The sequence below is a fragment of the Culex pipiens genome, chromosome 2 (assembly GCF_016801865.2).
Source record: "Culex pipiens pallens isolate TS chromosome 2, TS_CPP_V2, whole genome shotgun sequence".
NCBI classification, from domain to species: domain Eukaryota; kingdom Metazoa; phylum Arthropoda; class Insecta; order Diptera; family Culicidae; genus Culex; species Culex pipiens.
Genome location: NC_068938.1, coordinates 106173204 through 106243753, shown reverse-complemented (window position 1 = coordinate 106243753; position 70550 = coordinate 106173204). Strand labels below are relative to the sequence as shown.

Below are 70550 nucleotides of genomic sequence, written 5' to 3'. Positions count from 1 at the left end.
TCAAATGCACAGGGGTGTGCATTGCCAGTTGGGGGAATAGGGATGGTCAACCGGAACACATTTAAACATTTAAACATTTAAACATTTAAACATTTAAACATTTAAACATTTAAACACTTAATCATTTAAACATTTAAACATTTAAACATTTAAACATTTAAACATTTAAACATTTAAACATTTAAACATTTAAACATTTAAACATTTCAACATTTCAACATTTAAACATTTAAACATTTAAACATTTCAACATTTCAACATTTCAAAATTTCAACATTTCAACATATCAACATTTAAAAATTTTTGATTTTGATTTTTGATTATCTACGTGCGTATGTATTGCGTGTACGTACACGAAAAAAAGTGAGGTTAAATTTTGTCCGCCCAGCAAAATCATATGGTGCGCTAGTATGCGTACCCGAAACGTCATAAAGCTCTATACACTCAACCAACCCCCGGTGGTTGGTCACTTTTTCGTTTGACACTTTTTTAGTTTGTACCCCGTTGGTTGGTCAAAGTCAAACTAAAAAGTGACGAACTGTCACTTTTTACACGGCACTCTCGCACACTATCAAAACAAACGTTTGGTAGTGAGTGTGAACTCCGTGTGAAAGGGGTGTCAAACTAAAACGTGACCCCGCTCGTTTGACAACAGTTGGTGTCAAACCATCGAGGTTTGAGTGTATATAGCGCGACCTTCTTGTACCGAACGCACCATTACACCGAAACCGTGCGACCCTCCTCAAACAAACACAACATGGTTGAGCGAGCTGTCATTTGTTTTAATTATAAAGTATAAAAAATAGTCCACCTACTCGAGATCTTTTTTGTATCTAATGTAAATCAAGTAAAATAATGTAAATTAGCCAATGTGGATTTGTAAACAACAGTCTATCCTGCTCATTTTTTATGTAAACACGAACTGACGTGATCAAGACAGACTGTTGCTTACAAATCCACATCAGCCCATAACCATTGTTTTGCTTGGAATATCAACTAACGTGATGGAGTTTCTCTTTGTTTACGCTTCGACATTGGCCCAATTATATTTGTTTGCTTGATTGTAGATTTTTCAAGGTATTTATTTTTGTATTTCTACAAATAATTGGGTCCTGAAATGAAGCTTGTTTACAGCGATAAAGCTTATTTTTCTGAGTACAATGACCCTTTGTACGACCACAAAGAGTTTAAAATAGATTTTTAAATCAATTTTGAAAAATTAACCTCGCGGTCCTTCTTGACAGAAAAGCTCCTACTTGACAGCGTTCCAAGGGGACCATAGTTGAACCATCGAAAAAATGTTGTCTTGTCAACATTTTTTTTTGCATTAAAATGAAAAAAAGTGATCACAAATGGTTTTTAATCGTGTTTTTTACCGTTGTACATAAAAAATGACATAGGGCTTTAGTACCCAATTAAAACAGAGTAAATCAGCTACCAAAAAAAAAAGCTTTATTGTGCAGCACAAGCTTACCAAACGAACGCCAATGCAAGTGACATGAAGCGTACTCAAACGAACGCACCATCGAGCTGTCAAACTTTTTCACTCACGCGTGTTCGATCATGTCCGCGTAGTTGTTGGTTTCGGTGTCGAATTTTCCGCAATAAATCGCGTGTGAAAGTTTATTGGGCGCATGCCCAAGCATATTTCGATTTAGTTCCCGTCTTTTGTTGAAAAGGCCCGCCGGGTACCAAGCTGGAATTACTCCGAGATTGTGACTAGGTGTGGAACGACAATTTTCAGCAACTTAGGTAAGTATTTCGAGAGTGGGGAAATTTGGATCTTGGAATTGTTTCCAACTGTGTTCGTGGGGGGAGACCGGAGTCCCTCCCCACTTTTTTTTTGCAAGCAGTGATTTTACCAAACTTTTCGGCACCTTCCGCAAACGTCAAACCAGTCCGAAGTTGGTGTCGGATCTCTTCCGGAAAAGATCCAGCAACAAATTGGTATGGTTTGACGTTGCGGAGGATGCCGAAAAATGTCAACAAATCACTTGTTGCATTGGAAATAGTAGCAGCAGGCATTTTTCTTGCTTGGGCAGCTCGTTTTAACAATCTTTTGTATTTGGTTTCCAACAGGGAATATTTCGACCATGGATCATTTGAAGCTGTTGGCGCTCTATTTGGCCGAGGAACTACACCAGCGACGAACTCCAACCACAGAGTAACCCTCTGCACCTGCCTATACTCAAACTCCTTTCTCCATTCATGTCGTTCATCACCGGCCGATTTCGTCACTGTTGGCAGTATCCGTCGCACCGTGCCCCGTGAAACCTGTAACCAGCAGAATGAATCCCTTCTACCCACACCAATGCTGTTCACGTAAGCGGTTCTCTTTGTGGTAAGCTGATTTAAATTTTAAAAGAATCATTTGTTGAAATCATAACGAGGATAAATTCTTTAATTCCAGCGGACTAGTATGTACAACAAAATTGGACATCCGTCTCCGGATGTCCTGGTCAGACAGGAAGCAAGAAGAGGAACCTCAACCAGAGCTAACAAACGATGTGCTCTTCGTTGAGATCTTGGAAGACACGGATGAGGTCGTCGAGTACAAGAACAATGTAAGCTTTTTCGATAATTTGGAACATAATTCTCCACATCAACTAATTTATTATACTGTTCCTCAGGTACTCGTCTATGTACCAAAAGATTAATCCGGTCTTTTCCTTGAAGACGGTGGCTCGCGGCAGGCTTGAATCCCATTTCTCGTTGGGTAAGTTTCACCGCAAAGCAGCGGGAGTTGCCAAAAAATAATTATTATTTACCAATAATCATTCGCAATCCACAGAATTGAATAGAAACCCACGCCGGAACACAAAAGCTACCAGAGTTTCCCGAGCTCATCTTTCACAACGAGAATTGAGAACGAACGTGAACTAATACCGGCTCCAGCATTGAAGATAGATCTCCAAAGAAAAAAAAAGTCGCTGGAGTTGCAGTTTGGAGTGTTGGTAACGCAAATAGAATTAAAACAAAAGTGAAATGTAAACAAAACGAATTAAAATTAAAATACATTCTACTGTACCTACAATTCATTGTACTGTTTGAATATAGTTTTTACAGTACCATTGAGTAGGAAACAAACGATAATAAACTATAATTTTACTGTGAAATTCACTGCAATGATTATTTATTTCAATGTACGGATAGAGTGAAAACAGTACTATTTAGTAGGAAAAAAAATGATAAAGGACTATAATTTTACTGCGTAATCCATTGTAATGCTTGCTGTTTTTATTATTGATGTATGATGTTTTCTATAGTTAGGACGAGTTTTTGGATGAAAAATGCAACATTAGATTAACAGTAAAATGCGTCGTATTTGGAAAAAAAATGTATGGAAAAATTTCGAAATTTTTATGGTACCGGTGCATAACAACCCCCCTTTTTTATGGTAAAATCCCAAAATACGACGCAAATTATCTTAAAAAACGATGCTGTCTACTGTTAAAATACTGCCAAAATGACAATATATTTTATCGTTTTGTAACGTTAAAATTTACTGTAAGTTCATCAGAAATCTTTATGCGATCTTTTGTTTGGACTACTTGGACTTATCGAAAAATACTTGCCCCCGAGCTTGCTCCCTTCTAACACAACATGTCACCAAAACCACTGAAAAACCACCAACAGATATAGATAAATCGGATAAGGCGGCAGCAGTTCGGCAGCAACGTAAATAACATCACATATAATGGCGGTAAACATTCACCAACTATCGATAGAACTTAAAAATCAAATTTGATTATATCCGAAGTAGTTATCACAACAATTGTAGGGTTCATTTTTGCGGTCTTTTTTTAAGTGTCGGCAAAGTAGTGTCGGTAAAGTAGTTTTTCAGAAACTATATAGGGAATAGTCAATTTTTTGGGCAATGACTATTTGACGTAAAATCCAAGTTTATAAAAATATTTACATATGTATGAAAACCTCATATAGTTTTCTGCCTAACAACTAATTTCTCATATAGTAAAATCGACCAAAACTATTTTGGGAATGGAATTAATGGTTTGATATATCGTACATATATAGTTGGGTTACAATTTAATGAATAGTAGAGACCATTTGATAAATAGTTGAGTAACTATTTGTCATAAAGTAGTTATATAGTTCATGACTATGCGGGATTCATCTTAAAATGCAGTTCGTAGTTTACTCGTTCTAATGATTTTGAATATTTCAATGAATTTAGTTTTTTTTTAGTTTTAAGTTAGGATTAGTTGTTAAAGTGATTTTTTTTACCCAAATGGATTCGATTCAATGCAATAATATAAAACAATTTGAATTCGCAATTCGCAATTTTCAGTGTAAGAACGGGCCTTGACCGATCTTATGCACCAGGTTCCCGACGAACACGCACTGCCCTTACACCTACATCTCACCCTTGCTCTGAGTCAGTACGAGCAGCACGCTAGAACACGCTTTGAGTGTTCGTGCCAGGCATGCACACCTTCTTTTCCGGTTACGCATTTTAACTCGGCCGGGGGTGGTACATTACGTAGGGTTTGATGTAAGTATAAGCGCCTAACCATTTATAGTGTGCCTATCAATTTTCAGTAAAGCAAAAAACTGTTTAATTTTTAGTTTGAATTCAAAAACTAATTGTTATTTACTGTGTACTGTTTTCTCCTTAAATCTTCCCTAATGTTGAATCGTGTTAATCTGTTGCTATTTCTTCTGTCGCGGTGTTTTGTTACAATGTTTTGAACCTAAGCATGTTATTCAAAAATTTATCAAAAGTACAATAATGTTATGTGTGTGACTTTGATCATTCAATATATTAAGTAAGGACTCGAACCATACTTGTTTGAAGAAAAGGGCGTAGATTTAAACAATAGACAATAAAGGAAAGCAAACTACATAAAGTTCGATACTGAAAGAATAATTGTAGTTTGAAAGAAAGAAGAGTAGGAGCCGATGGAAATTACATTTTAATAAATAAATAAGAAAATAGGTAAAGGAAAGATCAATGATAAACAGAAGTTAAAATCGTTCGCATATTAAGGGAAACTGTTTTTGTTAGGGAAAACACGTTTCAGTATTTATTGGGAAATGAGAGCAGAAGAGTAGAAAGATGAGTGAAGCGAAATTAAAGTACAGTACTTGTTCGATAACTGAGCTTGTTTGACTGGACTACTTGGGCTGTAGCCCACTTAAAAAGCAGACAAACAGCAAATTAGAAATCATATTTAAGTTTTAATTAAATGTTAAGTCAAAATTAAAGGTGAGCTCTGAAAGAAATTTAAGCAACCATCATTTTACATTTGTAGAGAAAATGTTATGCATCGGTCCCCTCGTCATTTTTCGTTCAGCCCAGTTTGCGAGCAACATTCAGTAACTGTGCTACATTCTCAGCCAAGTTACCGAACAAGAACTGTTGTTGGAAATGTGCAGAAGAAAAACCCCGTGCTGCGATGTTCTAGGTACATTCACAACAGTTCGTTCAACATGCTGTGAATCAAAACAATACCTTCTACAATCACAAATGACTTCCCTTTCCCACATTGCCGCTTTGTTATTGTTGTCTATGCTCTGCAAAGAAAGGGATGTTAATAAAATATAAAAACTATAAAATAACGATACAAATACTTTCCTGAACCTGAGTGCAATCAGGCTGTTGTTGTTGCTGTTGTTTCCAATGTGATAGATATCACACCGGAGACGTCTTGATTCGGTTGTCCTGGTGCGACCGTCCTCCAGTCGTAGGCCCAGGCATGACATGAAAATGAAGACAAAAAAGATGCATTGATACATGATCTTCTTACTCACGAATAACCCAATCTTACCCAAAACAACACAGCTAATCTAGGTATGCACCCAAACCAACTGCGTTGTTCCGTGCCCTCCTCATTCGGCTATTTCAATATGATTGTCCTGGAGAATCCTCCCTAAGGATCGTTAAATTCCGGAGTAACTTCCCAAAAGGGCGCAACTCCTGTTGCAAACAAACAGTTCACTTTGAATGTGACTAGAATAGGCTGCCAGCTCACAACCAAGGCTACGCTCCATTGAAAAATCACTACGGAACTCCCTAGTGATGGCCGTCCACGCAATCATACTTCGTCATTATAGTGCTACCTTGTCACTCGCCTATACGTCAGTTACGTAAATACATGTGACAAGACAGGGCAATCACCACGATTCGAAACATGGACATCATCAACCGCCAGCTAGACAGATGTTCAAGTCATCATCTAACATACGGGGAGGCATGAGGATAGGGAACTGATGCAGGACCAGAGCTATACTGTTCAGACTCTCATAACCAGGAATACTAACAACCAACAATTGGCGGATCGCTTCCCTGATTACGACAGTCGCGAACAGGACTGCCGATACAGTCAGTTCCGCTCCTTCCAGGATGTCCTGCACCTGGGCATCCCTAGTATCCAAAAGCATTAAAACATAGTTCAAACTAGCAGGACTGGGAACTTTATTTATTGCACTGTGGATACTTGGAATCTTGCAGCCCTTGGCCGACAATAATGTAAAACAATTTGAAGTAAATAAATTAAATGTGAACAGTTAAAAATAAAACGAAAATTACAACCAAGATGAAAATGCGGAGAAGTGAAAATAAAACAGATTGGTATGTTTAAACAAAAATATTTATTAGCAAAAGTATAAAACTACAATAACTTAACAAAAATAAATATTTTAAAGGTAAATCAGTTTAAAAACTTATCATAAATCACATGGATTCGTGTGATATCCTAACCAGTCCTGAACAAATAATTTCCACACTTTAGTACGGTGCATAGTTGTGAAAAGGAATCGTTAAATTAATTTTTATTCACGTGAGACACATCTAAACTTCGAATTTCGAGCCTGTTACTGCACTGCTACTGCTGTGTGTGTTGTAATAATGTTTTGTATCATAATATTATTATTATCGTTTCTGTTTGAGTGGTACACAGTACACAAGAACATCATCATCATCATCTTTACCATCATCATTATCATTAGCATAATTATCAACTGTTTCGTCGTCGTCGTCATCTCTAACACTTGGTATCGAACACATCCATGAACGGGAAGGCGGCCTGTTCCGGCCGGAGCAGATCGAGCAGGAAGCACACGGTGCCGGCGTACCCCTCGTACAGACTGAAGGGCCGGTCCGGGTTGCGCGCGTACCGGATGAACTCCTCGTGGGTGAGAAACTCCATAAACTTGAGCGCCCGGTAGAGGTACTTTGGGTTCGATGTCAGTCTGTAGAGCAGAAGGAAGACATAGCCGCTGCCGGCGACGCCGTGGCAGATTCCGGGCCCCTTGCGCAGCAGGCCCTTCCGCCAGACGAGGTCGCACGAGCGCACGCACGACTGCAGGTATTTGGGGTCTTTGAAGAGGAGGTAAGCTTTGGCCATCAGGTAGACGATGCCGGGGGCGCCGTGACACCAGTGGACCAGCAGCTCGTCCCGGCTTCGTTGTAGATAGTCCTGCAGCGTGACGGGGAAGTTCCCGTCGGCGTCCTGCAGCGAGAGCAGCGAGTTGACGGTGGCCCGGACGGCGGCCATCTCGTTCCCGTTGGGGTTGGCCTGTAACAAGGGGATGTTGATTAGCTTAAAACTCAACATGAAAGGGACAAGATCCCCACCTGAAACGGTGACTCCAGCAGCATGTGCATGATGGCCGATATGCCGTGGGCCGCCCCAAGGTACTCGTCGCCCCAGCAGTGGTACATCAGCGGAACCGGACTCCGGTGGGCCGCCGAGTAGCGCTTGCCACTTTCAATCATTACGCCCGCAATCACGGTCAACGTTTCGTGCGCAAACAGTCGCTTGTCGATGTTCTGGTGCAGCCAGTAGATCCCGGACAGGTAGCCGGCCCGGCCAAACAGCAACTCGTCGCTGCCGTTCTTGTTAAAGTCGATCCGCTTGCAGACCGTAATTCCGGACGCAAAGTTCCGCAGATCTTCGTCCATTTCCTGCCGCTGGCCCATCCGGTGGCAAATGGCCGCCGACACGGCAAAGATCCCCGCATTCCCGCACAGAAACGAACACCGTTCCTCCGGTTTGATCGCGTACCGGACCGCTTTCGCTTTGGCACTGACCGCGTACTGTTTGGCATACTGGAGCGCGTCTGGCCCAAACAGGCCACACTCGTGCAACCGCAGGAACATGTACGCGATCCCAGCATCGCCCACGTACAAATCCCCGCGGTGGTCCGTGTTCCGATCGTCCCGGGTGTTGTCCACCACCAGATTCACGTACGACTGCACCAAACTCCGGATGTGGTCATCGTTCTTCACCACCGGTCCACCCCCGTAATCCGGAAAGGGGTTCGCAAAGAATCGACCACCGCCGCCACCACCCGTCGACGGAGCACCGCCCCCGGCCGCCACCGCCGACGACGACGACGCCATCCCGGATCCGGAGGCCGTCGAAGGCGAAGGTGAAGGAGGCGAACGGCAACAGCAACGACGAATGGCCAACAATGTGCCCACCACGACGACCAGCAGTGGTGAGACTCGGTGCTGCAAACTCGACGCGATAAAATTAACTTCTTTTTTTTTTCGTGTTCACCCGAGAAAACCAAACTCACCTTCCCTTATCGATCGAAGCTGAAACTTTTTGCCATTCAGTGACAAATTGCTTTTCTCACCCACTTTTTTCTCCTTTGTTTTGATCGCATTCCTTTGTTGCCTGTTGCTGTCAAATGGTTTCAACCCCGTAAAAAATTTTGCGTTTTGCGTTCCGAAGTTTGCGTTTGGTGAACTGTGGGAAATATTTGAGCAAATGGTCAAAATTAGTTTTTTTGCTCGATATTACCACAGAGAACAGATGTACATCTTGGTTCTAACTTGGTTGTAAACCGTGAGAACAAAAAAAAATGCGTTGCATACAATCTTGCATCAAAGAAATTAGAGTGTGCAGGATACGCTTGGCGGCGCCACCGTCGCGGCTGAGAATACTTGACTTAACAATTAAAAAGGCTCAATAATTTCGAAAGAAAATAAATGTTAATCTCGTTTAAATATAAAATTCACTTCTGTATAATTCCAGTTGACTAAAAATAATGCAAAAATGCATTAACATTAACGAAAACATCAAGCGACTTAAAATACTTAAACTTAAAATAGTCCCTTTACACATGTTATGTCCGATTTCGTTTTGTTTACCTTCTTTGGCGCGTAAAATTACAACCCTCTGATGAAGGGCAGTCAGACATTGGTCTGATGTCGTTCGTACGGAATGTTTTATGCAGTGATTAGATGGTCCAACGTTCTGCTACTGTAGGCCATCATGATTTTGGAAGTGGCGCTATCTAGGCGGATGGTGCACACCCTAGCTCTTTTCAACGTATTTTGGTTTGAATTTTTACACACGTTTTTTAATGCTGTTTGTTCAATGATATACATCTGTTCTCTGTGATTGTACAGTATTACAGATGCATGATTTATATAAGTTACGGAAATTGCTTTCCGCATAATTGATCGACGCCACCAACATCGTCAGCACAGCCGACAACAATAACCCAAACTGCGAACAAAGCTAAACTTCGTTTACCTCGCCGCGATTAAAGCAAGTAGCTCGATTAATGCTCTGTAAGCAAAACCTCAGTACCTCGTGTGTGAGGCTCTGGGGGACTTTTCGATCACAATAAAATCAGAACATTTTGGACCACATCGGTGTTATTAATTTGGCGAAATATCTCCCCTTCTACAATGGACGTTTCATAACTTCATATATATTCGATTTAAAGCCACGGCTGACACAACGCGACGAAGCCGTGCATGATTATATTGACTGTTGTACTAAACGAACCATTATTTTCTCAGGTAAAAGCAATGCTGATTAAACACAGTTTTAATAAGTCTACTTTTAAACTCAACCAACCGTTGTGTCATGGGATTAATCAGCATATTTAATATTTTTAATTAATACAATATTATCGCGGGCGTCAATAATTAGAGTTCACGCGCGGTGATACGACTGCAAGATAATCACTTTTTGGAAAATATTCAAAACAAATCAAGTTGACAGCCAAATCAACGTAGAATTTCAGTTCAATTTGCTGATTTTTACACTGCGGAAGTAAGGCGGCTATAATCTCCAATCAGTCACAGCGAAGGAGAAACGTGATTTTATCTCGCAATAAGCAATAACTACAGCATTGTTAAATGAACACACACATTTCAAAGTCACATTGATCCTCCCTCGATTTGAAGATCTATCAGCAACTTCCAGTTTTCCCAACTAATGCTGCAACTGTGAATCCTTTCAGAACCTCCTATAACACACGGGTTTGAAAATTGCGAAAAACCTTTAACATTATAAACCATTTGCCTGCCTAAAGGCTAACAACCCAACTTCATACGCATCATCTGAATAGTAACACGTTTCACTTTAACTTACGCAATTTTGGAAAAAGTTATAAAAATATTGTCATTCACTCTGGTGACTGTTAACAGTGTACTCTGTGTTCTGATTTTACACAATTGATTGGGTTTCTTTTATACGTGTACATATAGTACGTCAAATATATTTAGTCTGTTCTGTTGTCTGTACAAAGCAACACGTTGCATTTTATTCACGCCTCCGACATTAAAAGGTTATGGGCCCAGATAAGTTCACATAACCACGTTGTTGAAAAGTTTCGGTTTTGTACTCGGTAATTCGGAGTAGAACCGGTAGAAGAACGCGCGCGCGATGGAGGAGGACACGAAAACCCTCAAGATCCGGTCGTTCGACGGCACAAATTTCAACAACTGGTGCTTCCGGATGAAGGTCTACCTTGACCAATTGGAGGTTATGCACTGCGTCGAGACGGCGGCTGAAACGGAGCCGTTCTGGGAGATCCCGGAGAGCGATGCGGCGGACAAGAAAGCGGAGAAGGAGCTGCTCAAGCTCAAACGCGTTCGCCATGACAAAAAGTGTCGGTCGGTACTGGTCGAGTCCATCGCCGACAGCTACTTGGAGTACGTGAAGGACAAAAAGAGCCCCAAGGAGATTTGGGACGGACTCCACGAGGTTTTTGAGCGCAAGAGTATTGCCAACCGTTTCATACTCAAGCGCAAGTTGCTCTCCATGCGATTCCGGGAAGACGAGCGGCTGGAAGAACACTTCCTGCGGTTCGACAAGCTCGTGCGGGAGATCAAGGGGGCGGGCGCCAAGATGGACGATGAAGATGTTATATGCCACTTGATGCTGACCATGCCCGAATCGTACGACGCCATCACGACAGCAATGGAGGCCGTGACGGAGAAGCTCACGATGGATCTCGTCCGGAAGAAGTACCTCGACGTGGAGGCGAAGCGGAAGAGTATGCTGCAAGAGGCGGATTCCGAAGGTGCTGCGTTTGCCGGGAGGACGCGGGCCAAGCTGAGGTGCTACAGTTGCGGGGAAGTTGGGCACAAGAAAGTGCACTGCCCGAAGAACAAAGACCACCAGCCGAAGAAAAGTGCCCCGAAGGCGAACGTGTCCAAAGCCGTCACGTTTGTGGCCACCGAAGGGAACGACGACGCCATTGCTGCAAGTACGGTTACCTCATCAAAGTGGTATCTAGACAGCGGTGCGTCGGAGCACATGTGCAATGACAGGTCGCTTTTTGACAGCCTGGAGAAGCTTGACAAGCCGGTGACAGTTCAAACAGCAAAAAGTGGGGTCACGCTGTCGGCTTTTCATTGTGGTAGTGTAGTCGCTTTTGCTGCAGTGGACGGCGCGAGTGTCAGGATAAACATCGAAAAAGTGTTGTTTATACCTGATCTGTCAGTCAATTTGCTGTCACTGCGAAAGATGGGAGAAAGCGGTTTGAAGGTTGTGTTTTACAATGGAACCGTGATCGTCGAAAACGCCGGCCAGACCGTGGCCGTTGGGAAGCAGTCTGGAAAGCTGTACTGCATGGATTTCGACCTCAAGCCCCAGCGAAGCGACAGAGCGATGGTGACCGGTCAAGTGGAACAGCAAGTCGGACTGTGGCACTTGCGCTACGGTCATCTTGGAAACGACAACCTCCTGAAGCTGGCGAAGAAAAACCTCGTCAGTGGCATGCAGCCCGAAAGCAGAAGCATTCCGGCTGCCCCCTGGAAATCGTGCATAGTGATGTGTGTGGGCCAATCGATCCCGTGGCGTGGGACGGTAATCGCTATTTTGTTACCACGGACGATTACACCCACCTGTCGGTTGTGTACCTGTTGCGGTCGAAGAGTGAAGTTCTGGAGCGACTGCGGGAGTACGAGGCCATGGCCACAGCACATTTTGGCACGAAGATGTCGCGCCTCCGGTGCGACAATGGTGGAGAATATACGGGCGAACAAGTGAGGCGGTTTTGTAAACAAAGAGGAATTCGGCTGGAGTTTACGGTTCCCTACACACCGGAGCAAAACGGGGTAAGCGAGCGGCTGAACCGAACAGTGATTGAAAAAGTGCGTGCGATGATGGAAGCCAAAAATGTCCCCAAGTTCCTGTGGGGAGAAGCAGTGATCACCGCTGTGTATCTGCTAAACCGCAGCCCGAGCGTCGCCGTCGCCGGTGACGTCACGCCGTTCGAAGCCTGGAGCAGCCGGAAGCCGGACGTTTCGCATCTACGGGTGTTCGGAAGTGAGTGCTACATCCACGTCCCGAAGCAGCTGCGGAAGAAGCTGGACGTGAAGAGCGAGAAGGTGCTGTTCGTTGGCTACGCGTCGAACGGGTACCGCGTCTGGAACGGAGAAAAAGTGATTTTGGCTAGAGATGCGATCTTCAACGAAACGGGGATGCGGCCGTGCACGGTGACCAACTGCAAGCGTTCGGTGACCATTACGGAATCGGTGTCCGGCGAAACGCAGTTGCCGCAGAAGCCCGAGGAAGACGACACCAGAAGCCGAGAAGAGCAGCCGCAGCAGCCGGCGGTTCCGGAAGGAGGGGAAGAAGAGAACGACTCGGAGTACTTCACCGAAGGCAGCGATGTGGATGATGCGGCTAAAGAAGAAAACAGTGAACAAAACAAAGAGGAAAGTGCACCTATCGATAAAAGTAAAAGTGGAAGACCGATCATTCCTCCTAGTTGGCACAAAGACTTTGACATGGACATGTCGAGTTACGCGCTCAGTGCTGAAGAGTTCATAGACAACATTCCGAGTGACATTTGTGAACTGCGGAAGAGAAGTGATTGGCCGTCTTGGGAGGAAGCGATCGAGGAAGAGCTAAGTGCACTGAAAAAGAACAAAACGTGGCATCTAGTGAAACTACCTAAGGGTAGAAAAGTGATCGACACCAAATGGGTGTTCAAGCTGAAAAGGAACAGCGCCGGCGAAATCGAGCGGTACAAGGCCAGGCTGGTGGCCCGTGGCTTTACGCAACGTCAAGGTTTCGACTTCACGGAAACCTATTCGCCGGTTGTACGGATGTCCACGGTACGGATCCTGCTGGTGCTTGCGAACCGTGAAGATTGGCACGTCCACCAGATGGACGTGAAGTGTGCATTTCTCAACGGCGGTTTGGAGGAGGACATCTTTATGCGCCAACCTGCCGGGTTCGAAGAAGGAGACAAACTGGTTTGCAAACTGGACAAGGCCATCTACGGTTTAAAGCAAGCCTCTCGGAATTGGAACAAGCGGTTTCACGAGTTTGTAAGCGGTCTGAGTTTTCGAAGAAGTGAGCACGATTTCTGTTTGTACTTTCGTGTCACTGGCAAGCGTAGTTATTTACGTTGACGATATTTTGCTCGTGAGCAGTTCGGAGGACGCCATCCGAGATCTGAAGGAAAAACTTTCTAACGAGTTCGAAATGAGGGATCTGCAAGAAGTGCACAGCTTCTTAGGGCTGAACATCCGGCGCGATTGGAGTTCGAAGCAGATGACGATTGACCAGCGCTCGTACGTGCAGAGCGTACTCGACCGCTTCGGGATGGCTGACTGCAAGCCCTCGGCCATTCCCATGGACCCGCACCTAAAGCTCGTGAAAGGTGACCAGCAGCAGCGCACGGAGAAGCCGTACCGGGAACTTGTAGGATGTCTGATGTACCTCACGGTGACGTCACGTCCAGACATCTCTGCGGCGGTGAACTACCTCGCCGGTTTTCAGTGTTCCGCAACCGATGAGCACTGGGTAACCGTCAAACGTGTGCTGAGGTATCTCCGGGGCACACTCGATTATCGTCTTGTTTACCGTTCGGCCGACTCAACGGAAGCTGTCGAAGGCTTTGCTGACGCCGACTGGGGTAACGACCTCAACGATAGACGATCCGTGTCCGGATTGATCGTGAAGCTGTACGGATCTACCGTGATGTGGGCAACAAGGAAGCAGCAGTCCGTCGCCTTGTCTACAACCGAAGCTGAACTGATGGCCCTCTGCCAGGCCAGTTGCGAAGTTCCGTTGGGTGGCGTGTACCGGAACCGATCAAGATGTACGAGGACAATCAACCTTGTATCGCCATCACCAAGGACCCACGCAAAGCGAGACGAATGAAGCACATCGAAATCCAGCATTTCTTCGTGCGCGACTTGGTGGACAAGGGCAAGCTGTGTTTGGAGTATCTGCCAACGGAGGATCAACTGGCAGACGTGATGACGAAAGGACTGGCCGCTCCGAGGTTCCAGAAACTTCGGGCCATGTTGGGAGTGATCAATTGAGGCGGGATGTTAACAGTGTACTCTGTGTTCTGATTTTACACAATTGATTGGGTTTCTTTTATACGTGTACATATAGTACGTCAAATATATTTAGTCTGTTCTGTTGTCTGTACAAAGCAACACGTTACATTTTATTCACGCCTCCGACATTAAAAGTGACGATCCTCACGAATAAAAACTGAATTATTAAATAACTAAATATTAAACCAAAACGAAAAGAATGGCAAGCTCGCGAGCCTGTCAAAATTAAAACGATTTTAACTTTACAGTATGTAAGATTCTTCTTGGGTATACTATGCAAAAATGTTTAACTCAAATTTTAAATGAAACCAACCTTGTTACTTTAACTGTACTCTGTTGTCTAAGGAAGCGTTTTTTATTACGTAACGCAAAAAAATGAATTTTGACCACCCCTCCCCTTTCCATACAAATAAACAAAAAGGCGGTAACACAGCCTATAGAGTTATCTACGTGCGCATGTATTCCGTGTACGTACACGAAAAAGATTGAGGTTAAATTTTGTACCAGCCAGCAAAACAAATGGCGTGCTAGTGTGCGTGAGAGCGGGCTTAGATAACTCTATGAGCCCTTCTCCCTTGCTTCTCACTACAAACTGCGTTACGTAATAAAAGAAAAAAAATGGTCAAAAGATCTATTTTTGTGAAACACATTCACCCAATCGCATTCACGCTACATAAATTTACTAATACAAACACTGATCCAGAACAGGCTCCCGCTGCCCGCCCTCTTTCTTTTAAATAGAGACACCACCTCGTGCCGACGCCGCCGCTGCCGCCGCATCGCCTACGCCGTACGTTATAGCGCAGGATGCGTACCTTACCGCGCACAAGACGCCGTCCCAGCTGGGCCGTTATTTAACGCCGGAAATTCGAGTGCGATTCCGCATAGCACCATCGACGCCAACCAAGAAGACCGTGCAGCCGCAGCCAGACGCTGACTACTTGGCTGACTATGTCCATTCAGCTACATTTAAAGTTAGGTACCTAGCAGCACACAAGACGCCGTCCCAGCTGGACCGTTATCTAACGCCGGAAATTCGTGCGCGATATCATATACCACCACCACAGCCAACCAACAAGACCCTGTAGCCACCGCCGGACACTATAGAGCCGAAAGGCCGAGCGCGATTCCGGATCCTGTATCCGACGACGCCCGGGTTCCAGAAGCGGCCGACCCCGTACACTACATCGGTGATGGCGACGTTCCAGGATCGTGTCGTTGGCGTGATGCAGCAGTCCGCCGTCAGCAGTCATGCACCCACCGGCGGCGTTCGGCAAACGGTTGCCGCAAACGCTGGCGTCGGGGCTGGCGAACGCACCAGTGTTTGTAGTTGCTTTTGCAAACTCGCCGTACGATGCCACTCCCCACCCGAAGCCCGTCTATATGCCGCGCACATTCCGACCACCGGTTCAGATGGTGTGGCAGGAGGGCTACTGGGTAGCGAAGGACCTCGCGCGAAAGGTAAAATCTTCATCTGCCATGTTGATGTCCAATAACATGGCAATGCTTTATTCTACTCCGTAGGTACAAAGCGTGGTGTGTGAAGAACTGACGCCGGACAGTTTGATTGTCGGCGACGGGATCAAGCGCTCCGCAAGGGCATATCCCGAACCGGAGATGCCAGCACTGTTCCGGGCTTACCGGAAGTGTATAGTGGAATCGCCAGAACACAAGCTGTTGTTCCACCTCGGCCACATGGCACAGTCGGCGAACCACCGCCAGACCGCGATCCTGAACCGCACCACGTTCTCGATGGTGAACCTGGCACCCATGGAGGGGGTTACCCTAAATATGGGTCGCTGGGCTCGCCTCGAGAAGCACGTGCGGAGGCTGCTAAAGCGAGGATGCTGCATAACCTGCTACACCGGCACGCTATTCTGCCCAATGCCTGGCGAGACGGAGGTGCGATACACCAGGCTGCCGGGTGGAGTATGCGTGCCGAATGCGTTTTTCAAAGCTCTCGAGGTACGGTATCCGGAGGGAAAGGTGGAGCGACAGTTTTTCAAAATGTACAACAGGCCGCAAATTAACGAAGGCGGCCTGGACTCCTACCGGATACCACCTCGGGAGCTTTAAGAGCAGTGCGGTATGCAGTTTTTCTCGCTTTAGCAGCCAGGCACTCTTTCTTTTTTTGGCTTCCTCGCTTGGTTATGAAATCACCATCGAAAAATGTTCTTCCTGAATACGTTTCCTGAACAACCTTTGCTTCAACAAGATTTCTTGTTCAGTTCGCCAAATCGCGTACCATTGCATTCTCTCGGCGTGGCATTCTAGCTACTTGAATCTTACGTCCCAAGTAGAGATGATGTCTGCATCGCAACAGTTTTCTGTTGCGTGAAAGCAGCAACATGCCGTGCGATACTACATAAGCTAACAGCTTATGGCTCTGGAGGTGCGGTTGGGACCAATTTGGTAGGATATTGGCCATGCTTTTATGTTGTTTTCATAGCAAATTGTTTTCAATAAAGATAGAGAGGGCTTTGTCTAGTTTGTTCCACAAACTTCTCGCTAATTAGAAGCGGTGATACGCCCAAAACGAAATAAAATCCAAAATTTTTGATTCACTCTGCTGGCGAGTTGTCTTCTTAATATAAGCCGCGGCTTGACAGGATCAGCCACCATGTTTTCAAACGCATACAAAATGGTAATCTCACGATCTGCTTCGGTTTCATATCGCAACCCAGGTTGGTACAAATTACGTACGTCGTAATTCTTGAACTCGCATTGGAATGACTCATTTTCCTTGCACGTGTTGCATCGAAAATCTCCTGATCCGCAGAAAGACTGCATTACTGCAATTGCTTTGTTGTGATGATGCACTTTATCGAGAATTTTGATGATTTGAGCTTGTTTTGGAGGTTCAACCACGGCATATTGACGTGTAATGCGGCGGCCAAAGGAAATATCACGTACTTTTGTGTACAAATTCTTTTCAACTGAAGCCGGCGGTTTATTCCAGTACGCAGCAATGTCGGTAACGGATATCTTAAACAAAGTTGAATGTTATTTTTCAAAAACATAATCGCTTCAGTTGATAATTTACCTTTTTGTCGATGGTTTTCTGTCGCAGATCATCAAGTGAGTACCAGGGGGATGACAGATGGGGATTTCAGCCTACCGCACATCATTTCCAATATGGCGACGTTTGTTTATAAACAGTAGGCTTTTATTTATAAACACTAAACAGCGATAAAGACGAGGCGAAAAGGGAACAATATTTTTCCCGATTTGTTTGAAAAATTGATAATTAGCAAATTGTTCAACGAACAATTTTCGTTTTCCGTGAGGTAGGTGTTAAGAGAGCAGTACCATTTAACTTTTAATAAAATGTAAATTTGCCCCCAGTGTAGTTCCAAGAATGGACCCAACATCCGTGTCATAAATCCAAGCAGAACACACGGCGCGGCTGACGGCATCCGGAGGGCTTCGCGTACACCGAGTTCGGCTCGAGAGAGTTTGTCGAGTTGGCACTTGCGGTAACAAAAACGCTGTTCCGGAATTAGCAGGTCAAGATCAACAAAAAGCGCAACAAGGCTGCTGTGATCACCTCCAATCGATTTCCGCGGGTCCCTCGGGGCCCAGACCTCGGACCATCGCTGTATCAAGAAAGTGTGCCGCCGGATATTCGCCGGGGAATGATGTTTGCGTTTTCAGCAGCAATAAGTTACGAAAATCGTTTTCCTCGGAATCAATTCAAAACCAAACTTAAATTGCTTGGCGCAGTCCCCGAACCAGAAGCTGAGAAGCATAGAAGCATAACGAAACTAAAATGTACCCGGAACGATGTCCAACATCTGCAGAAAAAATCGACCATCAGTTCCCCAAAACCCGGACGGAACTGACCGACGTCCACGTCAACGTGCTGCCGAATCTTCCAGTGTCCGGAAGATGGTCTGCTAATTTGTTTTAAACACGGCTGCCATGGAGCAAACGGTCCAGCACCGACTGAATCCGGAAGAAGATCAAAAGACATATGTATCGAGAAATTAAAAGTGCAACATGGAGTTAAACTTTCTGTCAAGCTGCTGTGAAGTTTTCCATGACAGCTGCGAAAATTTCACTCCATGTTACCGGCTCACATCTCTCTTTTTAATTTCTCGATTAAAAAATAAATAAATGAAGTTTTGCCCTGTTGCCTGCCCTGAACGGCCGCGGGTCTCGAACTATTCCTGCCTGTCTCGTGCCCCTTTTGCCACCAAACTTTCCAGAATGAAATCTTCCTCTGGTCGCGGTTTTCGATTAATCGTTTCTCGTGCACTTTCGCCACCTGTCGAATCCTCTCCCACTTGGCTTTGACCTCCTCGGGCGTTTGAATAAGCATAGCCGGCGCGGGATTTGTTGAGCAGTCGCATCAACTTGACCCGTTGCTCGTCGATCTGTTTTCGTCATTCCGGGACGCAAAACATCTTACTCTTGCCCGTTCTACCCTCGGGCGGCTTCCGGCGGAAACTGAGCAGTGTGTGCATATTACGCAGCAGCAATTTGGTGCTGCACTGAGCTGACCACGCATCGTCAGGTCAGCAGATCGGCAACAGACTTAAAAAATTACATAAAAACATCCAAAACCCAAGCCAAAACCTTTAAATTTATTTCTACTGTTTGTGTCAATAAGAAAATGACAAAAAAAATAGTTTAAAACCACTTAGAAATTTAATTTCCATAAATAGGTAAGATTGATGATTGACATTTTACCCCAATGAAAAGCAAGTTGTGCGATATTAGGGTAATTCATCAGTACCAAAATTGACACTTCTCACTTATCAAGGTACCAAAACATGTCAAAGTACCAAAAGGTGAGAGGTAGGCTCTCACTGTATGGACTAATCTAACCCTATCGCAGCCAGTCTTTCGAGGGCATCCTGACAAATCATCTAGTTTATTACCCGAAACATCCCTGATAGACTGAAGTCCCGCGGTCGTGCGGATCGGAGCGTTATCTACTCGAAATCGATCTTGTCCTGCCATTTTCGAGCGTTTGTCCTGCGCTTGATCGGCCTATAGAAAACTAGGTAGGCGGTGATAAAATTTATGACAGATCATTGATTTTCACTAAGTGGAGTCTTCAAAAGTTTTTCTTTTCACCAAATCCATTAAATTTTATTTAAAATGATACTAGTGGGAACAAGTCAAACAAACATGTTTTTCCCTGGACGGAATCCGGCCGCGGTGGACAAATTGATCTATCCGGAGGAACTACCAGGGAACTTTAATCGGCGTGGATTCGGCCATCATCAGTGATAAGCAGCTGTCAGTCAATTAGGTGATGCGGTGGAGAAAGAGGTAAATTCTTAATTTGCTTGTTTTTTTTTCTTCATATTTTCTTAAATTACCCTTTCTCTTAGGCAAAGACAAACATAAAACATGCCAGAGCTGCTTCTTTGGATTAAAACAGGCTTTCAAGAACTCACCGAAGACAAAAATACATCAATTATCGATATTTATAAATAAAAATAAAGTTATTTGCAATAAAGTTTACTTTTGTATGTATTAAATTATTAAATTAACCCCTAAATCCGAAACGTGAGCGTCCGACAGTGGCAGGACATTCTAAATAACAAAGTCGCCGGAAATCGGCCCGACAACGGCCCGTCAACGTCGATTTTCTCAAACGTCGATTTCGACGATCGTCGGACAAAGTGTTGCAAATACGCACGAAAAGGGCCCGAATTCCGTTGGACAAACCGACGGAATTCGGGCCGTTTTGTCGAGCCGTCCGGCGGTTTTCGGGCCGTTGTCGGCCCGGTCCGTCTGTCAGGGATATTTAACCCAACTTTGGCGAAAGTAAAGATGTGCTTGCATTCCTTTCACAGAATCTTCCGGTGCTCCCGTGACCATAAAGTTGAAAATGTCCACGTGCATCACATTTAGCGGAACGTCTTCAACCGAGGTTTTTACTTTGTGTGGATCGATTCCGTAAAATATTATTTTATATAATTTTGATCTTATCGGAGTAGCGCACTTTGGCCTCTGGTGCATCCTGAAAGAGATTTTTTTATGTACATTAGAACATTTAAAATCCTTACCATTTTCGCACAGCAGAGTTTCGTCCGGAGGATCAAATACGAAAACAAGCAAAAGTAAATCTGACAGCTGCACAACGATGCCAGCGAGCTGACCTAAACCAAAGATACCTAATTTAAAAAGATAGACAACTCCTAAAAACTGGGAACAACGCTCAATCATCAAAACCGCAGAGTCATCTGGTGGGCTGACATCTAAGTTTTCGAGCTTTTCAATGCCCGTATACACGCATCGAATGAAACAAAATATGCGCGCACGCACAAAGTCAAACATGGTAGTGATGTTGTTTTTCGTTCATCTCTTTCGCACTGTATTGACCAAATTTTGACAGAGCGAGGAAAACATTCAGCGAAATGGCGAGCAAGTTTTGGAATTTCATGATTATTAATTAAGTTCAGATCAAATTGAACACCTGGCGGGTTTGGGCCCAGTGGAAAAAACAATTCAATCATAGATACCTAATGCAATGCAGTTTTCATGGCAAACCAAACCATAACAAACCCGGATCCAGCCAAAGACGAAGGAAAATGCTCTGCTGGTAAATTCTTCCGGATAGAGAACTGTCACAGGCTCCCAGGTGTAGAGTTATGAGTTATTCCAAGTGTAGCATTTACACATAAAATGAGTAAACCAAGTTCAGCGTGTAAGTGGAGAGTGCTGTCAGACGAACGAACGAACAAGAGCGAGAGAGTAAATGTCAAACGGCAGTTGAGATTGGATTGCAGCATGGAACGGATGTGTTTACGGGAGTGATGATTCTACAATTGGCGCAGCCGGTACGATACAATTTCTTTGTTGTTGTGATTTTTTTTTGCTTTTGCGTTTTGGTAAGTCAGCGGATGACCTGGGATTTGTTTTGATTCAGGTGAGGAGAATAAACATGCCAATAGCGCAACGGGTGAGATTGGCGAGGCCACTTGAAAGCTGGATTTGGTGATCGATTTGCAGTTTGATATTGTTGTTTTGCTTTTTGTGATTAAATAAAAGAGCGGGACCGGTTGAAGCCCGAAGCGCCACGTAAACAAAAGAGCGGGACCGGTTGAAGCCCGAAGCGCCACGTAAATAAAAGAGCGGGACCGGATGAAGCCCGAAGCGCCAAATTCAGAGAGGCAGGGCCGAGATCGGTTGAAGGCGGAAAGATGGACACAATGGAAGAGGTGCAACACATTTGTTGTTCAAATTGTCTTCAGATTTGACAGCTGCGCGTGGAGAGGTGAAAAAGGGGATTTGCTGAAAAGATCGACTCGATCCCTGGTTGGGATTTCCAACAGATGAGAAGATGAATTCGGTGATGTTGTGACCGATGGCCGCATATTTAATCAAGAGTGTAGCGCAATTTGTCCACGAGAGAAAATACGTGAGTTGACATCTTAAAAAAAGCGCAGGGGGTTTGACAGCTCAATGCATTTGAGGTGACAAGGTAGGACAGAAATCAAGATAGGTTTGTAACATGTGATCACACTGTTTCCACTTTGGTGACGTTAAAGATGGAGTTCGAAATGAAGTCGTTTAGAGAAGTTTTGATGTTGTTTCCAGGATGGTTTATTTTAAGTGTGAGTTTGGAGTGGTCCTATCTGGATGAACTGTTGGCTGACCTGTTCTTAAGTCTTTACTATCGCACCTTGTTGAGCACGTGATGCAGCATACTAACTTTGTTGCTGGTGGCTCTGACAGTCGCGCGAGGTGAGGTTGAACAAAGGATCAGGGACAAAGATCTGGGTGGATTGGATTTGATTCCTATTTGTTTCAGCCTAGAGCTAGACCTTTTTTTGTTTATTTGCGCGTTGATGTGCATATTTAAACATGAATTTTGTGGGATGGTCGTGACATTTAAAGGTTGTCATTGAGACAGCGGACACGGTACATTTTGATGTATTGACGGTGTACAGAAGAGATGGCTTTGAATATTGTTGCCATTTCGAAAGTTTGAATAGTTTGGATGAGGCCCAACGAGGTGATATAATATATCTGTTACAGAAAATATGTGTTGAGGATTTAGTCAAATAGCGAGTCTTCTGGATACTGAATATGGGATACGAGCGATCAAAGCTTTCATTTTGCCCCCAGAAGAGGTGATAGTGGATTGTTGAAGTTAAGAAATCAAATGGTAAGAAAAATGTGCTCTTCTGTAATGCTGTTGTTCTCAGTTGCTGTCTTGATAACGAAGTTTCTTCGGCTTGGTTAAGGGATTACAGCTTACTCTTTAGTAACGTCTTGTTTTGTTGGAGACGGATTGATTGTTGACTTGTCTTCGTTGTTTAGAAGCATACGCAATTTGAAACAGTTGTTCTATAAGCAGATTTCTAGTTCAGGTTGAGGTCTGCTAAGCGTCTTCCTTTTTATCTACATTCGCAGCCCTGTGCTCTTAAGTGTATGAAAGTACGGCAGGGGCAAAGGACCGGTATTGACACTCAGAAGTTTAGGGCGTTCGCCGCTGGATTCGAACAGGCGACCTCTGGATAGTAAGTGCAGTGCGCGGTCTGAATGACCACATTTTTATTATTATGGTATTCTTTTTGTAATAGAGAATTGAGAAGTTGTTGGTATTAGAATCAAAGTATGTGTAGTTTTGGAGACTGGCTTGTGATTGGTCATATATCATTTGAAAAGTAAATCTTACAAGCTGGCTCCGTGGGTGATAGAGGAAACTATGGGAATATAGCGGAACGTATTGAAATGAAATTGCTTCAAAAATAGGAATTTAAAATTGCTATCTGCATGCTTTATGGAGAATGGATTATGTCGGCATTGAAGAATCTTTATTTATTCCTACTGTTGAATAAAACGGATTAGTAGTAAAGATCATCGAATGTGGATCAATGTTGAAATTAGGGTTTCAAGATGGTTAAATGACGGTTGAAACAGGGAGTTTTTTTTTCTCGTTTAGTTTCTTCGGACAAGGAGAGAGATGTAGAGTTATGAGTTATTCCAAGTGTAGCATTTACACATAAAATGAGTAAACCAAGTTCAACGTGTAAGTGGAGAGTGCTGTCAGACGAACGAACGAACAAGAGCGAGAGAGTAAATGTCAAACGGCAGTTGAGATTGGATTATTGCAGCATGGAACGGATGTGTTTACGGGAGTGATGATTCTACACCAGGGACAAAAGCACAGTTAGTGCCTTTTTCCGGTCTACGAAGGAAACGCTACACGAGGACGTGGTAGAGTTAGAGAACCAAGGGGCCCTCAAGACAAGTTAATTGATAGGTTTACAAGCAAAACTATTTTCAGGTGATCCGGTAGGACCGGATTGGCCAACAATCGGACACAGGCCAGACGGGTGTTACGGCAATATTTGTATTTCTTTGAATCCCAAAACTTTTTTTTTAAATTATCTTTTGACTGTGTGCATGTGTTTTAAATACTTGTTTTTTTAATTTAAATTAACGAATTTCTCTTGCTTCTATCAGCATTTCAACTTGAATTGCAGCCTAGATTGCAGCACACAAGTGACGATCTTTTAATCAATATTTTGGGCTGTCTCAAAGCATTAAAGCAAATATAAAACATTTAAAACAAAAAGCGCTACGCACAGCAAAACACATCCGTCTCGTGCGGTGGCGCGAAAAGCAGTGACAGCAGCAACAAGCTTTTTCGTTTCTTGCGTTTCTTCTCTTCGCTGCGCTGAAACTTTTTTTTTCTCGCTCTCCCACGATCGCTTTAAAGCTTAATGTTTGAATATTTTCCCGTTCGCATCGAAGTGGCGCTAGTGTTTTGATGACTGAAAATTGACGGAGTTGACGGCATGTGCCCTAAACCTCGACCTAAACGCTTATAAACGCTTCCCCGTAAAAAAATTAACAGTTCTCGACCTGACGAAACACCCTAAAAAATCGGGTACACTCAAACCCCGATGGTTTGACACCAATTGTTGTGAAACAAACGGGGTCACTTTTTAGTTTGACACCCTCTTTACACGGAGCTCACACACACTACCAAATGATTTGTTTGGTATCGAGAAATCAAAAGTGCAACATGGAGTTAAACTTTCTGTCAAGTTTACCATGACAGTTGCGAAAGTTTAACTCCATGTTACCGGCTCACATCTCTCTTTTTAATTTCTCGATTAAGTGTGTGTCCCGTGTAAAAAGCGACAGTTCGTCACTTTCTAGTTTGACTTTGACCAACCAACGGGGTACAAACTAAAAAAGTGTCAAACGAAAAAGTGACCAACCACCGGGGACCTAGAAAGCCTTATCGAGAAATTAAAAAGAGAGATGTGAGCCGGTAACATGGAGTTAAACTTTTGCAACTGTCATGGTGAACTTCACAGAAGCTTGATAGAAACTTTAACTACATACATGTTACAATTTTATTTTCTCGATATTTGGAGTGACCACCTCGTGGGGAACATGAAAAGCTGGGTCGAACGGAGAGAATCAAGAGAATTTTCAAGAAAAAAGGGTAGAAAGTACCCTTTTGAGGGATAGTTCTGATTTTGAGTGTATATCGACTTTGCGTTCTCGCACATCCGGCTGCGTTTCTTTCTTTCTTTCCCAACGTCAAGATGGCTGATCAGGTACTGCTTCGCCGCTGCTGGTCCTGAAATTCGTCAAATTCTCTGTTAATTTGTGGTGAATTTTCTACTTTTGCTGGTGGAAATTGTGGCCGGGCTGCAGTGCTTCCGTGCTGTGGAGAAGGATTTTCGCAAAAGTGACAATTTAATCGGCAAAAGTGAAGATTTACGCACGTGTATACAAAACGAAATTAATTGTGTCGGAACGAAACTCGTCGAAGCTAGCTGGTGTGGCCTTCCGCCGGGGAGGAGAATCTGTATGATGAAAGCATCATGACGGTCTGCTGATCCAAACGTGAAGATTGTCAGATTTTAACCCAATTTACAATCATTTCTGAAAAAGGTTTCCGCTTCCCCGGTGACGGTCAGTGTCAGCGAAGTAGGCGACGACGAGTTTCGAACCTGAAAGTTGGTTTGTTTACAACCTTCAACTCTAACCTCAACTTTTCGTTTCTCTCTTCTGGTTTCGGTGTTTCCCGTGGACGTTCCGGCCAAATAGAACGAGCGTGCGTTCCAGAAGCAAATCGGTGTGAACCTGAACCGCAAACAGGTCAACAAGAAGAAGGGTTTCCGTCTGCACCGCAGCATCGGACTCGGATTCAAGACCCCGAAGGAGGTAGGTCAACGATTTCGGATGTTCCGGAACGAGTTACGGACTGCTCTCGAATGATGATACCCTCTCACGATGGTCTTCCGACTAGCACATGAGGATACCCCCTTCTTAACCCAATACTTTGTCTGACTTCTACGAAATCATCGCAAAAAAACTCATCCCTCAAATCCACCGGAACCGACACTAATCGAGGGCTTCCCTCTTCCGTTTTAGGCCATCGCCGGAACCTACATCGACAAGAAATGCCCCTTCACCGGCCACATCTCGATCCGTGGGCGCATCCTGAACGGCGTGGTGCGCAAGATGAAGATGCAGCGCACGATCGTGATCCGTCGTGATTATCTGCACTTTATCCGGAAGTACGACCGGTTCGAGAAGCGTCACAGAAATATCAGCGTGCATCTGTCGCCCTGCTTCCGGTGAGTTTTGTTTTGGGAATTATTAGTAAGACTCTGTACCGCAAGTGTACACTCTGCGTCGTTCGGAATTTCCATATAGAACGAAGCTATTTAATCTTGCGACAGTAAAGTAGTCAGCATAACTATTCACGGAGCGGTTCCCGCAGCGGTGTTTTCTCCGTCATGGGCGTTTCGATGCAAGTAGTTGGCACAGAATTATCTTTTGGAGCAGTGAAAGTGAGTAGTTTCCCAACGGAATTGTAAAAACAATTCTCGGGTTAGTTTTCAAAGGATTCTAAGCGCCATTTGTAAACTTTGCAGCTTTTCGATCGTTTAACGTTCCATTTACGAATGATTAACTTTAAAAATGCGGTAAATTGTTCATCTTCACGTCCTATAAATGCTCTTTACTGAAAACAATGAAAATTCGATTCGTTTTTCAGAAAAAAAATCTAATTAATGTCGGAGGTATTGCAAACGATTTTTCTGCCAGTTTAGAGTTCAGTAACAACATTTCGAAAGAGCGAAACCTACGATCTTGCCGTTTCGGGAAAATAAACATTAAAAATTTTGCAACTTCGATCAATTCCTATTTCCACAAAAAAGCATGAAAACCATCAAATTTGTCAAAACGTAATAGAAAATAGCAATAATTTCATCATAGAGAGCAATTTGAAATTAATCAAGGCGTTTTGCCTTCCTCACATCAATGAGGGAAAGGCTATAAAATCACTTGAAAAATGAACTTCTTAATTCGACCTCGTAGACCCACCTTCATGTCTTGACTTTTTTTTGATAAGGTCCTATAAACAAATGTAAACATTGAGTGTATCCCTTTCACACCTTATGTCAAAGTCCATCGGAGTAAGCGGGATACACTCAATGTTTACGTTTGTTTATAGGACCTTATCAAAAAAAAGTCAAGATAAGTCAAGGTATACACCTATCGACTCAGAATCAAATTCTGAACGAATGTCTGTGCGTGTGTCTGGATGTGAACCGATTTGGATCGTTTTAGTCTCATTCGATTCGTCTTGGGGTCCTATAAGACCCTAGTTAATACCATAATTTTTAGTAAAGTACTTCAAGAGTAATGCTAAAAAAACGATTCTGGCTAAAGTTTGAAAGATTGTGAAAAGGGTGGTTTTTGTAAGAAAAATCATACATTTTTAGTCTGATCATACATTTTTAGAAAGGTATTTGAAAGACCTTTTTAATGAGCCCTAAACATTGAAGATCTGATAGCCTTATCAAAAGTTATGAGCACTTAAGTGTCATTCGTACACATTTTAGAGGTCGGGTTAATTGTCCATTACGCGGATGCGTAATAGGGTGCCCAGAAAAAATGACCCCCTGCTCCACAAGCGGAAAACGGTTTATTGGGTAATTTTAAGCATCAGTGCAAATTTTGAGCGAAATTGGTTGAGATTAACCCATTGATACCCGAGCCTAAAGTTGGTGAAAAAAATGTTTTTCATACAAAAATGACTTTTTTAAATCGCTAATAACTTTTCAGGATCGAACTTTACAGCTTTGGTATGTTCTACAAAGTTGTAGAGCATTAAATTTTCAATAAGAATCTCACTTTTGAGAATATTTAGATGGAAGTAGCGCACCGTGCAGACCAAACCGTAAGAAACTTGGGTTTTCCATACATTTTTTCGATTTTTCCCATACAAACTTCACCTCCGAGTATCAATGGGTAAATGATGACCGATTTCGCTCATATTTGGCTCAGAGTCAATATTCAGCTTGTGGAGCGAGGTTTTGAGAAAAAGTCCCATATTCTGGGCACCCTAATGCGTAATCAATAGCCTTTTCCAACGAATCCAAATAGCAGGCAATCGGGTCTGGAATATTTTTTTCGGTGCTAATCAAGAAAATTAGAGAGAAAAAAAAAATTAATGCACTTTAAAAAAAAAAAACAGTTTTAGCAAATGATTTTTGTATTTTTTTTAGGTGAGTTGCTCAATCCTGCATTTCTCGTTAGTCTTTTAGTAACATCTTGGGCTATTTTCACAAAAAAATTGAACGAAAAAATTTCGAGGGCTCACCTTCAAATTTTACTTTTAAACATAAAAAAACATAAAATCTCATAAAAGTGGCTTGTTTTTTTCGTTCAGTGCATTTTCTCGGAAGGCCCATCAAATTTCCTACAAGTTTGTCTTTTAAAGCGATGCAAAGGCTTCGAGATACAGAAATATTTAAAATACGAAATACAAAAGTATTTAAAAAACACTTACGCCCTTCTCAAATGTCATTATCGAGTGAAACTGGCTCCATATTCACAAAATTGGCTTACATAAGCGTAGGATAACATGTCTACAAAGTTTCATTGAAATCAAAAAATCCTGTTTTGGGCTGGAATTGCTCATGAGCTGTATTTGAACGTCAAAGTGGCAGTATGGCAACATTACAGGCACGATGGAGTTGGATGCTGTTCCCCTACTTGAAAATAAACAATGTGTTTGAGAAGTGCAGTTTCAGTGAAAATATAAAGCGGTATACGCACTTCGCAAAGAACTGGTCAAAAAAAATTCCAAATAGGCAGCAGCGGCAGCGATAGTAAGTCTAAGAAGGTGAAGAAAAGCTCCAAGAAATCGCTCCCTCTTCTTTTCTTGGGAGGTGCGTATTGGCTCTAATGTATTTTAGGTACCTGCTTGAAGTTCACATCCGTGTTAGGGAAGCGAATATATAAAAATTATATGCAACTTCACTATTTTAAGTGATTGTAGATAAAGCATAAAATGTTATTCTGCCTCAAAATATTTAAAAAATTCTCTATCTACAATCAGATTATTTCCGAAATGGAAATTTCCGAAAAGTATCCATAACTATACTTTCGCATAATTTCGCTGCCAGCCGCCTAGTATTGAACTGGACCAGACAGGAAAAAAAATTATACAACCTTTTTAGACTCCGCGAATTAAGGGTAACGTCATGATTCGAATTCCCGGACGCTTCGAAACCCGGACACCTCATCTTATTTTATCAATTATTTGGATAAAAGTTCGCATTATGAATGTCTAAACTGTGTTATTTGATGAATTCTAACATCAACTTTCATTTAAAGTTTGTTTGAACGCTGTAGTTAATGTCAAAACAATTAAATGCAATAAAATTATAAGATTACAAAAAAAGCGAAACATTTCACGTGAAATATTTCATAGGCGTCCGAAGCACCGGGAAGGCAAAGCAGAAATTTATGGTTTTGATTTCCTTAAATTCAAGCAAATTTTTATATAAAATATCGATTGTTTTGATGTTAACAGCTTATTTGAGACCTAAAGAATGCCATTCACTAACATTTCAGTCCAAATTTGTCCGATTCATTAGCAAAAACGAGTGTCCGGAATTCGAAGCAAAAGTGTCCGGATTTCGAAACAACTTTTATCAGTGTCCGGGATTCGAAGCACAACAAGTCATTTTAATTTTCAAATTCTGATGAAAAATTGTTAGAAAAGACATATTTTGCATGCATTCTCTTAAAACTGACTGTTAATACTACATCCTGATGATATTTCTTCATTTCCAACATATTACATGATTTTTTGTCAGCTATAACAAAAATGATATGCAACTAAGTGTCCGGATTTCGAATCATGACGTTAGTTGTTGTCGTCTTATTCTGAAATTGCTCAACCAAATGACCAAATCCTTAAATTATTTGATTATACAAAAATGACAAATTGTATTGTTAATGCTTTTGGAGATTGATGCTAAGGGTACGAATTAGAAATTCAATCAGACATGCATCCGCTCTAACTCCTCTTTTAGAAGAACTTGTTTGGCATTTCACGTAGAAGATACCCAGCATGTTGTGCTAGTGATTAGAATACGCTAATTACGCTTGTCTTTAAGGCTCCCGAAGACCCTGAGAGATTATTTTGAAACCCAACTGAGATATAGGTTAAGAACTCTTAATTGCACTCAAAGAGCTTTTATGAAGTTCTTCTTGAGAGCTTAAGAGAACATTCACATGAAAATATAGCTAAAATCGGGTTTTCCAATGAACCAATGTTTTCTACACATTATTCAAGCCAAAAACAAGAGATTTTTACCTAGCAACAAGCATAACATTGCTTTAAACGAAAATGCCATCTAGAACAAGCTGAGTGCCGTTAAAAAGAGCTCATAGTGCCGATGCATGTCTGAATTCAATTGTTTGTTCCCATAATTTTAAAGATATCGAAATAGGACTTCAAGCTCTAGTTGATGTTCACCGTTTAGCTCAAATTTTTCTCATCGGCCTCTTTTTGCATCTAGAATCGATATTTTAATCTGTCAATTGTCATCGTTTTAAAACATACTTCCTAGAATACATCTTTAAAAAAAAACAAGTTTATTTCTCTTATTTAACCGTGTAAAGCTTAAATTGATGCATTATCGACTCTCTAGAACAAATCTTAATAACTGAATTTATTGAAAGTAACGAAGCTATTCTTTAACAACATTTCTCTCTGATTCATTCCCACACAGGGACGTCGAAGTCGGAGACATCGTGACCGTCGGCGAGTGCCGGCCCCTGTCCAAGACGGTGCGCTTCAACGTGCTCAAGGTGAGCAAGCTGGCCGGTGCCAAGAAGAAGTTTACCAAGTTCTAAAGCACACGCGCGCATTATGAACTATAAGTGTATAACATCGGGGTAAGGGGAGAAAAGCGAAAACAATAAAATTCCAGATTGTTTGATGAAAAAAAAAAAGAAGTAACCACTAATCGGGAAATATTTGCTTTTTTTTTTGCTGATTTGTGAAAGAAAGTCCAGCAGGATTGTGTCTGTCTATTGTGGGTTCTTCGTGGCCGCCGCAATCTTGGTCAAGTTGGCCGTCAGCGATGCAATCAGTGCCTTTTTGGCGCTCTGTCTCAGCAGGGTCAGCTTGAACTGCATCAGCACGACCAGATATGTTGCCATGAAGGAGACGTTCTGCAAATGGGAAGAGAAATCAGATTAATTGAGTGATTTACAGTGATCGCGCAACGCACAGATGTGATTAGCCCTCGGTTGATGTTGGCGTAGCCGTCCAGATTCATCGTCGGCGGGTTCTTGTCGATGGCCACCAGGAACATTTCCACCTCCTTTTGGGTCGCCTTGTCCACCGCCGTCAGGTTCACGTTCAGCAGCCGTTCTTGAAAGTTGAGACCCACCTTGAAGCGGAGAAGCGGAGGAAACCCTTAATTAAGTTATTGTAACACATTCCGACCAAAAAGGTTACCCGTTTGGACGCGTGATGGGCCTCGTTGCAAATGATAAACAGCAGACTCATGCAGTAGAAAACAATGACGAATAATCCGACCTCCTTATAGGTCGCACCGTGCTCGATGATTTCGCTGAGCGCCCCGTAGGTGGCGATAATTGTGGTGAAGAAAATCACCAAACAATAGATGCCGTACATGTTGGAGTACGCTTTTCCTTTTCCAGCCGTGGTGGCAGAAAAAAAAACAAAACAAGATTACTATCAAAAGCAGACGGAGGCCCTTTTGGCGGACGAACGTAAAATCTTTTACGACTCTTCCGATTTCGATCAAGCGACGGCCGATAAAGAAGAACAATGCTGCAGCTTATTGCTCAAACACTGCGCGCGCGCGCAAAATTAACTCATTGACTAACCGTCTCTAACTAGGAATATCCCGAAAGGGTTTGGCCATTTTTATTACCTAGCTGTTGCATCATGTGGCTCAAATCGACCCAGAGGTGCCGGTACTCGGTGAGCTTGTCCGCCGGACGGTCGGTGGCGAAAATGTTGGACAGCTCCGCGGCGAAGGCCTTGGACGCCTCGCCGAACGCTGTGCAGTTGACGAACCTGGAATGAACGAACGAAATTGTCGAAGTGAAAACTGAAGCGATCAAGTAGGCACTGTGTTTGAACTATTCAGTTGTGAAATTTGTCAAGTTAACCTAACGAAGTTGTCAGAAGTATCTCTTAAAACTGAAGTAACGATTTGTAAATGTCATTTGTTTACTAAAAACGGCAGTCATTTAAAATGAAATGATGTGAATACCTTCCGAAGAGGCGCTAATTGAAAACGATCCTGAGAATGCAAGACCCAACTATGAAAATTCGTCAGGGCCTTTTTTTACAGCCCATACCGGTGCAGAGAAGACGGGCACTGAAGGACGCCCCAGAGTAAAGTAAGGTTACGTTGGGACTCCCGCGACACCAACCGGCCATGGCACGAAAATCGCCAGCTGCGTTGGCCATGAAATGGCGGGATTGACTGCGAAGGAACATTGCAGACCGATCCAAGGACAAACGACGAACAAAAGCGCAAGCAGCACTGAAAAAAGAGAGCGGAATTGAAGTTGAGAATATTGTAACACACGCCGGGAGACTAAGTTTCACCAAGTATGGTTTTTCTCATCTGACTCCCTATCAAAGTGTTGAAATAAAATATAATTCCAATCTTTAAGTTGGGTAATTATCAAAACAAAAATAACTAATCCCACCTTAACAGTGTGCGTAGTGAGTTGTCATATTTGTGACTACACTGAGTTTAATAAAGAGATTAATTCTAGATAATAAAGAGTTGAATACTTTGCCTGCACAAATTATCCTAGAAGAAATCCTGCTTTTGGACTAATCAAGTCAGATGATTGAATTCACTAATCTTAACACAAAGTACTTGACTGCTAAGTCCGTTTTAGAACTGTCCAAATCTGTTTCCTAAAGACCCTAAGCCCCCATAACTTACCACAGGCTGCAGAATCCGTTGAGCATCGCTATAATGTGATAATACGCGAACGTGTGCCACAGCTGAAAGTCCGGTTGCAGATAATACTGGGACATTATAACCGCAATGCTGACCCCCCAGGAAACGACGCAAAGCGCCCACGTAATCGGGTACAGCTTGGGGAACACGATCGGCTTCCCCGTAACCACCAGGTACTTGTACTGGTAGTCGGTCCACATGTTCTTAAACTTGGCCACCTCAGCTCCGTTCCGCCAGGAGGCCGTTGGAAGGAGAAAGTGTGGCACCATAATGCTCATGAAGATGATATTGTAAATTATCTCATCAAACCGTTTGTCGCTGTTCGAGATGAACTTGTTGATGCGCTCCTTGGCTACCAGCACCACGTAGACGGTTTCGATGGCGTAGATCAGGTACGCCCAAATGAAGGCCCGCGAGCCCCAGTTGAAGGTCGTCCGGGGCATGTTGACACCCGGGGGGCTGCGCACGATCGGCATGACGCCCATGATCTGGAACAGCACCAGCAGACTCTTGGTGGTGTGGTAGAAGGAGTCGTGATGGTCGAGCAGGTTCACATCCGCCTGGACCTTCATCTTGCGCAGGTAGAGGCGGGTCGGGGAGGCGTTATCTAGGTCATGCGGGGTGAGAGTTAGAAGCGTTAGTGCCATTCAAACTAATCAAGCTTATCATTAGTGTATAGTGTTATTAGCCACGCTGATTGAGATTTATGTCACTACCTTTCTGCAACTGCTCCATCTGCTCTTTGATGCGGCGGTTATCCTCCAGCTGTTGGCGCTGGTTCGGATTGAGAACCTGCTGCCGAATTTGGTAGCCCGCGTCCTCCATCTGGCTGTGAATCATTTTTGCCCAGCTTTAAGCTAGTTGGGCAGTGATTAAATTTAACGACCCTCGTTTCCCACACTTCTTCACTTTTTATTTCCACAAAACGCACACAGAATTTATTTATCGATTGCAGCACTGCCCCAAGATCTTTATGATTTTTATTTGCTTTTTGCGCCAAGCACGCAGAACTAGAACCGGCGGTGGCTTAGTGTTTAGCTTTTTAGTTGCTTATTTTTATAGTCCACCACCAGTGGTGTGCCAATTAGCAGCTTCCAGAATTTGTATATGTTTCTTTCGCTACCCGGCGTTGACTTGGCTACTCTGTGCAATTAGATTGGCAAAGGGAGCGGTCAAATTGCCCTGCAGCAATGTCTCCTACTGGAACTTTAACGGCTTTTATATAGTGCCATCGCATACGCCATTAAAGAATTATGAGGGCGACCATGTTTTTTGTTTGTTCTGGATTCAAAATTAATACGCCCGGTTTGTCTATTATTGATGGATGGTTTGTCGAAGCTTGGTCATTTTGCGACATATCGAGGGAAATGAATTTACGATAAGAAGGAAGGGGAGGGAGTCTAATGTGTTTCAGTAGGTTAGTTGGGTTTTGTGGCCAGGGTGCATCAGGAGCATAGCATTATTGTATCGATAGTTTGCCCAAGACAAAGTTTTGTGATGGATATCCTGAGTAGTGGTTTGGAAACTGTAATGGATGTAAGACGTGAATGTAAAACATGATACGGCACATCCTTCCTGACTCTTGAGAATTGTGTTTAGTATTCAGGGCTTGATCCAGCGTGGGTTGCATAAATGTTCATCAAGCTCGTTCTTTACGTGCATCATGAGTTTCCTTTAAATTTTTAACCCATTTTAATGCCGGGGTGACCAAAATATGGCCTGCGGGCCAAACGTGACCCGCGAGGTGATTTTTTGTGGCCCGCGGACCTTCTTTGAATAATCATGTAAAATGGCCCGTTGATCACTTGTAAAGTAATTTTATACTTTTCCAAATTAAGGTTAATTTGAAACTTTTTTATGCTAATCTATTTTTGTTTTTTTTTGTGATAAAAAAACCAATGATTTTTGATCCCCACTTTAGGACACAGTTTTGCAAGTTTCAATGTGAGTGAAACTAGTAAATATCGTCAAAACTTTCATCAAACATTTTTTTGAAATTCTGGCAAGCAGACAAAATGTTGAAATCGGGGAAATAAGTCTGTTGTAAGTATTTTCCAAATCTTTTTTCGACAAACCTCCCTCCCCCTATTATTAAAAATTGTCTCGAATATTTTTTCAAAAAACATCAAAAATCAATGGAAATTAAATGCAATCAGCTGAAATCAATGCATTCCTCTGCATTTAGAATCATTTTGAGCATGTTCTGGTTTATTAAAAAAAGGTGTATAAAGGTTTTTTTTCGGTAAAATGTTTTTTGAAATGTTGAAATTCTGGCTCTCAACGATTTTTTATCTGTCACACTTAATTTAAAGATAAAATTACGCCGTTACAATTCCAAATCCTGCAGATTACATGTCACCATTTTCGAAATGTAAGAAAATACTTTAAATTTTATTGAAAAAAATAAGTACATTCAGCTCAAAACATTTTTTTTCAAATACCGTAAACCGGGGTGACTTTGATAGGATTTCAATTTGTTTTTAGAATATTTTCTAACAGGTAAGGTTTTTCTCAAGATTATTATTTTTAAAACATGTACTGGGGTAGGCTACACAAAGTTCATGCACTATTTCGGAAAAAAAAGTTTTTTCAATAATGTTTAGAAAAATAGTTACGTTAAAAATTCTTAGTTGTAATTCCGGGGTGACTTTGATAGTCATAGTTTTTCTTGTTAAAATCATAATAAAATGTTCAAACTTTATTTGTACGCTAAATGTACCATCACTAAAGTAGCTAATGTAGTTTTTAAGGAAAAAATCAATGTTTATATTTTGTTAACTAAGTGTATAAGCTTTTTAGCAAAATACATATAAATTTTAGATAAAATTGTTAAAAAGTCGGAATTTTGCCTGAAATTTGTTAAAACTAGTTTTGTTTATAATATTATCGATTTATATTGCATTTTATACTGAATTCGAAGCACGAATCACAAATTTTCACATTTTACATGGAATTTGTTCAACTGAAATTGCCTATAAATTTGAAGATGTTTTTTAATTGTGTTTCAAAAACACATATTATTGTTTTTTTAAAACCCCTGACTCAAGGCGGGTTCAAAAACACTCAAAAGCAAAAAACTAAAAAAAATGTTTATTGGACCTTTTTTTTAAAAAAAAAACTCCAGATTTGGGCTTCAAATTTGTCCCATCCTCAAAGAACTTTGAGCACCCCTGTTTTAATGTAACGTAATGTAATACGATGCATTTTCTATTACAAGATGTGATGCTAGAGTTGGATTTTTATTTGCTGTAATAGGAACCTTGAATCTACATTCTTTTTATATATTTTTTAGGAAACTAGCATTTGAGCAATTCTCTACAAAAACCGGAAATGGATTTGGCTCAAACTTTGTGGGGGCCTTCCCTATGACCAAATAAGCTATTTTGGGTCATTGGTTCACCCATACAAGTCTCCATACAATTTTGGCTGCTGTCCATACAAAAATGGTATGTAAATATTCAAACAGCTGTAACTTTTCAGTGAATTTTCTGATCAATTTGGTTGAGGACTTTTGAGAAAAAAATAGGTACACGGATTTTTTTTTGCAGATTTGTTAATCAACTTTTTTTTCACTAAAACTCAATTTCCCAAAACACGTATTTTTTGATTTTCGAGATTTTTTGATGATTTTTTGAAAAAATCGTGATATTTGGAAAAAATCGAAGTTTCATGCAAAAACAAATTTGACATTATTTTATAATGCAAAATTGAATTTGCAATCGAAAAGTACTCTACAGATTTTTTGTTAAGGGGCTCCGTTTTCAAGATATAGCCACCGAAAGTGTGATTTTAGCGAAATATTTGCAGTTTTTCGATTTTTAAAAATAGTGACCATGAGTGACCATTTCTAAAAATATTTTTTTTGAAAAGTTCAGAAAATTTGCTATAAAATTGTCTAAAAGACATTGAAGATTGGACCTCGGGTTGCTGAGATAGAGCCGGTTTAAGAAAAAGAAACACGAAAATTGAAGTTTTCTAAATCTCACCAAAACAATCCACCATTTTCTAATGACGATATCTCAGCAACTAATGGTCCGATTTTCAATGTTAACACATGAAATATTCGTGAAATTTTCCGATCTTTTCGAAAAAAATATTTAGAAATTTTTTAAATCAAGACTATCGTTTAAAAGGGCCAAACATTAAATATTAAATCATAACTTGGCGACAGATTTTTTGACCATGTTTTTTATGGCTCAAAAGTTGCGGATTTTTGTCGCCTAAAACATATCAAAAAATCTCGAAAATCAAAAAATACGTATTTTGAGTTTAAGTGAAAAAAAAGTTGATTAAAAAATCTGGGAGCGGCCGGGGCAGACCGGTTACGGTGTACGCTTTGTAAGCGAATGGTTCTGGGTTAAATTCCCATCTGCTCCCAACGAGAAAGTTAAGAACACATAAATTTGAAATGATGAATATGAACGAAAAATCAAAGTCGTTCGAGGCGGGGTTCGATCCTCCGTCCTTCGGATTGGTAAGCAAAAATGCTAACCAGTAGGCCATGACGACTTGGTGAGCGTGGACAGGAATTAGGAATACTGTTACAGAGAGCGAGTTGTGGCGCTATAACCACGGCAAATAGTGTCCAGGGCATTCGTGGAAATACAATGTCCCATCCCAGAGAGTCCCGGAGTACCAAACCTTCTTAGCATGGTGCTCCCAACGAATACAAACAAATCTCGGAGCGTATGGTGGTGTGTCCCCACGCTTCTTCCTCCCCTGTCGATTCAGAATTGTGTTGTTGTTCGAACACTCTGTGCTCAAACTCAACCCAATTACGAGTCATCTCTGCGATACGGCTTCACGCAGTAGGCCTGGCCGCTTTAACACTTGTGATGTTTCAATGCATTCTAATGCAATGGCGCACTACAAATGTTAATAAATGACAAGAAGAGTGCTAGGCGTCATCGAACCTAAGGCACTCTCCAGGATCCCTTCGAAAGATTGGCTGCGCTAGGGTCTGATTAGATTAGATTAGATTGATTAGAAAAAAAGTTGATTAAAAAATCTGCATTTTTTTTCCGTGTACCTATTTTTTCTCAAAAGTCCTCAACAATACCTACAACTTTGCCGAAGACACCAAATTGATCAGAAAATTCACTCAAAAGTTACAGCTGTTTGAATATTTACATACCATTTTTGTATGGACAGCAGCCAAAATTGTATGGAGACTTGTATGGGTGAACCAATGACGCAAAATAGCTTATTTGGTCATAGGGAAGGCCCCCACAAAGTTTGAGTCAAATAAAAAAATACAAAAAATAAAAATGGTCGAAATCGGCCGATTTCGTAGAGAGTTGCTGTCCGAAGCTCTCGCAAAAATTTTACTTTTGATTATCGAATCTCCGGATTATCGAATCGTAAGCGATCTACGAATATTACGGCGACATTTCGATGCCTTTGTGCTCTCTTATGCTAACTAGATAGGAAAACAAGCAAGGTTAGTACAAGAGAGCACAAGAGGCATCATTTGGTAACTTAACCTCTCGAATTCGACTTATTTAGGATCAATGGATTCAAATTATACTTTACAAATAAAAAAATAAAAATGTATAGTGAAATATTTTAAATAATCTTTATTTGAAGCAGCATCAGTAACACTAACAAGATTGCCCTAAAATGTTCCCATAAACTATTTATCAACACAATCAGCGTCCATTTCGGCTTGGGCTTTTGCCCGCTCAAAAGCACGTAAATATTCCAGTGCCGAGATTGAGTCGTTGAGCGAGGCTAGCGATACTTCTAACTCCTTCTGCTTTTCCGCGAGTTGCTTAATCCGTGTGGCCATTGCGAGGGCAAGACGTTGGATCTGCACAACATCTTTCTCCAGCTGCCTCAGAATCTGCGCGTTTTCGCCGGCCATGGCTTGAAGATCCGACCTTGCGAGTCCAGGCATTGTTCTAGCAATAAAAGAGATGGAATTGTAGATTTTTAATTTGAATATGTAATAAATATTAATCAAAAATACTTACAGTTTGTATTTAAAGGAAAAATTCAAAACGAATGAGAGAGCGTTTTTTCAAATCCGCCAATGACAGTTCAATGGGTTATCCAAACGACAATGTGTACTGCGATCGAATCGTCAGTTTGAGTCCTGGGGTAGAAGGTTCCTTAGAGTAAAAAGAGGCTTGGGTGTTCTCCACATTTAAGCCTTCGAACTCTTAGGTTTGTGCAGAAACTTGCAATAGAAACCGCAAAAACATGTGGGTTTAAAGTGGATGTTGTTTTTAGATGCCACGACTTGTATTTCCGAAAAAAAATTCCACGTGGTCCATTATTATTTATTATTTAAAACATTTATTCTTTTTATTTTTTGTAAAGCATCAATCTAGTTGGTCATGATTAACACATTTGATTTACAATTTTTTAATTTGATTTTGAAAGATGGATTTGCACGACGAACATGAAATCGAGGGTGAACCTGTACGCCTTTCACAGCAGAGCCAACGCCTAGAATTAATTACATTTGAACACGATTGTACCCTGCGAGGTATGATTTCTTTAAATTAAATTTAACGTAAAATATCTTATCGAATGCAAATCTCCAGATGAACCCCACTACCTCACGAACCGGATCGAATCCCCGCAAAGTTGCGCCTTCCGCTTCCGCGAATGGTTCCTGATCGATCCCCGGCACCCGCAGACGGTCCGCTACTACACGTCCAGCTATCTGCTCCGGTCGGAGCTGGTTCGGCACATCAAGAGCCGGTACTGGTTCATGATCCATCCGTTCAGCCGGTTCCGGTTCTACTGGGAGATTTGGCTGGTTCTGTACACGTACGCGCTGATGCTGGCCGTTCCGTTCACGATCGCCTTCACCGGAACGATGCGGCGGGAAAATTACGTATACTTTATAGCCGCCGGTGTTAACTTGCTGTCCACGGCCGAAATCGTGGTCAATTGTTTGACCGGGTTCTCGACGGACCAGTATTATCAGCATGTCCGGCTGGGTCCGTGGGACGTTTTTGTTAATTATTTGAAGGGAATGTTTGTGATCGATTTTATTTATGCTTTTCCGGTATGGAGTTTGAACATTTTAATGTGAAAGTTGAACATTACTGATCTTGTCCATGTTTCAGGCGAGTTTGTTCGCCAGGGCCTTTATACGAAATGAAGCTGCGTTGGAAGTGGTCTTGAATGTTGTCAGCGGACTTTTGTTGTTTAAGGTAGTATCTTTGTGGAAAATTTGGAGATATATCATCAATATCTTTGAGGTAGCTGCATACTTCTTCGATAATATTTTCTTCTAATGCGAGAATCTACAGCGTTTCAGGTTTGAAATGATCAACTACTACAAACTCCGTTTGATCCTGATATCTGGACTATTCATTCATTGGTGCAACTGTTTTTACAAAATTGCGGCCACTGTCGTGGAAGACGTAACGCACTTACAATATCTCTTCGGCATCCTTGTAACATGTAACCTTGCAGCCTCAATACGGTGAAGATCCGCTCTGGGATGAGCACGTCAAGTTTCTTCTGAACATCGACAACGGCATGATGCGACGTTACGGGCACTGTTTCTCAACCGTGTTGTACTACCTGTTCGTAATGAGCTTTGGCGAGATCGGAATTCCGACGACTGTTCACGGAAAGGTCCTCGGCGCCGTTTGCATCATCGTGGGAATTTGCTTCCAGCTGTATTTGATTCGTAGGTCTTCTTGTACGATACCCCAATGATCTCGTTCTAAACCTCAACCAACAGTCCAGTTCTTCAAGCTGACCACCATGACGAACTCAACGAAGCGGAACTACGCCGAATCGGTCAGCCAGCTGCAGGCCTACATGGGCATGAAGCAGTTTCCGAAGGAAATGGCCAACCGGTTGATGTTTTACTACGAGAAGAAGTTCGAAAAGTGCTACTTTGACGAGGACAAGATTCTGAGCACGTTGTCCGAACCGTTGCGGCATCAGATCGACGATCATAGCGCGGCGCGGTTTTATACGACCGTACCGGTGTTTAAGGACGTTCCACGATCGTTGCTGCTGGCGCTGGTTCGGAACATGGAGAAGGAGATCTATTTGCCGAATGATATGGTCGGGCTTTACATGACTTTCTGCGGTCAAATTCTGATTTTTGAGATTTTCTTGGCAGATTGTGAAGGCCGGATCCGTTGGGAGTTGGATTTGCTTCATTCACACTGGGTCTGTTGCTGCTTATACGCAATCGGGCAAGGAAATATTCCATCTCTATGATGGAGATCACTTTGGAGAAATTTCGCTGTTTCTAAAGAATAAGGTAATTACAATAATATATTGGTCATTGCTCAATAATCTTTCTTCTCCCTTCCAAATCCGGCAGCGCTTGCTAAACGTAATCGCGATCGAGTTCACCCAGATATTCGTCCTGCGGCGGAAGGCGTTCATCGAGCTGGTTCCACCAGAGAACGCCCTCTACCAGCGGCTCGAGGAGAAGGCCAAGGAGCGGATGCAGCAGATCCTGCTCGAGGAAGAGCTGTACAAGAGTCACCTGCTGATGGTGGACGGTGGTGGGGCAATGACCGATTAAAGTGTGTCCTCCTGGTAATGAAGCGATTCGGCGAAAATCAGCATCGCAACCGAGGCGTAATTGTTCATTCACCAAGGGGGCGGATAAAATTAACGAGATTTGGCACCCGATAAGCAGCAGCAGCACGACGAACATCGTCAGACCGTGGCTCTCGTTTCTCTCTCAAGAGACTCCAAGGAGGAAGACATTTTCGACACGGACAAGTGATAATTTTATTGGGCAGATTTCAGATTTGGTAGGCGAGATAATATTCATTAACTTGTTCATTGATATGGCGCTGGCTGGGACGCGAACCGGCCAGCTGCCTCGAAGGAAGTCACTGGAGCAGAACTAACCGGTGTTAAACTGTAAACTTTTTGCGGTGCAATTATGAGGAATAAAACGGTACTTTATTGAGGTGTGTTTGAAAAATCTTAAATGAGCTGGGGGTTGATTCAAGGTCATTTTTGATTGCTCTAAATTTAAGATTATTTTCAATAAAAAGATGATTTAGGTAATTTATAGTTATCCTAATTTCATTATGATCAAATGTCATCACTTTGAGGTCAATTGAAGCTTCTAAAATGCGTTTTCAACTGAAATCAATATAAAAAAGCATCGTTAGTTTTTCCATACTAGTTAGTGAACAGTTAAAAAATTTGATGGTAAAATCGCATGCAAAAGCATGCACATCACGTTCGTCAAAATAGGCACTTAATATTACACATTACATGAACAATTTTTGTAAACACAAAAAAAGTTGGAATCGACGGGATTCAAACCCAGCACACCAACAGTAAGGACTGGCTCCTTAGCCCGCTCGGTCATCAGACCGATGAAGAATGGGAAGGATAAACGCGATGAGCTTGACATTTCGGTCAAGTAGGTTTCCCATACTGATGGCCACATATTTCAGGGCGTAATATTGCATAGAATACCATAAAATAATGCAAAAAATATTTTACAACCAGGCCTTTTACACGCAGCTGCATCACTACTTTTTTCGTTATGTTGCTCTGTACATTGTTTTTTAGGTTTAGTTTTAGGCAGTTGCAAATATTTTTCAAAGTTTATGTCGCCCCCCTTTTCAAAATCGGTCCAAAAAATCAGGGGGTAAAAAAATTATCTAGAATTAAGAGCGAGTCCACGAACAGGGCATACCCCTTTGTATGGGACGTCGTTTGGACCTCAACAATCTGCCTGAAATTTTCAGGGGTTGTTTGTACATATAAAAATGGCATCTGGCCAAAATATGAGCACTCTAGGTCAACGGGAAGTGGGGCAAATCGGGACACAAAGTTTGAAGGTTCAAAAACGTCAAAAATCATAAAAAGGCAATAACTTAGGCAAAATTCAATTTAATTTCAAAATTCAAAATGCACCTGAGAGGGCTTAAAAAATGCAACAAAATGCAGGGAGAAGCGTCCCAATTGGTTAAATCTAAAGGGAGTTATTGGCATTTTAGTGAAAAAATAGCATAATTTTCAAACTCAAATAAAAAAAGTGTTCCATCCAGATATCAACTCGGTTAGACCTGCAGCTTGTAGGAGACATCTGGGGCTACCATCTGAGATTGAGAACGCCGAGAACAGCAGTTTAACGTATAAAATAGAAACTTTTTGTTTTAGTGATTTTTTTGGTTGTAAATTTTTGCTCGGGGGACCCCTTAGATCAAATTTTCCGGTGATAATTTCATCATATTCGTGTTCCTGAGACAATTTCACAATAGAAACATGCACACAAATGTTTATTTTCATCCATTTTAACCCTTTAAAAAATGAAATTTTTAAAAATTAAGAAGCTTCCTTTTTTCTGGTGTCATCTAGTATCCTTGGAAACGAACTTGAATTTCAGTAAATGTGAATCGAAGATTTTGGATTAAAACATTTTTATGCATGTTTCTATTGTGAAATTGTCTCAGGAACACTAATATGTTAAAATTATCACCAGAAAATGGGATCTAAGGGGTCCCCCAAGCAAAAATTTACAACCAAAAAAATCAATAAAAGTAATTTGAATTTTGCTTAAGTTATAGCCTTTTTAAGATTTTTTGACGTTTTTGAACCTTCAAATTTTGTGACCCGATTTGCCCCACTTCCCGTTGACCTAGAGTGCTCATATTTTGGCCAGATGCCATTTTTATATGTACTGTTTGAACATACCCGTGAAAATTTCAGGCAGATTGGTGAGGTCCATGCGAGATGGGTATGCTTTGCTCGTGGACTCGCTCTTAAATATTAAGAAAAAAAAAATTAATCGATAAAACACAAAAAAATGCAGAGAAAAAATATGTGAAAATAATTTAAAAAAAAAACTACCTCACCAATTTATAGAGTTGAACACGGAACGTCGGATCGAGGTGCTTTTTGTTGCGTTGGGTTCGTATAAGTCCAAGGAAGGTTCTTACGCCAAAAAGTCCTCTGTTGGTAGATGCAATCCCTGAACTGGAAGTAGCTCTGTTCCATGCATAATTTGACGAATGTTATATACTGGATCGATTTTTGTCTCCATGGTTCACCCTCGTATTGTGATTGCAGCCAATCCCGTAGAGTTCCTATTGCGTTGTTTACTGGTATGCTTGGAAACAATGCTTTTACGTCGAAGGAAACCATTATTTCATCCTCAGCTATCGGTCCCGACTCTAAGAGCTCCTTTGTGAACACCTGCGAACTGATGATCGATCGGCTTGGGAAGGGTTTCGGCATACTCTTGAATTCCTCGACAAGCCACTTTGCGATCCGACTGGTTGGGGCATCCACTGCTGAAATGATTTCTCGCATCTCGTTGCCTGGTTTATGCACTTTAGGTAGTGCTTTAATCCTTGGTAGAGTTGGGTTCGGTACTCTCAACGATTTTGCAGTTTTTCCAACCGATTTCAAGAGGCCTGCACATTCCTTGATGGTGTTCTCGACTTTTTTGACCATATCAATTAACGTGTATCCTCGTTTTAGTGAATATTTTTCCCTGTTCCTGAGTTTCTCAAGAAGTTCCTTGTCGTATTCGTCTCGGTCCATGATTACTACCCGGTTTCCCTTGTCCGCTTTTAGGTAGTATACTGGTTTCTCCTTGAGTTCCTTCACTGTTCGTACCTCGGCGTTGTCCTGGTGTTTTGTTGTTGTTTCTCGTATCAATTTGGATACCGTCATCCTGACGTTGTTGATTTGTGCTGGAAGGAGCGGGGGAGGTTTGGTCTGGTTTTTATCGATGCTGTTAGCATTGATAACAGTTTCGATGTCGATAACAATGTTTTCCAGGTTTGGCTTTGATGATACCGCGTATTTAAGACCTTTGTTGAGTAAAGTTAACTGTTCTTCTGAAAAAGTTTCAGAAGAGCGATTAACAACGAACTCTTCTAAGGGTTTAACTACTGGTTTCGTTGCCGGGGCAATGTGGGAAATCAGTTGTCGGAATTTGTTGTCCAGTATCTTGCGTTTCCTTTCTGATTCGCATTTCTCGGCTACTTTCACCTTCGTCAAAAAAGCTTCGAATTCGATGGGGAATTCTTTGGCTAGTTTCAGATGGAGTGAATAGCATTCGAGAGTTTTGATACTCAGTCTACCGTAGAGTTTTTTTATGCTCTCTTTGACAAGCTCTAACTCCACCTTCCGGATGATCTTGCTGTCCGTATGACCCTTCGTCCTAATCCTGTGGCTAGTTGGTGTAACTCGGTGTTCGACACATTTTTTCAAGAAGGCAATGTCTTTGTGGATACCTGCGATGATTTTCTTCAAGCCGATGAACTTGTTGTGCTCTGAAGGCTTGGTTGCCATGGTAATTGTGGTTTGGTTGAGCGTTTTAGCAGAATGCATTACTATGAATACAAAGAGTGATATGAGCTACATTGGACAAACTAAGAGATTGCTGCAAACCAGGTTGGGCGAACATTTAGACACCGATGTCAGAATTGCCAAGGAGGAAATACGGAAAGGATTTGTCCCCCATTTCAAGTCAGCAGTAGCCGAACACATCATCAAGGAGAAACATAACATCACAACTAGCGACGCGGTCATCTTAAGACACATCACGAACCCATCGAAGCTTGCTGTCGCCGAAAGTTTGGAAATCTTCAAGGCAGGCAACAAACGTTTACTCAACAAGGATTCAGGTAACGGCTCAACGTGGCTGTTTAAGCTGTTACCTATACAGGCACCAAAGAAGAACAAGGAGGTAGTACCTACAGTAACTACAAATACGGATACACCAGCGATGAACCTTCAGTCGAGAACAGAACACTGATGAAGTCTGCAAGTAGTAGACGAAATACGTATCTGTCAAGATATTAAAATTATATAGCGGAATTAAAAGGAACAACTCGTCTCTTTGTATTCATAGTAATGCATTCTGCTAAAACGCTCAACCAAACCACAATTGCCTCAAACATCCTTTTAAGGTATCCTTCAAGCTCATATTTGGGATTTGGGCCCTAAATCTAAATGAAAGATAAAAATATAAAATGTGTTACACACATAAATCTGCATACACTTTTCTGTAAGTCGGAACATTTGAGTCTAAATGAGTTTATCGTTCTGTATATCACGTATAAATCATTTGAGAACAACATCAACCTTCGATTGCCAATAATGCACACGTATTCAGCAATACGCCAACGATTTGGCGACAAATCATAATTATAATAGTCCAACACGAGCCACGAGGATTGTTTGATTGTTTTGTTCAATCAAAAACCGCACCGCCAAAGAACGTAGAGAGTGTGTGCTTAGAACATCAGTATTCATGTTCCATGGCAGCTATTACGAGTCGGACGTGATCGTTGACCTACACCTTGTTGCCTGACAAACCTCCGTGTATCGTGTAAATATCTGCTCGTGGCTTGGAGAGGCCCGGAGCGCTGCCCGGATTTGCCAGCACGTCAACCTGTCTGTGTAGAACTAAACAGTTTGTAGTAGACCAACAACGGGCTTGGACTGCTTCTTATCTGGTTTCCTTGGCTTGTCGTGCTCGTAGCTTGGCGCGACATTTATTTGCACTCGCGTATCTTCACGCACCTCATTTCCGTTTGGGAGCTTGGCCCTATCTGAAGAATGAATGGATGTTCATCATCTCTGCCATCTCCACAACATCAACAATTGTTTCATCGTTCACGTGCGATCTCAAACCTTCTTCAAGCTGGGGTGAGAGTGTGGTTTTTCAGACTTTAGATTCATTATGCCAATCGTGTTGCCGATTGTTCTTGTATATGCTAAAATATTAGCGATATGATGGACTGCCTTTCGTCGAATTTGTCGACCGACGTAAGCGATTTTAAAAAGTAAGGAAAAGGGTAAGGAGAAATTTATGTAAGGTTCTTCGTGATGAATTTTTTTTTTATCTTTTGTTGTCAGAAGGATAACTTACAGTTTAAGATGAAAGTTGAAAAGTTCCATATTAAAGAATACAATGTTGATACCTAGCTATTTTCGTCTGCTGTGACTGACAACGACCATTTTGGTCTAAAATGCCTGATTTTGGATATTCGTTTCCGGTTCCCGGATATAGCAATACACAATTGTGACAGAGACCAATTTCTCAGAAAAATCGTGCTATCTTGTGACACGTCATACAAGTTGTTGGAAATTAAAATCAAATTTTTCACAAATTTATATTGATACTCATATTTGAAAAGCAATTTCGGCGGGTATGAAGATTATTAATTGATAAACATTTTTGAAAAGCATAATTTATTTGGTTAAGTCGGTTAGACTATTGATTTAAGCTTATTTTAGTTTGTTTGTGAAATCTGTGCACACTTGTGACATGTAGTACATTTTTCAATTTAAAAACACACTTGTGACACGTGCTTTACAGATTTTTGCTGTGCATTTTTTACTGTATCTTTCAACAGGTAAATCCAAATAAGTTGAAACTTGGAGCGTTTGTTTAGCAATAGTATACGAATCAATTGCTTTAAAATATTTGACTCCATCATTCATAGCTATGAAGATACTTACCATAAAACATAAAAAATCGATTTTCTCGAAAGGTACTAAATGGTCGTTGTCACAAGATACAATACAAGTTTAAAAAAGTAGTTATCCAGCTGCGTGTAAAAGGCCGGAGTATAAAATAAATATTTCATTAGTTTATGATATTTTATGTAATATTACACCGGGAACCAATGCGGATTCCTATGTACATAGGACCTTTTGAAAAAGGAAGCAAATTTTCTTTGTTCCATCGGTCTGATAACCGAGATTTGGATTTTTTGTGTTTTGTCTAATCCCTCCTACGACACAAAAGACAGTCTAATCTTGCTTTCGAAAGACTCAAAAATGAACGTTTAAAAGTGCTTTGGATACGCCTTCAAATCGAATATTTTAGCATGTATTTTTTTAAACCCGAATTCAAAATCAGAGATTACAGTTTCCTTAAAGTGGTATTCCTCAGCGGGACTTTGTTTTTAAACTTGTAAAAACACATAACACCCAGTGAGATGACTGAGAATGGCTTCTTTAATTTTTCCAACATAATGTTTGAAGTTATCAAATCATGTGCATTTTATATCAGAATTTTCTGTTGAAATATTTATGAATGAACGAAACCTTTCCTACTTATTCAGACTGTTTTAAAAAGAAAAACGATGAATTAAGGTGAAGCCGTTGATCATTTTCGAAGAAAATTGATCATCACCCTAAATTCTCTGTATTGAATTCAACTTAACGAAGATCTGTACAAAAATGAATCAGCATGTGCCGGTTGTTGCCTTCTTGAAGCCACTGAATGAATTTTTGGTCTAAATCAAATGTGTTTCAAAATTTATTTAATTTTGTGGTACAATCATTGACGTCCTAGTTGGCAATCATTGATTAATGACAATTTCCATAACTTTGCAAGGAATGGGATAATCGTTACCAAAAGGAATCAGCATGTGTAGGGCACTATTCTAAACAACTTGTAGAAGGAATTTTGTCAAAATATTGATAGCAACGCAAAATTTATATCTTTGAACGAAAAATCATGGCAATTATGGAAGTCTTCACGAAGCAGGTGATGGTTTTTATTACACAGATAAAAATAATGTAAATTTGGAAGCTTTAATTTTGGAAGGTTGAATATTACCTCTTTTATGATGTAATATTACCTCAATTTAGACTGAAAAAGTGACATTACACCAGAAAAGTGGTAAAATTACACATTTCCAGAGGTAAAATTACACCTTTTTTCTGACATAAAAGATGTACCCCTTCCCAGATGTAATATTACCATGATTTTTTTTTCTGTGTAGTTTATCAACTGATATACAAAAAAACAATAATATTAATAAATTATGATTATGTTCAAACAAGCACAATATGGAAAAAAAGGATCTCCTAACAGTTTTTCACCAACTGTTTAACTGTTTTTATAACCAAATGCTGATTTTTTCATTTCTCACAAAGGAAATTATTTTTGTCAAAATAAAAACTCATTCCTCTCGTATTTTGCTTAATCGTTTAAAATTGTTATAATAATAATAAAAGCAAGTTAGAATAAATCACATTACTTTACGATGACGTCGAAAAAAAAAGTTTTTGTCGGTACGAGAAGTGCTGAAAAAATCTAGATTCCCTACGAGTCAAACTTTATATTCGGCTCATTTAAAGATCGAATAATGTTTAAATAATCGAGAGACAAATGATGTAACTGCAAATTTCAACGTTTTTATTTTATTAAAAAGAAAATCGTTAACCCTTGAAATCCACAATGCGGTAAACTTTTTTTTTCGATTATTCGAAGGATTGTATAGGACTTCGGATAATAGAATCACCAACAAAAAAATTATTTTCGTGTTTTTTGTTTTCTTGTTTTTAACATCAAATACGAATTCTGCGACCCCATTTTAAATAAGTTTGAATGTTTGATTGTCTATTAATTTGAAAAATGCATATTTTCAATGTTTCATCACCGCCATTTTGGCCGCCATCTTAGATTTTAAATTCTAAATCACTTTAGAGTATTTTAGGGGTCATACCTAATTCAACATTCAAAAATAAGACTAAGAAGTGAAATTTCACCAAGGCTTTCGGATAATCGAGTCTGGACTGTAGTTAAATTCCGGTGCTCAAAGTTTTTGGTAGAACCAATAACATCACACAAACAGGAAACATTCAATTTGGAAGCAATGTCTTGCTGATCTGGTAAAATAGTCTTTAAACGCAGTATTTTGTTAAAATAGAACTTCATCGAAATATAGAATACAAGAGAATTGCCTAAAATAAGTGGAAATATATTGAATCCCGAAAAACACCCTTTGAATTGGACTGTTTCAGTGATTTGCTATTTCTTCGATTATTATTTGCCGTTAAGATAAGTGTCAAACTTCAAAACATTATCGAAAAGAATTACTTTTCGATACAACTGTTGAAAAGTTGAACTTTCCAGCACTCAAAAAGATGCTGAAAAGTACTTTTCAGCACTGTTATGTTTGATGATGAAAAGTAGACCGTTTCATCAATCGAGAATGGCAGGAAAAGTATGTAGTTGAACAACGGACTGGCAAAAAAGTGTTTGATGTTTTGCGTCCAGTTTCTGTTTATGGAATGTAAAAATGAGTCTAAAAAAATTATTATAAAAGTTTTTTTTGTATTTGAAAAATCTCTTATCAAAAGTTAACATAAATTAACAATAATAAATGAATAAAAGTAATCATAATTACACAACCTTCAAAAATCCAAACAACCTTTTCCCCGTAACATCTGTTCTCGTACAACCCGCGACGCGTCACACACTTGTTTGCGCGCAACATTTTACGATGCTCGCGGTCGGTGGTTTGCCCCCACATAATGCTACGTGACAACCACAGGCACTAACTTCACCGCCCCCAGAAACCACGTGTGCAACAAAACAAACCTCGCACAGCATAAACATCTCTGCTGAGTGAAACCGGTTTCTACTTCTCACTACTCACTCTTATTTGCTGAAGTTCTATGATCGTTTGCTCTTACTACACTGAGAAACCAAATCAGGGAGGATAATTTTGTTTTATAAATTTGATAATTATGTGAAATTTTAACAGTTTTTTTATATTTGGTTTTCCTAGCAAAATTTAAATAAGTGTTTAATATATGTACAGTTCACAACAAAATTATATAACATATTTTATCAATTTTGAAAGAAACTTAATTACAATTAAAGAATGTCTATAAATACAGAAGTTCAAATGTTGTTTGTAATTCTGTGAAATTGTAATAACTCAGTGCAATTCATCACAACCAAAACACACATCAATCAACGGCAGTGAGCAACGTGTTTAGTGAGTGGTGAGCAGTGAGCACCGTCGCGACGTCTCTCGTCGCAACATAACAAAATACAAACAAGCAGCAGGCCGTGTGTGAGCGTCGTCGTCGTCTTGGCTGTGGTCGTCCGCATATCAGCTGCTGTTGGAGCTTCCCGGCGGGCGCGTGGCGCGTGTGACGGCGTCGCGACGCCGATGATGGCGGGTTCTGCTCGCAAATATGCTGCGGCGGAGGCGTTAGTTATGTTTCAAATTTTGTAACGAGCGGACGCACTGCAGTGGGTGTGTGTGAAAGAGGAAAAGCGCGCGCGCGATTGCGGAAGGTTTTTTTTTCTGTGGGTGAATTTTCGGGAGTTTCACGTTTTTAAAAGGACCTTGGATTGGTTTATAGTTCAAGCAGGAGGAGTAGCAAGAAGAAAAGGAAGATTTTGTCAAAACATATGTGGCCGCCCAGGCGGAACAAATATTTGAACATCGATTGAGTTGACTTGGCTGGCGAAGGGAAATGATTAGTGTCAGCGGAAAAATAGTGAGCTTTGAGTGATATTCGCAGAATTTTGGCACATGTGCGTGCAACGGTCTGCTGGCCGGCTGTTTTGGGAGTTTATCGGATGAATAATGAATTTAGAATTGGTGAGTTGATGATGGGACCATAATTTTGGGCATTCTAGAGGTAAAAGGGAAGGAATGGTTGGCTCGCGTGATTAATTATGGGATTTGGAATTTTTAAAGTGAGTGTTGAAGTGTTTAAAGAAATCGGTCGTGAAAGATGGGAGCAATTAAGATGGTTTAAGATGAGGTTCAAAATTGGAAATAGCAAATTTTTAAATTTACTATACGAGATTTAAAAATGTTTTACTTTCAAGTTTCATATCTTGTTATCAAGGTTGTTAACGATAAAATTATCGAGGTTCGATAACGATAACGATAGTTCTATCGTTATCGTCGGGACGATAACGATAATCTATCGTTATCGTTATTCCGATAATTCAAACGGTGATAATTTTATCGAAGATAACGGACGATAAATTATATTTAATATATTTCTAAAATTACCTAAAACCAACTAAATTATGTTGAATTTTTAAGCTTCCTCTTAGTAAACATTTTTTTGATAATATGGTAAGTTTCAAAGTACAAATACAAAAAAAAATCACAAAATACCGTAAATTTTTATTTTTTCCAACATGGGTATCAAACGATTAGAAATTTTGCATGCATTTTCACTGTTTTAGAGTTTTTTGAATAAAATACTGAAATTTCCACAAAATACCGTATTTTCTCGAAAATACTACAAATTTTATAATTCGCAATATGGATATCAAACGAATCAAACGAAAATTTTGCATGCATTTTCACTGTTTTAGAGTTTTTTTTATTAAAATACTCAATTTTTCACAAAATATCATATTTTCTGGAAAATACTTAAATTTTTATAATTTGCAATACAACAAATTCCCCACGAAAACAGCATGATTCGAAAAAAAAATTCTCCGATCGGGCTCAAAATATTTCTGGGGGTTCCTTGGCCAAACAAATTAGAACTAAAATTTTTTTGAGCCATTAGGGTGACCTACGCCGTGTTAGAGTGGTCCGAAAAATTACCATTTTCGTCGATTTTCGCAAAAACCAAATTTTTTTTAAAGATCATAACTCCACACCATTTCAACCGATTTTAGCTGTCTTATACGCAAATTAAAGGTGATAAGTTCGCTTTTCAAAGAAAAATTGTAAAAAGTTTCAAAAATTTAGCCTAACATTTGAAAATGTCAAATGGGTAATTCTCTACCAACTCACACGAAATCGGGAAAAGTTGCCCCGACTCCTCTTCGATTTGCGTGAAACTTTGTCCTAAGGGGTAACTTTTGTCCCTGATCACGAATCCGAGGTCCGTTTTTTTATATATCGTGACGGAGGGGCGGTACGACCCCTTCCATTTTTGAACATGCGAAAAAAGAGGTATTTTTCAATAATTTGCAGCCTGAAACGGTGATGAGATAGAAATTCGGTGTCAAAGGGACTTTTATGTAAAATTAGACGCCCGATTTGATGGAACACTCAGAATTCCGAAAAAACGTATTTTTCATCGAAAAAAACATTAAAAAAGTTTTAAAAATTCTCCCATTTTCCGTTACTCGACTGTAAAAAAATTTGGAACATGTCATTTTATGGGAAATTTAATGTACTTTTCGAATCTACATTGACCAGAAGGGTCATTTTTTCATTTAGAACAAAATTTTTCATTTTAAAATTTCGTGTTTTTTCTAACTTTGCAGGGTTATTTTTTAGAGTGTAACAATGTTCTACAAAATTGTAGAGCAGACAATTATAAAAATTTTGATATATAGACATAAGGGGTTTGCTTATAAACATCACGAGTTATCGCGATTTTACGAAAAAAAAGTTTTGAAAAAGTTACTTTTTGCGTTTCTCTTTGTTTCGTCGTCCTTGTCTGTCGCGGGTGACCATGAACGGCAATGATCGATGACGAACAACTTTTTCAAAACTTTTTTTCGTAACATCGCGATAACTCGTGATGTTTATAACCAAACCCCTTATGTCTATATATAATTTTTTTTATAATTGTCTGCTCTACAACTTTGTAGAACATTGTTACACTATAAAAAATAACCCTGCAAAGTTAGAAAAAACACGAAATTTTAAAATGAAAAATTTTGTTCTAAATGAAAAAATGACCCTTCTGGGTCAATGTAGATTCGAAAAGTACATTAAATTTCCCATAAAATGACATGTTCCAAAAAATTTTACAGTCGAGTAACGGAAAATGGGAGAATTTTTAAAACTTTTTTAGTGTTTTTTTCAATGAAAAATACGTTTTTTCGGAATTATGAGTACGCCATCAAATCGAGCGTCTAATTTTACATAAAAGTCCCTTTGACACCAAATTTCTATCTGATCACCGTTTCAGGCTGCAAATTTTTGAAAAACACCTCTTTTTTCGCAAGTTCAAAAATGGAAGGGGTCGTACCGCCCCTCCGTCACAAGATATCAAAAAACGGACCTCGGATTCGTGATCAGGGACAAAAGTTACCCCTTAGGACAAAGTTTCACGCAAATCGAAGAGGGGTCGGGGCAACTTTTCCCGATTTCGTGTGAGTTGGTAGAGAATTACCCTAGTCTGTTATTACAATAACAATCCAATAACAAAAAAATCAAAACGGCGAATAACAAATCATGTTATAAATTACATAAAATGTTATTGGCCTAGTATTTTCAAATATCAAAAAATGTTATTCCCACGTTATTTCCGTCTGCTCGGGAATGTCTTGCCTAGGTGAGATAAAAATAGAGTGAGTCAGAAAAATTTATAAAAATATATTTAAAAGAATCGCTTCAAAAATTGTTTATAGGTTGTTTGAACCGACCATTTCCAAAGCAAATGATATGCAAAATATTTTTTTGGAGCTCATGCTTATTCTATCGTCGTAAATTTGTAAACATTTAATGGTCATTTCTCTCAACTATGTTTTATGACCAAATGGTATGCCATTGAACTTGATTTTTATTATTTGTATTGTTTTCCCTGACATGAATATTTTTAACCCTATCAAATGGCATGCAAACCGTCACGCCCTAGGCAAACATTTTATGACTTTCTGTCTGTGTGACATCATTTGTTTATTAAACGGATTAAAAAATATCATAAATGCTATTTGCAAACCACTCCCATTCAACAAGTGGTCAATAACTTCTGCAGGAAAATTTCATCTGTCATTGGATTCAAGCTCGCAGTGGCGCTAATTGCCGCGTAGATTTGAACCATTAAATCCAATCTGCACACACTTGCCTGCACATCCCGTCTAATTTACGACCCGATTTCTAATTGATCAACCACAATTAATCACCTCCGCCCCCGCCTTCACTAATCCAATTATTGTTTGTTGATCTAACCGCCCTTTTGTGTCTTTTTTTGTGTTGATCTTTGCAGTGCTGCCAGTGACCGCTCCTCCCACGGGAAAGGTGACGAGATAATGGTGCCCAGATCGCACGTTTCGTCAAATTAATAGTGAATTAGATGCCGTCGCCGTCGTCGATGTGGTGACATCAGCTGCAGCATAATACAAATTTGCCCAACGATTTTAATCACTGAAATCGAACTATTTTGCGGTTTAACCTCACTTTATTTGATTGGCAACGCATCGCTGAGCACAAACCGTAGACGTGGTGGCAGTGCTGCCAAAATAGACCGATCCGATTCGCTGGATGAAGTGCAAACATCCGCGTGGTTAGGTTAGGTTTTGTTCGAGTCCACAATAGAACCAGAAACTGGAGCACCACACCACAACCGGGGAAGCTTCAAACCAGCAGGGAGTGGCCACCGAATAGGCAAATCAATCGCGATGAACTGTGCTGCCAAATGCACTCAATTATTGGTGAAGTGAAATATGCTAATGCGTTTAGGAATATCAACCACGTGGTGAGCTGTTTCGGTTGAATAGGTTAGTTTTTGTGTGTGGTGAAATCGATTATTGCGGATTTAAAAAAAAAAAACAGGAAAAGTGCTAAGTGAAAAGCTTTGTCTGGCGGGGGTTAAAACTCCAGGGGCAAGGATTGAATTAAAATAGCATATTTAACACAGGTCCAGGTGTGACAGGTGTGACGTCCCTAAAGTTTACTGAAAAGTTGGGCCGCGCGATAAAAAGTGGCCCATTAATTTCGCGAGGGTCCCTGCCCCCCGGAACCGGAAACGGGGTAGGAACGGACGGCGCGGGACAAAGGTGCCAACGTGGAAATGTGATAATTGTTGTGGACGAAGGTGAAAACCCCGGGACCAATAATACAGAGAATAAAAAACGGACGAAACTCTCTCTCATACTCACTCTTTGGTTGGTTAAATAATGGGCCAAAAGCATTGAACCGTAATTTGTGGCGGACTGTGGGTGGGAAGAGAGTAGTCAGCAGGTGGTGAAAATTATATTTGTGGAAAACAAGAGAAAAGAGAGAGAAAAAAGGAGTGATTCGAGTGTGATAGAGGTGTGAAAAGTGTGGTGTTGTGTTGAGGAAAAACAGGAGATTCGGGGTGCCATCGTGGGAGTTGAAACACCAGCTGCTGGGCTGTTGGAGGCTGCAGGATTATTCTCGAGCTGACAGAGCGGATTTCCAATTAAATGTGACAAAATGAAAATATTAAGGTAATGAGTTTCATTTGCATCTGGGGGTTCGTTGTTTCAATAAAAAAAAAGTACGGTGATATTGATGGATTCATTTCAATAGCTGTTGGTTTGATTAATGCTTTATGCAAATTTCCCTGTACTGGATGTATGATAAACATTGGATATTATTTACAACATTTTTTTTTTTTTACTTTCAGTTCAATTTCAAACCTTTTATGAAGTACAGTCGAGCCTCGATTATCTTCACCCAAAATTCAGAGTTGAGAGCAACGTTCTCTCAAAATTTATTGAGGGCTCAGTGCCAAAATCGAAAGAATAATGCTACCAACTCACACCATCATAACAAATGTGTTCATTCGTTAGTTGAAACAATAAATCTCAAACAAGTGCCATACATCGACATCTGACCACTCTTCAGTCACCAAGCTGTGGTGGCCGAGGCAGTTAAGCCATTGGGTCAGTCTGTCAAAGGTCTCTGGTTCGATTCCCGTATTCGACAATTTTGGTTTTTTTATTTTGACGGATGAACTTTTTCTTGCAAATGAACCTTAAGGAAAAAAATCTCTGGCTTATCTCGAGCTGTGTTTTCTGTGTCCGTGAATGGTACCATAAGTCATAAAAAATCAAAACAGTTTTAAACAAGCCCAAACATGCTAAATATGATTATCATTGCAGAATAATACATTTTAGATTGTTTTCAGTTGTTTAGACTTCTATTTTCATGGAAATTTAGAAGTTTTTTGGAAAAAATATTGTTTTTGCCCCCTGATTTTTCAGACCAATTTTGAAGGGGGGGGGGGGGTAGCATAAACTTTGAAAAATATTTGCGACGGCCTTATCGCGATTTTACGAAAAAAAGTTTTGAAAAAGTTGGTCGTCGCCGATCATGGCCGTTCATCGTCACCCGCGACAGACACGGACGACGAAACAAAGAGAAACGCAAAAAGTAACTTTTTCAAAACATTTTTTTCGTAAAATCGCGATAACTCGTGATGTTTATAAGCAAACCCCTTATGTTTGTATATCAAAAAAAAAAAAAAAATTTTTTTACGGGAGCGAATGACCCATAGGGTTAAAGTTTCCCTAATAAAATCAACAACAACAACATCAAAATTTTTGTGATTGTCTGTTCTAAACCTTTGTAGAACATTATTACACTCTAAAAAAATATCCCTGCAAAGTTAGAAAAAACACGAAATTTTAAAATGAAAATTTTTGTTCTAAATGAAAAAATGACCCTTCTGGGTCAATGTAGATTCGAGAAGTTCATTAAATTTTGAAATCAAGACTAAGATTTTAAAAGGGCCAAACATGGAATATTACGCCTTTTTGAAATGTTAGTCTTGATCTAAAAATTTTCAAAATATTTTTTTCGAAAAGATCGAAAAATTTCACGAATGTTTCATATTTTAACATTGAAAATCGGACCATTAGTTGCTGAGATATCGTCATTAGAAAATGGTGGGTTGTTTTGGTGAAACTTGGAAAACTTCAATTTTCGTGTTTCTTTTTCTTAAAGCGGCTCTATCTCAGCAACCCGATGTCCAATCTTCAATGTCTCTTAGACAATTTTATTGCAAATTTTCTGAACTTTAAAAAAAAATATTTTTAGAAATGGTCACTCATGGTCACTATTTTTAAAAATCGAAAAACTGCAAATATTTCGCTAAAATCAAACTTTTGGTGGCTATATCTTGAAAACGGAGCTTTTTATCAAAAAATCTGTAAAGTACTTTTCGATTGCAAATTCAATTTTGCATTAAAAAATAATGTCAAACTTGTTTTTGCATGAAACTTCGATTTTTTCCAAAAATCATAACTCGGCGGCAGATTTTTTGACCATGTTTCTCTATAGCTCAAAAGTTGCGGATTTTTGTCCTCTAAAACATATCAAAAAATCTCGAAAATCAAAAAATATGTATTTTGGGAAATTGAGTTTTAGTGAAAAAAAGTTGATTAGAAATCTGCAAATTTATTTTTCCGTGTACCTATTTTTTCTCAAAAGTCCTCAACAATACCTTCAACTTTGCCGAAAACACCAAATTGATCACAAATTCACTCAAAAGTTTCCGCTGTTTGAATATTTACATACCATTTTTGTATGGACAGCAGCCAAAATTGTATGGAGACTTGTATGGATGAACCAATGAAGCAAAAGGGGAATATAGGGAAGGCCCCCACAAAGTTTGAGCCAAAGCAAAAAATACAAATAAAATCCATTTTCGGTTTTGGTAGAGAATTGCTCTCCTAGCCATTGTGTTTATTAAAAAACGACTTTATCGAGGTTCACCACCAATACCTATCAATAAATATTTCGAGTACGAAATAATTCCAGCAAGTGTTATTTACGAATCATTGCAGATACGCCACATACTTTGCGTTTAAAATTCAAACGAGTCTGATTGGCGTGGGAACCAAAAACCACAACTCGCACGTAAAACAGTCGCCACAAAACATGCTGTTTGTTAGGAATGTTTCCGTGTTCAATTTGTGCTGCATCCTAATTAAATTCCCACATGATCAAAATGCAAAACCACCCCAGTTTAACATACACATCAATAAAGTGGGTGAAGGATTTAATTGCCTCCTTCCCTCCCCTCCTTTCATCCACGCGCCCTACCAAACTGAAATTCCCTCAGCCTTCTCTGTCCCGTGATTTTACAAATTATATCAGAAAACTCTCAAACCGCAGCAACCACAAATATCCACCTGACCTTCCACCACTCCCACACCCTGATGCTGGTCGGTTGGCAGATAATGTGCGTTGGAAAACGATAAAAGCTCTTGTTCCGACCTGGGACCGATTCATTGAAATCAAATAAAATTATGTTTTAATGAATTTCGATGAAATAACAAAAGCACCCCCAACTCACACACACACACATAAACACGTGACACGAGGGGCAAAATCTCGATCGAGGGTGAGCTCAAAAACACGCATTTCAATTAATTATGTTTTTCGCCATCGGGTAGGGGGGATGCTTGTGGTGACAATTGGATTCTCCCACGTGGGACGCACGCTGCCCCATTGATAAGCAAACAACGCAGCCCACCTCACTTCCGATTTCCGAGCCAGGATGTTGGGAAATTTTCATTGCCATTCATGGTGACAACACACCTCGCGGCAGTGGAGTCCATTGTTTTGCGATAATTAAAGCTTAATCAGTTGTTTAAAATGAAACGATTGTGGGGCTTCGATTTGCAATTTAATTCGTTAATCACTGTTACTATTCAGGAAATCCTCCAACCGATTGGAAAACCCTTAAAAACCATGAAATAGAGTAATGCAATATAAATATTTTGTTTAATTACTTAATAACTTGTTATTTAGAGGTTACAGCGCAAATTGGAGTATTTAGCCTAAATCGGAGAAGCGTAAAACTTCTTCATATCTTTTAAATCATTCACTTAATTTCGGAATAGAGTGTGCAAATTGAGTTAATTGCGTCGAATGGACCAATGGTAAGGTTATTTTTTATGTTCAATTAGAAAAAAATCCAGGACCGGTGGTGTAAAGGTACGCGTGGTTGCCGCTCACTCAGTCGGCTTGGGTTAGATCCCAGAAGGTCCCGGTGGCATTTTTCGAGACGAGATTTGTTTGAAAAAAGTAAGTTTTTTCGACAATTTCACAAAATCTGCTCAGATAAAATCTTAATATTTCAAATGGCCTATACCATAAAATGATGGTCTGTGGTACAATAAACAAGTTAATGTATCGATTTGGTCTTTTGAAACCTAGTTTTCACTTTCCTGGTAGTTTTTATGTCGAAAAATATGAGTTTTTGTTTTTTTTTCAATCTTTCCCCTAGGTATTGAATCCAACAATTTTTTCATCTGTAAGGATAGATGAATTTCTGAAAATGTTAAAATTAATCATGTTTGGCATACAATATTAAAGGAAACTTAGCCCGGTGTTATTCATAAAGTATGTCACGCAAAAATCGGCCAGTAGTAAGCAAACAATTTTAGAAAAGAGGATTTAATTTAATTGTGTACATTTCGAATTGATATTATGCAATCATAAAAAAAACCTAGCATGACGCCACAGTCTCGCAAACCCCCCTCCCCCTTCGTCACATCTTGTCACACCTACGGTAACCTCCCTTCTCCCCCTAAGAGCGTACGTACTTTATAAATGACGCCTAATTTGAAGTGAGGCTGTATCGCATATTTTTTTGAACATAACTAAATAAATTCTTAGACCACCGTCGTGCTAACTTGTCGCACGTGCATTTTGGGCCAAATTGAGTTAAGAACGCCATTTTGTGCAGCTAACAATGCCTCACATTTTGACCTTCACAGATCCCCAAAATTCGATTTCAATCCTGATATAATTCAATTTAAGAGGCAGTATTTGTAGATTCTGCTCGGTTTGTTCTAGAGGTCGTATCGAGGTGCTCCGATTTGGATGAAACTTTCAGGGTTTGTTTGTCTATACATGAGATGAACTAATGCCAAATATGAGCCCTCTACGACAAAGGGAAGTGGGGTAAAACGGGCATTGAAGTTTGAGGTCAAAAAACATGAAAAATCTTAAAATTGCTCGCATTTCCGTAAAACTTCATTAATTCCAACTCTCTTAGATGCATTCGAATGGTCTTTTGAAGCCCTTCAAAATGTGCTATAGACATCCAGGATTGGTTTGACTTTTTCTCATAGCTTTTGCAAATTACTGTTAAAAATGGGTTTTTTTTAAAACCTTTATAACTTTTTGCAACAGCCTCCAACACCCATAGGTCAAAAGTTAGGGAATTTGATGGACTATAAGCCTACAGTATTAACTTTTTGGCCAATCGCAGTTTTTCTCATAGTTTTACGATTTTTCTATAACAAACATTTTACAACGTTAGTTTTTGCCCTGTAGGCCTCCATAGCGGCACTTTTTGGTCTCAATTTTGACATATTCGGAATCCTCAGCAAATTTTACATTAGATTGAGATGTCCGAATATGTCAAAATTGAGACAAAAAAGTGCCGCTATGGAAGCCTACAGGGCAAAAACCAACGTTGTAAAATGTTTGTTATAGAAAAATCGCAAAACTATGAGAAAAACTGCGATTGGCCAAAAAGTTAATACTGTAGGCTTATAGTCCATGAAATTCCCTAACTTTTGACCTATGGGTGTTGGAGGCTGTTGCAAAAAGTTATTAAGGTTTTAAAGAAATCCATTTTTAACAGTAATTTGCAAAAGCTATGAGAAAAAGTCAAACCAATCCTGGATGTCTATAGCTCATTTTAAAAGGCTTCAAAAAACCATTCGAATGCATCTAAGAGAGTTGGAATATATGAAGTTTTACGGAAATGCGAGCAATTTTAAGATTTTTCATGTTTTTTGGACCTCAAACTTCAATGCCCGTTTTACCCCACTTCCCTTTGTCGTAGAGGGCTCATATTTGGCATGAGTTCATCTCATATATAGACAAACAAACCCTGAAAGTTTCATCCAAATCGGAGCACCTCGATACGACCTGTTTCACATCGGTGAAAAACTCGCTCTTAATTAAAAACCGAAAAAAACTCCGTACATTGTTGTCACTCTACATATAAAAGAAGTTTCAAACATGTCGTGCTATCTTGACACAGCCTGAAAATTGATATAAGTGCGACAACTGGCCAAAGGGATCTCAGGTCTGAACGCGTTTGACGCACGTACAAGTTAGACTTCCGTAAACATATGTAATTATAACTCGGGACTCCAGCAACCAACTTCAACCAAAATCGGGAATCGGGACAATGCACAGAATGGTCAGCCAAACAAAACGTGTTTGTTATTGTTTACATTGCGTGTTTGTTTATTCAAGGTCAAACATTAAAACGCGTTTTTCTCGGAACGTCGAAATGGCGGGTGCGACAAGATAACACGACAGCGTCGTTTAGTTGTTTTTTTTTTTTTAAATTTACCTGTCGTTCGTTCCCAAACTTTGAGGAGTTGTTCAGGACCCCAAAAGGAACTGAAAAATTGCTGTGCTGGAAAATTGATTTTGATATAACACCCTAATGAGGCATGGGAAAAATTTACTATAAAGTCGCAATCAATGGTATTTTTTCATCTGTTTTGAGCAGAAATTAAATGAAAGAATAAAAGTTATTCGAGAAATTCAAGCCTGTTTGCATCTTTTTCGATAACATAAAACAAAACTCTCGAAAACATTTTCCTTAAAGTTTTGCGCAGAAAGAAAAACAAACATCTCCAAACCAAGGACATCTTGACAAATGATTCAGTCGAACGACCATCGAACCATACATGTCGCAGCGTGTAGTGTTTTCCTGATTTTCAGCTTTCTAGTTTTCCGCCCGCCGTTGTCATTCTTCCGATTGGTCATTTTTCCTCAGTCCAATCTCTATGTGTGCCGTGTCCTGTCCTCCATCCTGGCGAGCAATATTTACACTGGGATGTGGAGAAGAAATCTGTAATAGATGTTCCTTTTATGGGGGGGAAACTCCCCAATATGTTTGCCAACATCAAAGGTCGCACTTCTGGGCGGGGGTCGACGAGGAGTTCGAAGAAAAGCGATCATTTATCATCCTCTGTTGGCAGTACATTTCTCCGGGTTTTGCCGTGTGGAGGCGCTATGATTTCAGTTTTCGCCTGCATTTATGCTTTATTTAATTTCTAGTGCTGGAAACTGATACCGAGAGTTCTCATAATTTTCTTGGGGCGACCTGGGAGGACACGTGGGTGGGCGGAGCATGTGGAGTGCATACATGCAATCATAACTAATGGAAAAGAAGATTTTTCGGGACGGGTGGTGGAGTCATTCTCGACAGACGGTGGTGTGGGAGCATATATCATGCCGGCAAAAGTTCGTTAAAATATTCCATGAATATCAACATTCTTGTTCCATTCTTCAGCGCTTGGAGCCGTTCTGTACGTGCCCTTTTTTCCCTGTTGGATGGCGCTGCCGGGTATCGAAGCGACATGTTCGATTTGATTCGTTGTGAAATCCTCCCGGAGCATACTTCCTCCAACGCGTATCAAAACCGAACTCTTCCACGAATTGTAACTGGATTCCAATTTTAGAGGAGACACACTTGCTCACAGTCTGACTCTGCACTCTTTACTGACTTTTCTCCGTTCGACAGTCGTCGTCGTCGTCTTATCAGTTCCAACTTGCAAACTGCTGCTCCAGTGAGAGGTTGATTAATTCAATCAACATAAATCATTTCCCAGGAAGGATGCACTATCACAATGTATGCATGTAGTGTGTCAACTTAGAGCAGAAAGCATCAATCTGCTTTCCCCAGGAGTGATTGGTCTTTTCTTTCCTGTCTTATGTAGCAAAGTTCTTTTGAAGAAAGTTCCGAGCAGATTGTGTTTGTTCATGAAACTTTCAAATGTCTTTTACTGTGAATATAGGATCCGGAATCCCAGCTGTGATTAATACGAGCAACAGACTTCCGAATGAGGACATATGGTCACAGGAGGAGTGTCACATTCAGCAGAATGACTGATGATTGTGCCACTCACTATTTCAGTGTGTCTTCTTTTGGTTGGCTTTAGTTTTGTTGTGCAAATTTCTAAATGAATGCTATAACATTACTGATTTTTGAGAAGTAACATACATACATTTCTGGGATTTTTTTTGCATTCTTTTCAACGTAATCAGTTCTTCGGAAAAAAAACTTAAAAAACGTTTGGCCTTCGCGTTTTTTTAAACATAACCAGATTTCTTTGATAATGATTTGGTTAAAAAAATCTATAGTGTTGGCCTTCTTTCAATCCTGATCAGTTTATTGGATTATTGTTATTTCTGGAAGTTTATGGGTAATTCTCTACCAACTCACAAGAAATCGGGAAAAGTTGCCCGACCCCTCTTCGATTTGCGTGAAACTTTGTCTTAAGGGGTAACTTTTGTCACTGATTACGAATCCGAGGTCCGTTTTTTGATATCTCGTGATGGAGGGGCGGTACGACCCCTTCCATTTTTGAACATGCGAAAAAAAGAGGTGTTTTTCAATAATTTGCAGCCTGAAACGGTGATGAGATAGAAATTTGGTGTCAAAGGGACTTTTATGTAAAATTTGACGCTCGATTTGATGACGTACGCAGAATTTCGGAAAAACGTATTTTTCATCGAAAAAAACACTAAAAACGTTTTAAAAACTCTGTCATTTTCCGTTACTCGAGTATAAATTTTTTTTGAACATGTCACTTTAAGAGAAATTGAATGTACTTTTTGAATCTACATTGACCCAGAAGGGTAATTTTTTCATTTAAAACAAAAATTTTCATTTTAGAATTTCGTGTTTTTTTCTAACTTTGCAGGGTTATTTTTTAGAGTGTAACAATGTTCTACAAAGTTGTAGAACAGACAATTAATTTTTTTTTGATATATAAACATAAGGAGTTTGCTTATGAACATAACCAGTCACCAGTTATCGCGATTTTACGAAAATAGTTTTAAAAAAGTTACTCTTTGCGTTTTTTTTTTGTTTCGTCGTCCGTGTCTGTCTTGGGTGACCATGAACTGCCATAATCACCGACGACCAACATTTCCAAAACTTTTTTTTTCCTAAAATCGCGATAACTCGTGATAATTATAAACAAACCCCTTATGTTTATATATCAAGGTTTTTGAAATTGTCTGTTTTACAACTTTGTACAGCATTGTTACACTCTAAAAAATAACCCTGCTAATTTAGAAAAAACACAAAAAAATTAAATGAAAAATTTTGTTCTAAATGAAAAAATTACCCTTCTGGGTCAATGTAGATTCGAAAAGTACATTAAATTTCCCTTAGAATGACATGTTCCAAACTTTTTTACAGTCGAGTAACGGAAAATGGCAGAGTTTACAAAACGTTTTTAGTATTTTTCCGATGAAAAATACGTTTTTTTTCGGAATTCTGAGTACGCCATCAAATCGGGCGTCTAATTTTACATAAATGTCCCTTTGCCACCAAATTTCTATCTCATCACCGTTTCAAGCTGCAAATTATTGAAAAACACCTCTTTTTTTCGCATGTTCAAAAATTGATGGGGTCGTACCACCCCTCCGTCACGAGATATCAAAAAAGGACCTCGTATTCGTGAACAGGAACAAAAGTTACCCCTTAGGACAAAGTTTCACGAAAATCGAAGAGGGGTCGGGGCAATTGCTGTGTGAGTTGGCGGAGAATTACCCTTATACAATATTGAAAAAATAACAGTTCTTCAAAAATACTTCGATTAATAAAATGTTTGTTTTTTTGTCTAATTTTTCAAACATGACCAGTTTTTTTTGAATAAACTGTTTTCAAAATAAAATTCTATGAGATTTTTTATTCTTTTAAACTGAACTGTTATGATGCAAACTCTAACTTGATAAGCATCTAAGTTTGATCTTTTGTGCTGGATTTAAATTGCATGATTTTGCTTGTAGAACAAATTTGCAGTTTTGCTTCTATATCTGTCCTAACCAGGGATGGAATAATCGCAAAAAAATCAATTTCGCTAGCGAATTTTCTTCACCCGCGAAAGAGAGAGGAGGCAAATCACGTAAAAGAAAATCGCTTTCGAAATTCTCCAAAAAAATCAATCTGAGGATGATTTTTTGTGAATTTCCTTGTCAGCACCACTTAAAAATGTTTATTTTACTTTATTTACACACAAAATGTGACAGGTCATTTTCGACGTGTGACGTTACACTTGCAAGTGTAGTAGTGAAAAAGATGATCCGCCGAATAATCAATCTTGATGATAATATTATTAAATTCCTTTTACCGATCTTTCGTGCGCGAGAGAGGAGAGCCATGCTCCCTTCGGATTTTTTCTCTTGATAAACGTCCAATGATTTTCTTTTGATGATGATTATTCCATCGCTGGGCCTAACTTTCTATCTATAAGAGCCGAGCGATCGCTCCGCATAGTTTTGTTTCAATATTTTAATAACTCGAAAATCTCCAACTCCACTCAATTTTCGCTGACACATTTATGACACACCCCATTTTCCCAAGTAATATTTGTTTACACGCGCTAATGCCACTTTCGACGCTTCTGGCTTCCTTCCCGTGCAATACGTTATCTTCTTGGCCGCTCGATCGGTTTGGGTTCGGAAGAATCTTCCAGTTTGTTACCACATAATTCAGCCACTCTGAATGGCCGGCATGAATCAAAGTGTGGCACGTCGACTGGACTGTTTCCCAATGTACGCTAACCCCGAGTTTTCGAGTTGGGACTTTTTTCCGACCGGGAAGGTACTTGAGATCTTGAAGATGTCCATAAGTGGATTTTCGGTAGGACCGGCGGACCTCCCGAAGAGAGCTGGAGAGAGAGAATCCAGAATATGAACCCATTTGTAGAGATATCATCACGTCACATTGCTGCTGAAAAGGGGCATAGCCAGGGGTGTTGGGAATTTTAGATCTTTGAGCAATTTCTAAAGTGACTTGATTTTTCAATGTATCATTGTTTTAGGTGAGTTAATAAAACACCTTAGCCCCCTAATGCTCATTTATTTGTTCGAAAATATTATTTTTTTTCGTGCTCAAGAGGTAATTTTGAGCAACTTTACTTTTTTCAAACTTGTCTTGATTTATGTTTTCTTCATAATTTTTCAGTTATTTTTTTTTAGGTATTTTCTTGCTTAGATTTGTTTTTTTTATGTTTTTATTTCTATTCTACAACTTTTAACAATATCTTCTAGGGACATAAAAAAGATTACTGCATCATTACTTTGAAATGAAAAATATGCGATATTAGTTAAAAATATGGCCAAAGTTGATCAAAGAATAATATATTTCGTTCAAGGCATTGGCAAAGTCGCAAGAAATAAGTTAAATCATCAAACCCAAGATTATCTGAAAAATTAAAACTTCTTATTGTTTTTAAGATTACATTTATTTGAAACTCGGAATTAGAATTTCCCGAGAATCGAAAGTTGAAATTTATAAGTTTCCTGGAACCAGAGAATTTTAATGTTTTATTGAAAATTATTGATATGTTGCCAACAATTTGAAAGATATGCAAAACATATATCATATTTGTTTAAAATGAATCCAACTGAGTAATTCTCTACCAAAACCGGAAATGGATTCTATTTGTATTTTTTGATTTGGCTCAAACTTTGTGGGGGCCTTCCCTATGACCAAATAAGATATTTTGTATCATTGGTTCAACCATACAAGTCTCCATACAATTTTGGCAGCTGTCCATACAAAAATGGTACGTACATATTCAAACAGCTGTAACTTTTGAGTGAATTTTCTGATCAATTTGGTGTCTTCGGCAAAGTTGTAGGTATTGTTGAGGACTATTGAGAAAAAATAGGTACACGGAAAAAATTGCAGATTTTTTAATCAACTTTTTTTTTCACAAAAACTCTATTTCCCAAAATGCGTATTTTTTTTAAATTTAGCATTTCAAAAGTAATGTTTCAAAAAGATTGTTTGTTAACCCTCCCCTGACCAATTTTATTTGATTTTTTTTGTTTTTCCCTTGTTCAGGAGGTCAAGTTTAGTTCTACGGAAAACTTTACTTCGCTTGTTTTATGTTTTTCTTGTTCTATTTTTAAAATTTTAATTTGCATTTATCTTGTTTAGTTTATGTTTGTTTTTGGTAGTATTTGGCCTGTACTACATCCTCCTATCATTACTTTTTGCCTTACTTATTTTATTATGTTTGTATAGTCACTTTTTCAATTTTTTGCTTGTTTTTCTCATTTTCTGGTATGAATGGCACCATTATCTTTTAATTTGTAAAAAAATGCATAGAGGCATAGTCTGGGACACCATATAAATTACTGCATTACTTCTTTTTTTCTCAAAATATAACAAATAATAGTAAAAAACACACACCTAAAAATGACATTTAAAAAAACATTGGCAAAGTCGCATAAAACAAGTCAAAATTCCAACCTTAAAATTGTAAAATATTTAGAGTTCTTCTTTCCAATGCTTTTTAAAGATCAAACATATGTTGAAAAATGGATTGTTGGCGAATTTTTAGATAGAAACCCGTCTAAAGGCGGGGTTGGAAATGATTCAAAATAAAACTTTAAATTTTAAACCAATAGCATATTATTTTCAGGCAATTAAATCCAGACAATTTTTAAATGGCTTTTTATTCAGTTAAAAAAAAACCTGTTTAAGCCAAACTTTTCACTAAAAATTATTCATTGTTTCAGAAAAACAATTTTTTTAGTGGATTTTTTTGAATTTCCATCTACCCAACGCCACTGCCTTTCACCCAAGTCAACCATCTGTGGTGCAGTGTTACGCTGAAGAGAGTCCCCTTGTGGGACACGCGCGTTCTGCACCCATATTAGAGGGGAACCCTTTTGGCCTGATTTGATACGGTGACCGCGCGTCGCATGGCATGGCAGCCGTTCGATCCGCATGTGACGATTGAGAAGTTTTTAAGATTACGTCAGCGCTCGTCGCGGGCCAACAAGTGTGTGAGTGTCGACCGTGGAGTTCCTCCAAAACGTCCCAAGCATCTTGAGAAACAAATCCCCTCAGCTTTTGGACTTCAAGTGATGGCCGCGAGTACAAAACGGTCGAAAAGCCTGTTGATAAACGAATAAATCAAAATTATTGAAGAAATTACTTTCGTCGCGAGAGCTCTCGCTGAGTGGGGTGGAAGGGGCAATGTGGTTCTTGGAAAATTGAGCTTGATTTATTTGGTGAAAAGTATGTCCCCCGTGGGGCTTTAATCGCTGCTTCTGCGGCTGGTCCAGAAATTGAATGTTTGACAGTATTTGAGTACATCATGATTTATTTTGGGTGGATCACTTTGAAAAGCTTAAGTGCTGAGAAATGTTGTCTTCTTTAAAGTGGTTACGAGTTTGGCACTTAGCATGAGATTTTTTGTATTCTTAGAGTAAGAATTTTGTTGGATTTTTAAATAATGTAAAACTAAATTTAAAAATAACAGGTTACTTTATTTTGTATTGTTCAAAGATGTCTCACAAAAATGCGTATCTTTCAATAAGATTAACAATAAGTCTAACAAATTATTTTTTATTTATGATAGGCCTTGTCAACGTAGCTTTCCATCAACTCCTACGAGAATCTCACTTGATTCCAAAAGCTCGTCATCAATTAAATTCCAGTTCGTGAAATCTCCCCTCCACTTTCAACGAGAACGAGGCCGTTTCCTTCAACCGGAAACGGCTTTTAACGACTTTGCTTTATCGAGCGCCGTGTTGTCACGTCCACGGCACCCGCCCAGTTGCCACTGGAAAACTTACCTCCACCCACTTATCACGGGCTCTTATACTTTCTTTTCGAGCCAGGAAAATCGAAAATTCTATATTCGATGAACATGTTTGGGACGGTAGAACGACGAATCGTCCGCGTGGAGTCCATGTGAGTCTGCTGAGGGAAATCCCTAAAACGGCACGAAACTTTCGCAATTTCATCAAATTCTATTTTCCCCAAAAGACGTGCACACAAACAAATGTAGACACTAACAGCGAGACGCAGATGCCGAGCTTTCAGGTTTTTGCACGATTTCTCAAATTTTCCAAATGCTAGTGCAAGTGTTAGTCTTTCACTCACAGTCAAACCTATCGAGAATGGCTTTTTTAAAGAGTGACGTGAGCAATTTTGGGTTTCACAAAAAAAAATCGTCCTTACTTCCAACTTACTTCTCAACATGCATAAATATTTTCTGAATTAACAGCTGAGTCAAAACCAAGCAGATGACCTTTACGAATAAACAGCTCTCAGAAAACCTCTTCATTTTCTTTCCCAAAAGCCTTATGGAACGGGCCAGGGAGATTGTCTCTATCAAAAACTGACAAAGATCAGCAGCAATAGCTACAACAGTGAAAGTGCACGTCGAAATATTGTGACCCGAAATGTGTCTAGCCAGAAATGCCACAAAAGTGCCACTGAGAAATGGCTGCAGCACGTGCTCTGGTCGGTCCCTGTTGGCTCAGGTTGGAATCGATCGTTTTGGAAATGTCTAATAATGTATATTTGAAGTTTTTTTTTTACATTTCTTTTCCAAAAATAGGTTGAAGTTAAAAAAAATGTGTTAAAGAAAAGCCTTTTTGAAAAAATAACTATTGCCATGCTCAATTTACTGGAATATTAACTCAAAGGGTCGAAGGTTTTGTGAACCTTGGCAGAAAGACAATCAACACCCTCCAGGTTTAGACGAAGCTTGGTCAAGTTGGACAGAACCGGTGAAAGTCGAGTTTTGAGGCAAAATAGTTAGACATAGAGTCCCTTTATGTGACCCAACTGAGTATGATTTTTGTTAATTCAAGTTAATCAATTCATAATAAATGTCTCAATTTCATTTTCCAACCTTTTTTTTTAAATGTCAGCGAATGCATCAGGTGCAAGCCATATTTTCAAAGGTTTAGAGTTTTTTACACATTGAAATGGTTTCAAAACTGATCAATACACTTTGTAAATGAATTCTCAAAACCATAGCGCACTTATCAGCGCATGAAATTTCAATTTGAACTGTTACAATATTAATATTTTATTATTTTTTTTCGAAAAGTAACCATTTCAAGCTATGAGTATTAAAAAGTATTAATTATTTACATAACAATTTTTCAAATCATTTTTAGACGATATATCAAACTTTCATTTGTTTGTTATTTGTAAGTACAAAACAAGTATAACGTCATGATACGAAATCCGGACACTTAGTAGCATATCATTTTTGTTATAGATGACAAAAAATCATGTAATAAGTTGGAAACGAAGAAATATCACCAGGATGTAGTATTAACAGTCAGTTTTAAGAAAATGCATGCATAATATGCATTTTCTAACAATTTTTCATCAGAATTTGAAAATTAAAATGACTTGTTGTGCTTCGAATCCCGGACACTGATAAAAGCTGATTCGAAATCCAGACACTTTTGCTTCGAATTCCGGACACTCGTTTTTGCTAATGAATCGCACAAATTTGGACTGAAATGTTAGTGAATGGCATTCTTTAG

General features: G+C 40.0%; 5 protein-coding genes and 1 long non-coding RNA gene across 8 annotated transcripts; 3 read left to right on the top strand and 3 right to left on the bottom strand.

Moving 5' to 3' along the window:
* Positions 1-6593: 6593 nt before the first annotated feature.
* LOC120414763 (lanC-like protein 3 homolog) lies at positions 6594-8681 on the bottom strand. 2 transcript variants are annotated; one of them, XM_039576075.2, is made up of 3 exons: positions 8545-8681; positions 7598-8476; positions 6594-7538 (listed from the first exon to the last, which is right to left on the bottom strand). In XM_039576075.2, the coding sequence occupies exons 2-3, from the start codon at positions 8363-8365 to the stop codon at positions 7005-7007; spliced, it is 1302 nt and encodes a 433-aa protein (XP_039432009.1). In that variant the 5' UTR covers positions 8366-8476; positions 8545-8681; the 3' UTR covers positions 6594-7004. The 2 variants fall into 2 exon arrangements, with proteins under 2 accessions (XP_039432009.1, XP_039432011.1); XM_039576077.2 differs by having other exon boundaries at positions 7598-8483; positions 8545-8645.
* A 7145-nt stretch (positions 8682-15826) lies between these two features.
* Positions 15827-16651, top strand: LOC120414741 (uncharacterized). The gene is made up of 2 exons (XM_039576051.1): positions 15827-16036; positions 16100-16651. Exons 1-2 carry the CDS (start codon positions 15827-15829, stop codon positions 16649-16651), a joined length of 762 nt encoding a protein of 253 aa, XP_039431985.1.
* Positions 16652-25075: 8424 nt separating this feature from the next.
* Positions 25076-30848, top strand: LOC120414767 (40S ribosomal protein S11). The gene is made up of 4 exons (XM_039576080.2): positions 25076-25116; positions 25613-25729; positions 25940-26145; positions 30604-30848. The coding sequence occupies exons 1-4, from the start codon at positions 25105-25107 to the stop codon at positions 30725-30727; spliced, it is 459 nt and encodes a 152-aa protein (XP_039432014.1). The 5' UTR covers positions 25076-25104; the 3' UTR covers positions 30728-30848.
* Positions 30673-34009, bottom strand: LOC120414766 (gustatory and odorant receptor 22). Its single transcript, XM_039576079.2, has 6 exons — positions 33549-34009; positions 32815-33439; positions 31780-31925; positions 31338-31534; positions 31108-31269; positions 30673-31048 (listed from the first exon to the last, which is right to left on the bottom strand). The coding sequence occupies exons 1-6, from the start codon at positions 33670-33672 to the stop codon at positions 30905-30907; spliced, it is 1398 nt and encodes a 465-aa protein (XP_039432013.1). The 5' UTR covers positions 33673-34009; the 3' UTR covers positions 30673-30904.
* Positions 34010-38383: 4374 nt separating this feature from the next.
* Positions 38384-38929, bottom strand: LOC128092989 (uncharacterized). The gene is made up of 2 exons (XR_008212149.1): positions 38805-38929; positions 38384-38732 (listed from the first exon to the last, which is right to left on the bottom strand). It is a non-coding gene; the product is annotated as an uncharacterized LOC128092989 (long non-coding RNA).
* Positions 38930-39166: 237 nt separating this feature from the next.
* Positions 39167-41838, top strand: LOC120414783 (potassium/sodium hyperpolarization-activated cyclic nucleotide-gated channel 1-like). Of its 2 annotated transcripts, none has more exons than XM_052708303.1 (8): positions 39167-39322; positions 39381-39850; positions 39912-39998; positions 40098-40211; positions 40264-40483; positions 40538-40869; positions 40928-41071; positions 41135-41838. In XM_052708303.1, the coding sequence occupies exons 1-8, from the start codon at positions 39217-39219 to the stop codon at positions 41339-41341; spliced, it is 1680 nt and encodes a 559-aa protein (XP_052564263.1). In that variant the 5' UTR covers positions 39167-39216; the 3' UTR covers positions 41342-41838. The 2 variants fall into 2 exon arrangements, with proteins under 2 accessions (XP_052564263.1, XP_039432030.1); XM_039576096.2 differs by having other exon boundaries at positions 39912-40046.
* Positions 41839-70550: the final 28712 nt, after the last annotated feature.

What these genes read in the sequence shown, in the direction of transcription:
- LOC120414763 (XM_039576075.2), bottom strand. Translation starts at nt 8,365, where the DNA reads ATGGCGTCGTCGTCGTCGGCGGTGGCGGCCGGGGGCGGTGCTCCGTCG. An exon ending in TGCTGGAGTCACCGTTTCAG is followed by an intron (nt 7,539 to 7,597) that starts GTGGGGATCTTG and finishes CCCTTGTTACAG; the next exon opens with GCCAACCCCAACGGGAACGA.
- LOC120414783 (XM_039576096.2), top strand. Translation starts at nt 39,217, where the DNA reads ATGGATTTGCACGACGAACATGAAATCGAGGGTGAACCTGTACGCCTT. An exon ending in ACACGATTGTACCCTGCGAG is followed by an intron (nt 39,323 to 39,380) that starts GTATGATTTCTT and finishes GCAAATCTCCAG; the next exon opens with ATGAACCCCACTACCTCACG. An exon ending in TCTATTTGCCGAATGATATG is followed by an intron (nt 40,870 to 40,927) that starts GTCGGGCTTTAC and finishes TTTTCTTGGCAG; the next exon opens with ATTGTGAAGGCCGGATCCGT.
- LOC120414741 (XM_039576051.1), top strand. Translation starts at nt 15,827, where the DNA reads ATGCACCCACCGGCGGCGTTCGGCAAACGGTTGCCGCAAACGCTGGCG. An exon ending in CGAAGGACCTCGCGCGAAAG is followed by an intron (nt 16,037 to 16,099) that starts GTAAAATCTTCA and finishes TCTACTCCGTAG; the next exon opens with GTACAAAGCGTGGTGTGTGA.
- LOC120414766 (XM_039576079.2), bottom strand. Translation starts at nt 33,672, where the DNA reads ATGATTCACAGCCAGATGGAGGACGCGGGCTACCAAATTCGGCAGCAG. An exon ending in AACGGATTCTGCAGCCTGTG is followed by an intron (nt 31,926 to 32,814) that starts GTAAGTTATGGG and finishes CGTTCATTCCAG; the next exon opens with GTTCGTCAACTGCACAGCGT. An exon ending in CCCATCACGCGTCCAAACGG is followed by an intron (nt 31,270 to 31,337) that starts GTAACCTTTTTG and finishes CTCCGCTTCAAG; the next exon opens with GTGGGTCTCAACTTTCAAGA.
- LOC120414767 (XM_039576080.2), top strand. An exon ending in GATTCAAGACCCCGAAGGAG is followed by an intron (nt 25,730 to 25,939) that starts GTAGGTCAACGA and finishes CTTCCGTTTTAG; the next exon opens with GCCATCGCCGGAACCTACAT. An exon ending in CATCTGTCGCCCTGCTTCCG is followed by an intron (nt 26,146 to 30,603) that starts GTGAGTTTTGTT and finishes ATTCCCACACAG; the next exon opens with GGACGTCGAAGTCGGAGACA.